This window comes from Empidonax traillii, unplaced genomic scaffold (genome assembly GCF_003031625.1).
Source record: "Empidonax traillii isolate 1590-97213 ecotype Southwest subspecies unplaced genomic scaffold, ASM303162v1 scaffold1259:size168962, whole genome shotgun sequence".
NCBI lineage: Eukaryota > Metazoa > Chordata > Aves > Passeriformes > Tyrannidae > Empidonax > Empidonax traillii.
This window is the reverse complement of record NW_020956452.1, coordinates 27,789-94,897: the sequence shown is the minus strand read 5'-3', so window position 1 is coordinate 94,897 and position 67,109 is coordinate 27,789. Positions and strand designations below refer to the sequence as shown.

Genomic DNA, 67,109 nt, shown 5'->3' with positions numbered 1-67,109 from the left:
GGAGGTAGAGAGGGGGAAACCCGCAGCTGCCTCCCCATTCCATTCCCTGCCCGGGCTGCAGCCGGTGCCGGGGGCTCCGGGGGCTCCGGGGGCTCCGGGGGCTGAACAGCTTTTTAAACTGAAATGGAAACCGAAATCCAAATCCAGGTATTTCCTGGCACTTTCCAGGCTGACTTGGCAGCCTCCCCGCGACTCGCTGCCGGCTCTTTGGACCATCCAGCTGATGCCGAATTAATTCGGTCTGGGGAATAAACGCCTTGCTGTGAATCATTTAAACTCTCCCAAAGGCTCCTTGCCAGAATGGCGGAAAAATAGTGCCAAGTATCAGTGGATGAGTGAGCGAGCTGTTTGTTTACAAGAAGTGCCAGACTACATCAAATCCCACGCGTGGATACAATGGTGGGATTGTTGGTTTACGAGCAGGACAGGCTGCTTTGTGTTCTACTTTGCAGAAGCGTCATCCATCCTTTTCCAAAGGGCCAAACACACGGAGACCACATTCCCCGAACCCGACGTTTGCAGTGGCTTTTCCTCCCCTTCGTTCCCACTCCAGGAGGAACAATTTGGGCTCCTGTCGCGGCCCCGTCGGTTTTGGGGGGTGAGCGGGAATTTCTCAAGTTCAAAGAGAGAGGAGGTTCAAAATCCCGCGGGTTTCACACCAGGGGAAGCTGGACCAGGAGCTCGGGTCGGGGTGGCAGAAGAAGGAAATCTTGGTGCAGAAATAACTTTTGCGGGGCTGAAGAAATCGCTTCTAAATAGTTGTAGTGAAAGAAATGTGTAGTTATCGCTGCCTATCCATCTGAAAAAATAAATCCAGCCAGGGAATCAGAGTCGGTCGAGGCAGAGGAATTCCCACTTCCATCACCTCCGAGTGGGATAAAAGGGTTTCATATTCTCTGCTCTCAACGTCCTCGTGTTCAATCAGGACCGTGGCCGAGCAGCAGGGACTTTGCAGGGCTGAAATTCCTTATCAATATCAACATCAGCTCCATGAGCCCTTTTCACTCGTTTTCTCCACAAATTCCCTGAAATCCCTGTGTTTTCTCCGTTGCGGTGCTGAATGACACCTCAGGCGAGCTGTGCTGCGAACCAGGCAGAACTATTACAACGGCTAGCTCTCCACAGATCTTTGTTTTCTTTCTTTATTTTCTTTCTTTTTTGCCCGGATACCTTTTTTGATCCTGTGCAGGATCGACCCACGGCGGCCCAGAGACCCCCGAGCCTTTTCCTCACCCACATTCCTCTCCCTGCACTTGCTGCTTTCCCGGGGCACGGAGCAAAGCCCGGAGCTTCCCACGGGGGGAAACCCACGGAGAAATAATAACTAAGACCTCCCAATTATAATCCAGACCCGACATCCCTTTGCCAGCCTCCCTGAGAGGTTTAAATATCCCAAAAGTGCATTTATCTGGGTGTTATATTAATAAATGTACAAAGAAGTATAGGCATCCATAATTTAGCATTGTTATTTATACATATTGATAAATATTATAATACTAACGAGATACATGTATTAAAATATTAAGAGTGAGCAAAATATCATCCCGATGACCTTTTTATTTAATACCTGTATATGAATATACCCAAAGGAAGGTGTGGAAAGGCTCTGTCAGGGCAGTGAATTCTGGAGGCATCGTGTAACTAAAGTCACGAATACACCTTTTCCCTGTGGCAGTTCACGCAGGGGATGGAAAAAGTTTATTTCCATCCCTTCCACGAGTTTATTAGTCCGTGCCAAACGGCAAAAAGAAACCCTCAAACCCAACAACAACCACAACAAGAAAACCATCCCAAACTCCACCAACAAAACACCGAAATAACACTTGAAAACAGAGAAATAATTATAAAATTGGTTAATTTATTTTTTTTTTAAACTTAATCCCCGTGTTGCCCGAATTCCCGAAGGGAGAGGAGATTTTTCTTCCTCCCTGTAATAATCCAGTGTTACCTGGTTTTTTCAGCTGTCCCGGGAAAACGGAGGATTTTTTTTCTCTCCCGTTTTGCTCTCACCGACTTTAGGGCTCCCCTCGGGCAATCCCTGCTGGGCTCTGGGGGTCCTCTGGCCCCCCAAAAACCCTCCCCGGGTGGGGAAGATACCGCCAACAACCGGCTGCTCTCCTCCCTCCCGGGCTGACCAAGGCATCGAGTTCCCCCCCGCGAAGGCAAGCGCTTCGTTTCACCTCAGTTATCCAATTTATTAATATCGAGCCAAGGTGGAGGAGCCCCCAAATGCCCCAGATGTGCCGCTGTAACCCCTGGTTTAAGGAGAGGTTTGTTTGTGAACACCTCCACGGCCGAACTGGGGCTTATTTCGGTTTCGTTTTCATCCCTTTTCCTTCTTCCCGACAGATTTATCCCGTGGGCTCCGGGGTGTCCTTGAGATCCCGGCGGTGAACGGGACAGACCCCTGGCTCTGGCTGGAAAAACTCCAAATCTTCCCTCCGGAATCACTCGAGTCCTCCTGAACTGGAATATCGCAGCTTTCAGCAACCTTTGCCAAGCCGATTTACACCTTTTCACATCCTAATTTCCAGGCGATCTCCAACGGCTTCTCGTCCTCCAGCAAAGATAATCCGTTTTCTTCCTTAATAATCAAAAAATCGGGAGGTAAAAAAAAAAAAAAAAGGCTGATTCCAACACAATCATCAGTTGAAAATTAAATCACACATGCAGGGTGTTAGGAAGGTTATGTACAAACTCGATTATTTGTTTTTCTAGCATTTATCCCCTGTCTGCACCGGAGTTATTTTTCCTTATTCCCACTGTCAGGAATATTTCTCATGCCCAGAATTCCATCAGAGGCAGCTCCCTGTGCCTTCATTCCAGGAGGTTTTGCACTGTTTGGGGTCTGCAGATCGTTATTTCCACTCAAAAAAATTTCCACTTTCAGAATTCTGATTTCTTTTTTTTTAAGTTTTAACGTATTCTTCAAAGTCCAGCTATTGATGTACCCGGTGCCACCGTTTTCAGAGGAGCTGCAGGTTTGATGTGTCTGGGCACACACACCTGAGCTGGTGCCCATCTCCCCGCAGTGACATCACACAGGGGAGCCTGAGGAACCCCTCCTGAACATTTTGGTGGTCTCAGACTATATTTTGCCTTCTTGTTTCAGTCCAGTCCTTGCTGCTGATCGGTGCAGTTGGGGAATAACTCAGATTTTCGAAGCATGATCCAGGGAAATAAAAGATTCCCCGTGCCAGGGTTACTCACTGTCACCCTAGGAAGCCCTTCAAAAACCATCCTCAGCCATTCCCAGTGACAAAGGTCCTTCCAGCATCGTCCACACCGGTTTTGTTGCAGCACGAACTGGCCCCTGCATTCAGCAGGAGGCTGTACCTGGCCAGCCATTCTCTCGCCATTTCCCAGATAATCTGCATTTCTCCCCGCCTGTGCCCAGATAATCTACATTTCTCCCCGCCTGTGCCCGTGCTTTACACCCTCCAGCAGAGGCAGATGTGGGTTCTCCCTCCTTGTTCACCACATCAGAGCCCTCCCCAAGCACAGCTGCTTCCCAATTAGTGTTGCCTTTCCTCCATCATCAGGAACAAGTTCTCCTGCTGGTCCCACAGACCCCCGGCAGTGCTGGCTCCTCTGATCATGCCAGGGCCCAGAAATGCTCTTTGCTGGGCCTTGCTGGTTGTTGCCACCCCTGGGATTTTGGGGAATCCCGTATTTCTGCCCCCTGTTCAAACAAGGGGTGTGACCCTGCCATCAGCACCTTCATGTTCTCCATTCATCACCCAGCACGTGTCAGAAAGGCCATCACTTGTTGTTTAAGGGAAGAGATGAAGAAGTAAATATTGCTTCCTCATGGTTGGCTTTATTTGCTTTGTATATATATTTTTTAATTACCTCTTTTCTTGATTTCCTTCTTTCTTGCTCAGGTATTTTCCCCAGACTGTCTCCTAAAGGTAAAGGGGTTTTATCTTGAATATTCTAAAAAGAACCCCCTGTATTGTCTCCCCCTTATCCCTACACTTCTTGGGCTTAACAACCCAGGATTTCAGACACAGGGTCCCTCCTGGCCCTGCTGTGTGGGAGGAAATCTGGAATAATTCCAGTAGAGAGGAGTCAGAGCATCCCACCAGCTCCATCCCACCCTGTCTCTGCAAGAATATAAATCTTCAGATATATGTTGTAGTGAAAGATGCTGTCCCATAGGCACTGGAACCAATTAAATCCCAGTCCCACGTTCCCAGCAGAAGGGATGTGCCTGGGGAGAGGCACAGCTCCTCACACACACCAGCAGGGACTTGCACCTTCCTGTTTGTGGTTGGGATTACAGGCCCCTGAGAGGTGCTGAGCAAACACTGTGGCTCCTGAGCTGTGTTAAACCACTGTTATCCTGGTTTTGTTCCTGCTGTTCCCTGAACTGGGCTGGGGTGGGAATGGTGGGGGAGTTTTCTGTTGTTACCCCCATTTTTTCATTTGTTCTGTGGGGATTTATCCCAAGAATTCTGTCCTAATCCTGCAGCAGATGATCCACAGGCTTGTGCTGGACCACTGGCTATGATAGAATTGTATTAAAATTGTATTGATTCACAATTATTTGTAGGATGGAGCAGGACTGACCATCAGCAGCTTAGCCCTGCAAGCCCAGCTGTCCAAGAAGGGCTTTTCTGCATCCTCACAGCACAAAAATACTCCCCTTTCTCTCAGGGAAGCAGGAAAAATGGAAGCTGAGGTTCATTGTCCCACCAGCTCTTGCAATGAAGCTTTCACTTACTGAATATTCTCCAGAGCAGCTGAAAAGCGATGTGAGTGGAAACTGATGACATTTTCACGTGGCAGACAATCCCTTCCGTTTCATTTTGCTCAGTTGTGTTGTTGCAAGGGGATCACGCGCCACTGAAACTCAGGGTATCCCCCATCCTGCAGCGTTTCTGGAGCCTTTAGCTGGCTGTACTGCTGTCTGTGATGATTATGGCTCGTCATCAGCTCCCTTTGCCCAGCTGTTGTTGATATAACTCATCAGCCAGCCGTGGTTCTGAAAACACACCAGCAATAAATGCCAGCGCACGAAATACGATGGGGTGAACAACAACAAACCCGCTCCAGAGCAGGAGCAGAACAAAGCAACGTCACACACGGGGACACCTGAGAGCCTTCAAGGCACAGGCATTTGATGGAACTGCTTCCAGAATATTCCAGCTCGATATGGGTGGAACGAAGGAGGTTTGGGGTTTCTCCGTGGGGAGATAACTTGGGAGATAATCAAAAGGAATCCAGGAGATGGTGTTTGGGCACAAAATCATCTCTGAGCTGTTTGCAGCTCCTCTGCTCCTGGGCTAGAGCAGCACTGAGGAGGGGGAGGATGTCTCAGTGCTTTATTATAGATTAATTATTATAACAATTAATAACAATGAAAGAATGAATGATTGAACCAAGGTTCCTCAGGACCTCTCCCCCCAGAAACACCCTTGCCCCTCTCCTTCCTGCAGCTCCTCCTTCCCAGCTCCCATCTCCCAGGAATCACAATGAAAAAATAGGATCAACCTCCTTCTGCCAATTTGATTTTGAAGTGGGAAGTGCTGGAAATCCATCCCCATCCTGCTCCCCCTTCCCGGGATGAGCAGCAGGGAAGCAGCACAGACACCTCAAACATTCCTTCAGCTGAAGGGAGGACAAGTGAACCTGTGCTTGCCCTTAGCTGAAGGGCAGTGTCAAAACTTCATTTTCTTTTTGATTAACTCCCAGATTAAGTAATTTAAAGGGAAGGCAAAGCGATTCTGCTGAGTGACACTAATTTCGGTCTGATTCATTTTACAGTGCTGTAAAAACAATTACGTGCCTGGCACCCTCCAGAACACTGCACGCTGTTCAATAACCATCACATCTACTGAGATGAAACTGATACAGCTTGTTAGAGCAGAAACTTATTGAAGATGTGCTTTGCAGCCAGGCTGAGCGGACAGCAGCTTCTGATTTTTTAATTTAGTATAAGCTTGGCTGCTTTTTCCCCAAACTCAATAAGAAGGTGCAGTTGCTATAATCACTTTTTTTCTCAGCTTTTTTTTGGAGTCTAATTCTCATCTGGGCACTTAATAGCAGTAATCTGATTTTTCAGAGGAATTAGCAATCTGTAGGGTTATGTTTCAGGGGCTTTTGTAGAGCTAAAATTTTGGAACAGCTCTCGAGGGATTTTTAAGTGCTTAGTGATTATGTAGCAGTCAGAAATGTCCAGCTTTGCTTTAAGATGATAAATAAAAGTGCATTCCCAGGGCAGTTACTCCCAAGGATTCCCCTCCTGCCCTCACTCACCGGTCAGGGCTGCACAGGACACACCGAACACCTTCCCAAAATCCAGTGATTTGGAAACCAGAGGTTTTGATTTGCTGTTTCCTGACCACATTTACAAATCTGGCCATTTTAATACCTAATCTGATCTTGCTATTCAAACAAAATCAGTTAATTAGTTTATTGTCCTTTTCCTTGTTCCACAGTGACCTGAGAACTGCACAGCTCAGCAGCTTCCCTTTGCAGACATAGATCCTCCTTTACTGAGGTTCTGCTGCTGGAAGAGGTGACTTGGAAAAATAATGGCTCCATGGAAATCACTTTTCCAGGCTGGAAAGGTGAGAGGTGATGGATGGACCCCACAGAACCCCACCCACCCCAGGACAGGCAGGAATGGAGATCAGATGTGAGGCAAGCTCAGTGCCTTAGTTTCCCAACTCACAATATTTTTAGAACTGTATTTTCCCAATCCTTTGGTGGTGATTTATTAGTTGTTTCTAATATGCCACGCTTCATTTCTTCGTGTATGTTTGGCTCCAGGAATGAAGGATTTCATTTAGGGTTTTTAAAGGTATTTAAATAAATACCTTTGTTTAATTTATAAAGGTGCTGTGATTGCTGCCCCCCAGTCTTTAGTTACCATGCTGAATGAGGGTTTCTCCCTTCTTTTTTTTACTCATATATCCTCCCAGTATTTAGAAGGGGTCTGGAAAACATGGAATTCCTCCCTCCTCCTGCCAGCAGGTCTCCTTTCAACTCAGAAATCTCTCTGCCTTCCACTGTGTGAGTACCAATATCACCATCCTGAAAATCCAGCTACTGCAGAAAGAGCAAGGACACAATCCATGACCCCTTCTGAGGCTCTTATAACCCCTCTCACAGTGACCTGATTAACTGCATGTCATATATCTGGTGTTTTCCAGTGCTTTCAATGCACTGCATTTTCACACCAGCCCAGCCTCGGAGCAGGCAGCTTAATTTCCACCAAAACTTCGATTAAAATGTATGAAAAGATGATTATTTTATTGATGTCCTGCACTATCACCCTCCCTCACACAGACACATCTGTCTCACGAGGCTAAATAGCTTCCATCAGGAGCTGATTCCAGCCCAGATTGATGGCACGGACTAAATTCGTTCTTGGGGCAGCATTGCTGAGGTGGCTGAAATGCAGAGAGTCGGCTCAGTCTGTGCTGCAGAACGGGCTGCTGGTAAAAAATGAGCTTCAAAAGGCGAGAATGAGGCACTGGTTACCTTTTGGTTTTGTTTTGTGGTGCTGGGGAGGAGTTTTTCACCCCTTGCTCTCTCAGCTGCTCCTTCCCCCCCTTCCCTCGGTGACTGCCCACTTAGAATTAGATAAGAAAAGAAGTGAACATTGTCTGCAGCATCTCTGCCACAGGTCTGGGAAGGGTTTTTGTCAGAAATAACAACAAACCAGCACTTATCAAATGTAATTCTGCAGAGGGAATTCAAAGTACCCCACTCCCAGCTGGCACAACCCAGCCACGAGGGTCAGGTCAGGCAGAGTGGGGATCCTTTTGCTCTGCCAGAGGGGAAATGTGCAGCAACACCCCCAAATCTTTCCCTTAGCAAGGCAGATGGTTTGAGTTTTTGGACGGGGCCAGTCCCATCTCATCCCCAGTTTTGTTAATATGCAGCAAATAAACTCCCTTTTAGTGAAATGGAGCTGCAAAAAGCACCGGCCTGATCCCACCAGCCATTTGTGGGACACACGAGGTCAGATGAAAACAGTGCCAAGGGCAGGCACATCCAGGAGCAGCTGAGTGCTCTCCTAGCAGGGTTAAGTGCAAAATGAATGACTCTCACTGGAGCAATATAAACACCAGCCCTGCCAAGCCCTGCACTTACAAGATCACAGTTGGTGTTTCCCCTCCTCAGCCTCTCCCACCCTTTAATCTTCAGGAACCTGAGAAATCAGGCCCTGCTCTACCACATCAATACATTCCTTTTCATGCTCTTTCCAGTCTTTTGGGGCATCATAAATGCGCAGGTTTGGTTCAAACCTTTGTCACAGGAGGAGAACATTCTGGGGTGCTGTGCAAGCAGCGGGTGGGTCAGCTGGAGATCAGGACAGAGAACATTTTCCCCTCATCAGGTGTATTCCAAGGAGATTGGACACCAGTGGCATCCTTAGCAAAGGGTTTCTCGTGGAGCTCACGTGCATTGCCAGTGCTCAGGGCAGTAAATTAGAGGTAGCTCTGATATTTCAGGTCAGGTTTCTCCTCCATGCAGAGATGGATTTCATTATTCCAGTGGTGCTCCCTGGTCATTTCCAGCCAGCTGTGTGCTCACAAAGGCATCACAGCTCAGAGCAGCTCCTCTGACACCACCCTGAGACTGCAGAACAGATTCTTTGGAAGAGACTGAAACCATGGGGTGAAGGAAAGCAGGAGCTTCCCTGTGACTCTCCCCCCACAGGTGCCATCAAACCTGTGCTGGGGCCACTGAACAACCTGGAAAACATCCTGAAAATCCTCTGCCTGGCAGGAGATTTGTCCTGTAACGTCTCCAGTAACGATGTGATGGTCAAAGTGAAGGCAGCCCAAGGCAGCCCCCTCCTTGTCAAGGCTTTCCCTGACAAATAGAGCTCTTCTTCAGTTCATAAATCACTCGTGAGGCAGATTTCATATGCTGAATATTGCTGATGAATCATCTCACCCGCCAGCAAATCGATTCCCCTCTCAGCAGCCTTCAATCCTTGGCTCCTAAATCACTTCAAAATGAAAATGAGGAGTGTTTTGATGCCTTGCCTTAACATCTTTGACTGGGCTGCAGTGCTGAGTCAGAAAAGTCAGCTGCTGAGTAACTCACATCCCTCTTTCCTGCAGCCTGGAGTCAAACCTGGCAAGGCACCGTTTTTCATGGAGTGCAGTTCACTATTTACAGGAAAATTCTGGCAGGTGAGAGTTCTTGGGCGGGTGGATATTTCCTCCCAGTTTTTCCTCCTCCTCTCACTTTGTCTTCAGATTTCTTTGCAGCTTCAGCTGTTTGTGACTGAGGCCACACCGTGCTGTCCTTTGTGTTTGAGAGTCGCTGCTGCCACGGGCCAGTTTGTATTTTCATAAGGAGATCGAGGTTTTGGAGGACTGAATAGGAAAGAGGAAAAAAAAATCACTATAAATACAGCCCTCTGAGTGTTTTATCCCCGCTGATCTGCTGCAGGTGATGAGCAAGTGCTGCACCATCTGCTGGGTTGGGGCTGCAGCCCCTCCTCAGAGATGAGGGCTCGTAGCAGTGCCGGGCTCAGCATTCCCGTTTTCCAGCCATTCCGTGTAGTCTATCCCCCTCTGCCGGCGGGAAAAACCGTCCCAGAGGGCTGGTGAGAAAGGGGGTGGTGGCAACCAACAGGCTGAAAATAAAATAAAAGAAAATATTGTAAAAGTTAAACACCCATTAATAGAATAATCTAGTAATATTAACAGTAGTGATATTAATAATTATAATAATTATGATGATAATAATAATAACAACAATACTCACAGGACTTTTATCAGGGTCCTCAGGATTTGTGAGTCAAGGTGTTATAAGATCAGTGTATTTCCAAGAGGGCACTCCCTGCTGTAAGAGGGGAGCAGAGCTGAGGGTTGTGTTGGATAATAACGTGGGATCTTCTCCATATTTTAATAACAAGACCTGATTTATGCAGCCACATCTGGCTGCTCTCACAGCTGTGTTTCTCCAGGCGGTTTTTAAAGGGGGAAAGGGTGGAATATTGGGAGTTCTGGTGACAAACACGGACTGAACTGCTGGTTATGTAGGATCACAAGGAAAATTTGGAGAGTAGGAGCACCTCATTAGACAAAACTGTACCTGGGAAAAGCAGGCAGGCTTTTCATCTCCTGACAGAAAGTGAAACAAATACAATACCCCAACCAATCCAGCTGTGGAGCTGGAGAACACACTCCCCTCTCTGGAGTTTTCTCCCCAGTTTTGTTGCTCATCTGGGCTCCTCCACTTGAATTTTGCCAACAGCAAAGCATCTGGTGAGAACTGGGGAACCCCAGAGGGATGTTTGAAAACTTGAGCGAGTGAAGATGTGCAAGGACAGGCAAACACCACCCGCTCTGGGGGACCTTGGGGATGTTCCTTCTTTTTTACCTCTTCCTCCCAGAGTCTTTTTGTCTGGCAGAATTAACTCTGCTCTGTTAATGGAATAATTTGTCAGCTGCATGCATACATTACCCTGCAGATGAAGGAACAAGATGCAGGGTGAGGAAGGTGTTGCCCTCCTCCCTCCTTGCCCCCACCATCCTGGTCACCCTGCATAATGTACAAGGCATCTTAATTAAGCACCGAAGATTTAATGGCACTAAATATGATCAGCCCTATACTGATCCCATTACTCTAAAGAACCCAATAAATGAGGCTCAACAGTTTCAATTTCCCTTCGCTGCAATCTCATCAGCATTCCAATTCCATCACTTCTGAGAAATCAGCAGTTTCAATGGAAGATAACCCTCTCTCCAAGTCAGGTCCCATCCTCCAACCACTTATTAGTGGAGTTAATTCTGTGCTGGAATGATCCAGAACTGCACAGCAGAACCTTTCCCAACCATCAGCTGAGCCACAACTGCTTTTCATAAGGAAGTAAAACAAATGATCTTGGCATTTAGGATATTTTTTTCCCCTTTTCCCTTCCAAAATTTCTTTTTCTTATAACTATAGACATGTATTTCACAGCAATGCTTCCTGAAAAATTTTCCAGACTAAACCAGGGTGTGTACATATATGTGGAGAAAAAATTCTCCCTGGGAGGGTGGGCAGGCCCTGGCACAGGGTGCCCAGAGAAGCTGTGGCTGCCCCTGGATCCCTGGAAGTGTCCAAGGCCAGGTTGGATGGGGCTTGGAGCAACCTGGGCTGGTGGAAGGTGTCCCTGCCCATGGCAGGGGGTGGGATTGGATGAGCTTTAAAGTCCTTTCCATCCCAATGCAAAGTTAAAACAAATTTAGCCCATAAAATACAGCGTGTCCAAAAGCCAACAATAAATCAAAGAAGTCCAAACAACTGGAAGGTTACTGATATTTTTATTTGAGACTTCATTAAGGACATGACTTCCAAGTGTCAATCAGAAATGCTCTGGTGAGAGCCTTGTTTGGAGTAGGACAGCAGGGCTTAGTGGGGCTCCTGGACAATTACCTGCTGAGTGCTCAGTCACTGAGGAGGGACAAAGCTTTCCTGTTCAGTTCATCCGTCCTGAATGCCCCGAATCCACGTCAAGGTGATTCTGGCTCAAAATCCTGGAAGTTGTTTTGGAATGAGAGTTTACAGAATCACCTGCAAAAGAGTTGTTTTCTTTGTGACAGCAACAATTCCTCTTGGGAGTGATGGATGTGCAGGGGGTGAGCAGGGAATGCTGCTGATGGCTGACTGAATAAGATTAAAGACTCAGCCCCCTTCCCTTCAGCCCCCTGCAGTCAGTGCCCTGGGCTGGGGGACGAGGTGGGGATTGGGCACAGGTTGCACTCCATGATCCTGGAGGTCTTTTCTGACATAAATGATCCTGGGATTCTGTGATCTGTAATCTGCTTTAGGTGATCATCTGGGCAGCTGCTCATAAGGACAACCAACCAAACAGAATCAGCTTCAGGAGCTCCACAGAACAAACAGTTCCATTGATATTTCTGACCAGGGGTGAAAACCAAGGATTCCTGGAATACGACTCTGAATAATGCTTTATTTGGGTTGGGAACAGAGCCACTTCCAGTGGTTCTTCTTGTTCCTCTCTCAAGGCACAGCTCCAGAAAATACTGGCAAGAGCTCACAGGCATTAAATTTTGACTTCTTGCCTGACTTCAGTCATTATGAGAGAAATATGTGTAATGAGCACAAGTCGGTGCTTCAGCAAGATTAAACTGCAGGGAGAGTGGATACTCTCAGGGAGCAAGTGTTAGAACAACAGGGGACACTCTGGGGCCAATAAAGGCTCTGATTGATGGCTGGTGGCACGGCTCAGCTCCACGGGATCAGTGGGAGAACTCCAGGACCGGCTGCCAAACTCTGTGCACAACAAGCCCCACGGACACCAAAGCTTTTGTTTTGCAGCAGTTCCAGGGACAGGTTAAAATAATGCCCTGACCTCTGTGGAAATGTGAGTTTAGTGGCTCTTTAGTGGGGCTTAGGGTGGAATTGCTGGCTCTGAGGGTGCTGGCACAGGGTGCCCAGAGCAGCTGTGGCTGCCCCAGCCCTGCAAGTGTCCCAGGCCAGGTTGGACGGGGCTGGAGCAACCTGGGCCAGTGGAAGGTGTTCCTGCCCATGGCAGGGGGTGGCACTGGATGATCTCCGAGGTCCCTTCCAACCCAACTCAATCTGGGATGCCATAAAATCATCCATGCCTCAATTATTTCATCTTCCCCATCCAAGAGGGAAGAGAAATGCCTTCCCAACGCTCCAGCCCTGTGGCAGGAGCAGGTTCCACAACCCACCAGCCCCATCTGCAGCTGCAGCACAACTCCCGAGGCACCTTTGCCAACGTTTCATCCCTGCACTTCATCTCCAAAACACGCTGGACCAGCCACCTCCATCCCCAGCCCCGCCCCCTCATTAACATACAACAACGTCATCCCTGCGGGGCAGGGATGTGTTGTCATGGCAACCAGAGGATGCTCTGACCTCACTCAGGGCAACCAGTAGCCAAGGGAGGCATGGCATCATCCAAACGTCACAACCAATCACAGAGCGGGGATTTGAATATTCATGAGGAGCTCTCTGGGGGTTCTGATCGCGGCTGTGCCAGGAAGGAGAGGGGGATTTTCCTGCCGGGATTTTGGGGAGCCAGGAGGAGGGAGGTGGGTGGGGGTGAGCCCCACCACGGCCTTCAGGTGACACAGCATGTAGAGCTCTTGAGAGAGCCACTGGTGACCCCTGCACGGTACTGGGAATGCAGGATCTTCCATCGACCAGTATTTTTATATGTATGTGTATATCTATTACATATATATATTAAAAATATATCACTCTTAAACATCCAAAAGTTTGCAGGTTGATCTCCCCTGGATCTGTCCATGCTACCCTAACTCTGGGTGATGGCAGTGCACAGATCCCAGAGCAACCTTGTCTTAGATCCTTAAAAAGGCACAAAAATCACCCTAATTAGGTAATAGCACACTATTAAAACTACCACATTCAGCTCCGAGGCCTGTCGGTGCTGCTGACACAATGGGCAGCACCATTTACATCCAGAATCTGCAACAGTTGTAGGAATTCAGATCCTGCTGCCATGGAAACAGCCCGGGATGGCTAAAAATGGAGCAGGTTGTTCTCAGTTAATTGTTGTGGTGATGGTTGCTTTAAACCAACCTGCCCCATTTCCATGGCAGCAGCACCAGATTTAATAGGATTCATTTTCAATTTTGCAATCCCAATATGTGTCTAAGGACAAGAGTTTTCCAACATTTTCTGTGGAATTAAATTAAAGATCCAGAGAAGTGCTCGGGTTTATCTGAGCCATCTGTACATGATGCATTCAAGTGATCTGTAAGTATATATAGATTTTATACCGAACCACCAATGTTTTCCTTTCCTGCTGCTTGTAAATAGGATTGGAGCCTTTTCTGGGACTAAAGAAATTTCCATCCAGGACCCTGCAGAGACAAATCTTGGCTGTCTTCTGTCTCTCCTCGTTTCAGCATAAAGCTCAAGAATCTCATGTTTAGGGGTTGTCTCAGAAGAATTCACTGAGAAATATGACTTAATATCTGGTTTAGAGTTATTGTCTCTTCCCAAATGCATGTTAGGATTGTGGCTCTTGAGTATTTTTATAGAACTTCTTCATGTAAAAGCAAGGGGAAAGTTTGTGCCCCCATTTTGCCTGATTTGTTAAAAAACCCAGTGGTGTAACGCAACAATAACATCTCAAAACCCACTTTCTCATTATAGTTCTGAAAGGACAGGAAAAAGGTCCTTAAAATTAACTTATACTAACAGGGGATGAACCTCCTGAAAGTGTAAAAACCCCCTGAGCTGCCTAAAGAAATTTAAAAAATAGCTCATGGATTCTCTGTTCCGTATAATGAAGTGCCCCGTCCCTTTCCCAGACCTTCCCTAGGTTTGGGATCAGATCTCTCCCAACATTAGCCCTCTTTAGGGAAGGTTTGTCAAGTCTGATGGCTCCATTAGGGCAAGCTTGGGTTCATATACACAGCTCCAACCAAGTAATAACTCAGGAATTAAAAATCCACGTGGCTCTCCCGGCTGCACAGCAGAACACGTGCAGCAGCTGCTCTCAGAAACACGGTAACTGTTATCAAAAAAGGAATTAGAGCCACTGCACGGCCTAGAAATCAGCAAATTATTATTAAATAGAAACAAATTTGGTGTAAAAAAAAAAACCCTCCAAATCTCCAGGCTGGCCAGGTCCTTTGTCCCCCTGGTTCGGTTCAGGTTGCATTGAGATGCCGTAATCAGGGCTGAGACCCCTGGGGAATGCAGGATAAAAGCACAGGCAATATTCCAGGCCCATCCTGGGAGCAGGGGAGCAGGCAGGGGACGGGAGCTGCAGATGCAGGAGCCGCAGGGCTGGAGTTATCAGCTCCCTCCCGGAGCAGCTGCTCCCGCTGGCCCATCCCTTATGGATCAGCAGAGGACAAGCACAGCCTGATGAACCCCCCCTCCAGGTTTTTCAGGCTGGGAAAACCATTGGGAAGGGTTAAAAACTCCCTGGAGTCTGAAGGGCATCAATCCCTGTTGGCAGCCGTCTGTTCTTGCTCCATCCTGGCTGGATTCTTGTGCCGCTCAGCTCTTCCCCCAAAAAGGAGGTTAAACCTGGCAAGGGGGGATTGTTCCACAGATTTCCTGAGTGGCTTTGGCTGAATTCCTCCGTGTCTGTTCATAACTGCTCCCCTGCCTGCACCACGGCAGCAATATTTAATTAGGGCAGGAGTCTCCTGAGGCCGAGCACTCCAGAGCTGGTCGTGTGGGGCTGTGATGTGAAGGGAGCTGTATTTAATGTCATTAATTTGGGATCTGTGTGGCTGATGGCTTTGCTGTATTTTACACTCAGTGCCAGACTAGTGATTATACCAAACTCTAAACCCTGGGCACTCTGGAGCAAGAAAGAGCTTTGTCACTGATGCAATTTTGAGTTTATATTAACATACATAAAGATACATAAATATATATGCTAAGCCAGGGTGTAAGCCTATATTTGAGCCTAAACTGACCCTGCACACGAATTTTAATGAGCTCTGGTGCCTCAGAAGGCAGAGAGTCCACACAGCCCCATCTGCTTTGTGAGTGGGCTGGGCACAAACTGGGCTGTGCCACTCATCCTATTTCCCAAAATATCACTTAGCTGATGGAGAACTGGAGGATGAGTGAGCTCCAGCTCCTTCCTAGAAGGCTTTAATGCTGTTGGCAGCTTGATCCCAGCAGGCAGCTGAGCTGCAGATATTTGGGAGATGACCAAGGAGTGTGCTTTGTAATAACCCAATTTCTGGCCAGATCCAGTGAAGAACAGAATCGTTGCTGTTTGCATCAGGACACGGGGGTGTTTTCCCCGGGGGTGGTTTGGGTCGGCTGGGAAGGTTAAAAAATCCAGCTTGCAAAGGAAAGCCCCCTGTGCCGTGTACCAGTTAAAACGCGATCCAAACCCAACGAAGCCCCTCCACTTGCCGAGATTTACGGCTCCGCAGCCCTGCGGAGCGCGATGTCACCCCTCTCGTTATTCCACCAGCATCCCCGGCTCTGTTATCCCCCCGGATGAACAGCCCTCGCCCCGCTGAACAGAGCAGGTGACTCCCAAATCCCGCCACCCAGCAGATGCTTCCGCAGTGCCAACTGTTCCCAGTCCCCCAGCCCAGCTCCAGCTATTTTTCTCCCCCTCTTCCCCCGTGTCCCACCAATCTCCGCTGCCTGGCACATGCTGCAAGCCACGGTCCCACCGGAGCGATATTGTGATGGAAATGAGGGAGGGGACGCGGGGAGAACTGCCCAGATTTACAGCACTCCGAGGGTTTCCATTAAAATCCTTGACAACTCGTTATTTATGAGTAGCCCAACAGCTCTTCTAATATCCAGGGCCTAGACCCCATTCACTCCAATAATGCTGGCGCGGAATAAATGAGCCAGCGGATGGAAAGCAGTCCTGTTAGGATAATGGAGGGGGCTAATAGCTGTTTAGAGAAAACAACTGCTGTAATTCTGGGACCCGATCCTTCCAGCACCACAACAATAAAGGTTCGATTCCTCGGTGCGTTTCACGTGGGGGTTTAATTCAGCGCTAAGAGGGTGATGAATGGCAGCGATTGGGTTTCGTGCCGTTCTACACCCGCCAAGCACCCTCTGTTTGCTCAAGTGCTCGGGAGATAAAGGCACTCACCGGCTCCTGAGCAGGCGGGAATGGGTCAGGCTGGATCTCCACGGCCGGACGAAGATAAACAATGTGTGCTTTATAAAATAATCCAAAAGGCCAAAGCTCCTCTCTTACCTAAATATCTGCATTTTTAGACCGAACCTCCCCTCTGCACAGCTGTAATATCCTCGTTTTTAAGTTTCATGACAGCGCATCCTTCCCCGGGTTCTCCTGAGCTGCCCCACTAAACCAGGGTGGAATTCTGTCGAACTGCAATTTTGGAACATTTTTTCCACCATTCCCTTCTCTGCTCTCTTCCCCTCCCACCATTCCAGTGACAAATACAGGAGCACCTCCCCTCGGGAAACACAGGACTCATCCCCAAAACAAGGATTTTAAACCCTAGATGTGTGTTTTGCTGCTCCATTGGGTTATTGATTCTGCTGTGTCTTAAAATCCAGCTGACACGTGAATTATTGAGGACAACCACCCCGTTTGTGTTTCCCTTTCCCCCCTCTATTCCCCTGCGGGTGGTTTATTTACTGGGAATTGCTCCTGAAAGAAGCTGAGCCACCAGTCAGTTATTCCAGCATCCTTTTCGATATCCTGACTTTCAGGGCTGAAATAGTTTGGGTTTTACACACACACAAACACAGCTGTTGACTGGGAATGATGTGCCCTGGACAGGGATAGATGTATTTAAATTATCCTCGGGGTGACTGGGAGAGAAAACCCAAGAGAAGAACCCAATTCTTGGAAAAGGAAGGCTCCCAGAAATGAAGAGGGAGCAAAGGGAGCTCTCTCAGGCCCAGTGTTTTTTTTCTTGGATCATAAAATCCTGGAACCATGGAATGGTTTGGGTGGGAAGGGGCTTTAAAATCATCCAGTTCCACCCCCTACCACCTCCCACTAGCCCAGGGTGCTCCAAGTCCCTTCCAACTCAGGCCATTCCATATTTCTATGAAAATGATATAAATTCCCAGGGATTTGGCCCACAGGGTGTGAAATCTTCCTTTGAAATACATTCCTGATGAATTCAGCTTCATTAACCCATTCAGGTGTTACCTGACTGGGGGTACAAACGGTGCCAAACCCCTCCTGAAAATTTATATCCAGGTCCTTGTCCAGCACATATCAATGTAATGCTGGAGCTCATCCAAAATATAACTATATCTAATTATCTGCCATTTGAGCCACTTCTGTATTAAACCATAAAAACCGGGAGAGGATTGAAACCTCTCCTGATTCCAAAGGCTAAATGCAGTGGTAACATAAATAAAGCTGTAAATCACCAGCAAAATGAAAACTTGCTCAGGAAATATATGATGTAATTTGTGCTTGGGGGTAAATTGGTCCCTGGCTGCCCGGGATGGGGAAGGTGTGACCTGGAGCAGGCCAGAGTGGATGGCTGGGAGTGGGAATCTGTGCCTTAAAATACTACAAAAAACCAGAGTCTTTGTGAGATTTATTGCAGTCTGACCCCCTCTGCCGGTCACCTGCCTCTGTCCCACGGCCGGCACCTCAGCACAGGCACCCAAATCCACACAAATCACAGTGGGAAAGGGGTGGAGAGGCAATTCCAGGGCAGGGACACTGGGACTGGGGGCTCGAGGCACTATTGGAAAAGATGTAAATAGATCCCAACCAGCTCATTTTACTTTCCTGGTTTGTTATCCCACACTGCTCCCTGGCCTTCCTGATACATTCCCAAGTTGCGAGGATCAAGCAGTACCCCCAGGGACACCACAAAGTTATTCAGAAGTGCTTAAGTACTTTGTTATCCAGAAGCTTCAGCCAGTAATTGAAAGCCTGCAAACAGCTCCCTGAAGAGCCCAGTAATTCCTCCAATTTAATTTATTCCTTTAAGGATGAACAGACACTGACGTCTTTTTTCAAAGGTATTTTTCATCCAAGCTTTTATTTTTCTTGGTGGTTATTTTCTGTTACAGGTTGTTAAATAATGCTTGCCAGTAGAATAAATCTCAAGACAGAAAATACTCTCTTTAAATCCAGGCTGATAAAAAGGTTGTGTACAATTAAAGCAGGAAAACATTATTGTTACTTCTAAATATTTCTAAACCTGTAGGTAAACTCCTCAGGATTTTTTTATTGCTTCAGATACTCAGCAGGAAACACAGCCTAATACAGCTGGATAATAAACCTTTACCCACCTGTGTTTGCATGGAAAAAAGAGCTGTTAATCATAAACTGGCAATGCTGGAGTAGAAATAACAACAATCACTGGACAGTGTGTGCACAAAGCATTGTAACGTCCCAAGGCACTCAGCTGGCATTCCCAATGTTTTGGTTTTAGAACAGGCTCTTCTTGGTAAATCAAGAAGGTTTAGAAATAATTAAAATCATCCAGAATCAATGAGGTTCTGCTGAGAGATCATTTATCCTCAGCTACTGCTTTCCTGTGGGCTCCACATCGACCTTGCCTGTTCAGAAATCCCAGGCTTTCCTCACCCTGAAATGATGAGGGCAGGATTCTCACCCTCCCACAAGTCACTCTGTCCACTCTGCTGGAGGAACAGCCCCAGGCTTCGAGTGCAAACAGAAATTCAATCTCTTTATGAAATATCTTTCACTTGCTTTGCATGGTGAAGGAAGATGTATTTTTATTTAGGTTTTTCCTCATTAATAATTAATTCTGCATTCCAGAAGCTGAAAGTGTGACCCTGAGAGGTTCTATAAAATGCTTCTGGTCTTTGGTTACCCATCACAGTGCTAAAATAAAGAATAATTACAATGGAAATGTATCAACCCAGCACAGAAAACTGCTGTTCTACGTCCCATCGCTTGGATCTCTCTTATTCACTCAACTAAATTAGTAACTGTTGGAGTTGTAAGCTGTTTAACAAGCAGATATACTTCATCCAAGACAGGATTTCAGTTTGATGAGGGTGATTCAGCTTCAGGCTGTGGGTGTTTGACCTGAGTTAGGTGTTGGATGGACCAGGAAGCTCAGAATTCCAGTTGGAGCAGGCTGAGCTCAGCATGAGTGGAGCCTGCACAGTGATTTGGGGCCATTCTCACCTACTCTACAGACAGACAGAAACTCAGATTTATTCCAGGTTGTGACAAAGCATATGGTCCTCAAACACCTGCTTGTTGGACTTCTCAAAGCTCTCGGTGCAGATGGGACACTCCAGGAGGTGACTCCGCACGTGGGTCTCGTACTGGCTGGTGTCAACATCCTCAGGGAACACCTCATCACACATGGGGCACATCCTCAGGGAGGCCTGAAGGAGAAAAAAACCCAAATAAACCCAGTTCCAAAGTTATAGCCAAAGGGAAGGAACGGGACAGTTCAGCAGACAGGTGTTATCACCTTTGGACAAGCGGGTTTTTGACCTGTAATGCTCTCGAGTTTGCAAATGCCTCCAGGCTTCTCTAAATAGCACTTTAAAGTCAGGAGCTCCTGACAGGTGCTCTAACTTTCCACCCCACAGAGCACATGGCCATGTCTCTATGTGAAATAAGGTATTTAGCAGCTGCAAGCTGCTCATCCTGACATCAGGTGCTGCCAGGAGCCAGCCCGTAAAGATTAAGGTCAGCAGAGTTTGTTTTCCTTAAGACACAGAAATCTCATTATTCTTATGTAGTATTATATGTATTTATATTCTTATTCCTAATTCTACATGTGTGGCTCCACTTTGTTGTCTCCTGCCTTCCCAGGACCAAACCAGTAGGCAGATAATTGTCCACGGAGCTGAACTCGGAGCTTTTCATTTCCAACCACCGATTCCCGTCCATAAACCTCTAATTCACGTCAAGCCACGTCCACTTTACTTACTTCAGCTCCTGCCCCCAGGTTTCCTCCTGCAGCTGGAAAAAGAAAAAGTCCATTTCAGCCACAGCAAAGTGGTTAACATTGTAATGTGCTGGTAACAGGTAATTCTTGAAACATGAGGAGGTGGCTCTGGACCTAAACCTCGATATTCAGGACTCTGGACAGAAGCCACAGCCTCGCTGTGTCCCAGCTGAATAAACCAGCTAATAGCTGTCTGTCTTGGCAGAAAACGCACAGCCTGATCATTTCAGTCCACTTTTAACACCTGGCAGCGTTTCCCAGCTGCCAAGCCATCTGCACACACGCAGAGGTGGCTTTCCTACAGCCCTCAGCTGGACAGGGAGGGCAATCTGCTGAGGCTTCGACTGCTGTGAATCTGTGGTTTCACCAGAATGCCAAGTAATCTCACCACTGTATGGATTTCCAAAGAGAAGGTCTCCTGCTCCAGGAGCTGGAACTGGAGCTTGGGGAAGAGCAGAGAGGGGAACAAACTCGGCCTGCGAGAGGTGCCTGAGCAGAGCGCTGTTCTCAGCCCGGAGCCTCTGCAAAGCACACAAGGACACTGGTAATTCTCAGGGAACAAAAGTCATGTCTTGCCCCAGCACAGCCCCTCTGACATCAGAATCTCAGATGCTCTGAGCTTTTAGGTAGCTCCTTCCTGAGCTAACGGGGGAGCGAGGAAGGGAAGGGCCATCAGGAACTGCAGGGGCAGGACACAGGGAATGGCTCCACACTGACTGAGGGCAGGCTTAGGTGGGATATGGGAGGAAATTCCACCCTGGGAGACACTTGGTGTGGGCACACAGTCATCTGTAGGTGCCTGCAGCAGCCTGGCTGTGGGTGATGGTCCCAGTGAGGGGCCTGTTCTGAGGAAGGGGCTGATGGAACTGAACACCAGGCTGGGAGATCAGTGTCATATTCCCCTCAGGAGGAAGGTGAGGGAGCTGTGCCAAGTTCTCACCTGACTTTCCTCATCAGTTTCCTCCTTTTCTGCCTGCAGGATCTGAAACAGATGCTTCTGCTCCTCCAGTTCTTTCATTAAGTTGTGTTGCTGTGAAAGGAAAGGGGCTGGTAAATCAGGGGGAAAAGGGCAAATCCAAGGATGACAGCCCCAGGCTGGAGCTGTCACACATTTGCTGCCTCAGGCTGCATTTATTGCCCACAAATAACCTTCCACCTTCAGTGGGAGTGTTACCATTCCAGAGTTTGTCACTGGGGATATCTCCATGTCACCACTCACTGCTCCCCTTACAGCACGTGAGGTGACACATGAACCTCACAGCTCAAACAGAGAAGGGAGGGTGAAGAGAAGGAACTCAAAACTGCTGAGAAATCCACCCTGGCAGCTGGGAGCTGTCCCAGTCTGCAGGTTCCCTGGAGCTGTGAGACTTCCACGGACAGCCTTGGGAATTATCTTCCAGCTGGCTCTTGAATTCAACCAGTACCCAAGCTGAGCTGAGCCAGAGTATTTAGGGATTCTGCAGTCATTCCCAAAGTATCCCCCTGAGAATCCCAGACACTTGGCATCCCAGCAGAGGCAATCACATCACCTATTTTAGGCATCTGGCTTTCAGTGCCAAAATTAGAGGAGAGCCTCCACAACTTCCTGAGGAGCACAGGGAGAGGGAAGCACCTTGAGAAGGTCACTCAGGACACAAGGCTGAAGGTGATGTGATGGCCTCAGGCACTGCACAGGTGGGTTGTTTTGAGAGAAAGAAATGCCACAGGACACTGCCCTTTGCCTTTAGATCCCACCATTCCATCCAGGAGTGTCAGGGAAGGCTGTGGGGCAGAGCCTCAAACTGCAGAACAGGAGCTTTGTCTTGTTTATGGCTTATTTTGGTGCCCTCTGAGCATGTGACATCTACTCTGCTGATTATTAAATGGCAATTTTGGGATATTAAGACGAGAAAGAGACAAAAAGGGAAAGGGGAGGGGGAAAGGGAAAAGGGGTATTCTTATATATTACATATTATCAAAGTACCTGTGGACTCTAAGGATCTAAAGGGTTGTGTGTGCTCAGAACACCCATTTCATGGACATTTTTACCTGCTGGGCTGGGCTTTACCTGTCGAGTTGGGCTTTACCTGCTGGGCCGTGCTCAAGCGTAACTGGTGATTCTCTTCCTTTAAAGTTTCCAGCTGCTCTGTCTTGTCCTGGCCCATGTGAGATAAGTTCTCCACTTCTTTCTCATAATTCAGCACTTGGGTCTAAGGAGAAAGGAGGTTGTTCATTCATCTGATCTCTGAAGAGCTTCCTAAGCTTCAACAGGACATTTTGGGTTCGGGAAGTCAGAGGACAAATTAAAACCAGAGGCTCTGCAGCCAGAGGGTTTATCCCATTGTTCTGGGTGTCCCGTGTCCCAGTCCAAGCTATTTTTAGAATACATTCTCCCAGCCTTGTTTTCACCCAAGAACTGAATGTAACTTCAGGATGTTTTTCAAAACAGAGGTGTTTTCTTGCCTGGATCCTCGGCTGGCAGGAGGGCAGCAACACTCTGGGTTTGGTCACTTAAGGAACATGCAAAGGGGATGTTTTTAGGGAATAAAATCCTTACAGTTTCTCATAGCACATCCCCCTCTGCCCTCCCTTAGAACACATTTCTGGAGGCTCAAGCATATCAAAGGTTGACATTTTCCCCAGGAACTCATGTGAGCAGAAATGGATCTCCTACCCTTGCTCAGGGCTCCTCAGTTCTGTCAGAAGGAGCTCAGAGGAGCCAGAGAGGGGTTGGTACCTGCAGCTGGTCCATGTGCTCCAGGGCTGTTTTCAGTCTGCCTTCCAGGTGCTCCTTCTCCGAGCTCACATTCCGAATTTGCTCCTTGAGTCTACCCAGAACAGATCAAAAGACACCACAGACTTTCACAGCTGGGAATCCAGGTGGGAAACCCTGCCTGGGAATAAGCTGTAAATGCACTTACTGCTGCAGTTCTGCCTCCCTGCAGTCCCCCTGCTCCTTTAGGTGTTTATTCTCCGTTTTCAGGGAGTTCACCTCCAGCTCCAGTTTCTCTGTGTTGCTCCTTAAAGACTCCAAACTTTTCTGCAGCTCCTGAAAATCACAGGGAGGTTGACAGGAGGTAAAGGGGACCCAAACAACAATCCTGCAATGCAGCCCATCTAAGGAGGAAAATCCCTCCTTTGCATCCTCTTTCAGACCCTTTTCATTTGTATAAGCCCTGAGCAAAACTGAAGGAGAAAAATGATAATTACCATGTGATTTTTCAGCCTACAAAGCATTTTTGAACATTTCCCTTCCCATATGTTCCCAAATCCAGGGTGTGCAGATGTGTCTTCTCCTCATTATTGTTTTTATCCCAGTTCTGTGATTTGGTAAAGGATTAAACAGATAATATGGGGAAAAAACTCTTTCAATTTTCTCCTGGAAGTGTTCAGTGGAACAAGACTTTACTCAGCTCCTCTTCATCTTTCAGACTTAAAGTTTCTGCCTCAATATATTAACTTTCTGGTTCACCTGTGTCTTCTTGAGCTCCTCCTGTAGTTCCAGGTTTTGCTTCTGGAGATTTGCACAACTTGCTTTCAGCCCCTCGTTCTCTTCCTGCAAATTCTTGTTCTGTAGTTCAATCTCTTCCACCTCTCCCTGGCAGGAGACAAAGCTGTTTGGTCACACCAGAAGCCCTGAAGAGCAGAGAGCACAGCGTGGGGAGCAGGGAGAGGTGAGCTGGGCAGAGGGAACAGCGGTGCTGCCCTGCCCTGAGTGCTCTGAGTGCTCCTCACTCCCCACACGGTGCTGCCCTGCCCTGAGTGCTCCTCACTCCCCACGCTGTGTCCAAGGCTGACCAACAACCCCGTTCCTGAAGGCTGAGCAGCCACAGCTGCTCTGGGCACCCTTGCCAGTGCCCCCCTCACAGTAAAGAATTTCTCCCTAACAGCTCATCTGAACCCCCTCTCTGTCAGTTTGAAGCCATTCCTGCTTGTCCAAGTCCCATTCCTGTCCAGGTGCTTGGCCTTTACTCCCCTGTTCCCATGCAAATGCCATTTTCATTTCAGAACACCCCAAATGCCCTGAAGCACCAAATGCTGAGTCACTGGAGCTCACAGTTAGAGTGGAAAACGGCAGGAAGAGAAACAAAGGCTCAAATTTGCGTGACTGATGAGCAGCAAAGCCAAGAACAGAACCCAAGCCTGCTGAGCCCCAGCTTGGCATGGGGGCTGAGGGATCACCCAGTGGTCACCATGTGCCAGTCAAAGCTGAGGCAGGAGAGGACACATACCTGTGTGGTGACCACCAGGATATCATCCTCAGTCTCTGCTCGGAACTGGAAAGGGACACTGGCCCCCCTGACCATCCCATCCTGGTCCACGTAGCAGAACTGGTAGTACTCATCATCTTTGGGCAGGTAATAAGCTTCAGGCAAACACAATAACCTGGTCACACACAGCTTTGAACTGTTCAACCTCTTAGTGATAGCACAGAAAGTGAGAACCCCGGGAAAGTCCCACATCCCAGCTCAGTAATTCCTGCTCTGCTAGCAATTCCTTGTGCCAGGGGTAACAATCACTCAGTAGGATGGTGGAATTTAGCAGATTCAAGTTTTTATGGTTTCTGATGGGATTTGAAAGAGGGTTCCCAAAGCAGGACCCACAGCCATCCTGTAATTCCTGTAATCCTGTTTATTGGGGGCAGCAAAGTGCACACACATTCCCAGCGGGATCCAAGCTCCCAACTCACCTTTGAACTGGATGTTCTGCTGCACAGCAGTGTCACTGTGGCCAGCAGCAGGCAGAGGAGCCCACATGAATGTGTAATATTCCCGGGTTGTTTTCCACCCCACCTGCAACAGGAAGATTGTTACGTGGCATCACTCGGGTTCATCCCGTGGAAATGGGGCTTTATTTCCACATGGATCAGTTACTGGGAGGATGATTGCACTGATATCCTGAGTTTTAAGGGTTGTGGTCTATGCATGAAAGGATAATCGTGGAATCATGGAATGGTTTAGGTTGGAAGGACCTGAAAGACCATCTCATTCCAAACCTCTGCTGTGGGCAGGGACACCTTCCATTAGCCCAGGTTGCTCCAAGCCCTGTCCAACCTGGCCTTGGAGATTTAATCTGAGTGGTTGATTAGCCCTGAACCTGCTCAGGCCACACTTTGTCCCTTGGCACAGCAAAGATACCCCATCACACAAAGTTATCACCGAGAAAAGGTTCCCCACCCTCGCTGTGACAAAGTCCGAGCTCTTTGTTTCCGCCTCCTGCTCCTTCCTCGTGCTCCCCACGCCCTTTTCCCAGCACCCACTTACCCTGAAGATGCCCACCCAGTCCTTCCCACGAGCAGTGATGTTCTGTGTCAGGGTGTAGTAGCAGGTCACGTCTGCTCCGGGAACATAAAACTTCTCCACGTTGTTGAAGAGCACCTGGGAGAAGTGGCAGCTGTCCAGGAGCACGGCAGAGGTGGGGGGATCATCGCAGGAGTCATCCATGGTGGAGGTCTGCAAGAGGGAAGGGTGGGGGGGGGTATTTCACCCCTCTGGCTGTGCCCACGAAGGGCATGAAGAGGTGTGGAATGGGAATGGCCCAGTGAGGTCCAACCCCCCCCTCAGCACACACTGGGGTTTGTCAGCAAGGCACGTGAGCTCAGTGGTGTCCCTGCCACCCTGGGGACACCCAGGGCAGCCTGCAGGTCCTTCAGCAGACATGTGGGAGACTCTTGCTCCTGATCACCAGCACGGTGCCTGGTGCTCCCAGAGCGGCACAGCAGCCTCTCTCCTGCATGGGAGCCCATGGATCAGAGCCAAGGAGTGCCCTACAGACCCCCTGAGTGTCCCAGAGACCCCCTGACTGTTCCATAGACCCCCCTGCACAAACCAAGAGCCCTCAGCCTCAGCTTCCCCTCCAGACCCTTCCCCGTCCTTTGGACGCTCTCCACACACCTCGACCTCCAGACACACCCCTGTCACCTGCAGCGTCCTGGCTCCCAGGGAAGAGGTACCTGGCTGAGCTGAGCTCCCATGGAGAGCACCACGCAGGGGATGCTGGCTGGGCAGGTCCGGGGGCTGTCAGTGTGTCCCCTTGTGTGTCAGTGTGTCCCCTTGTGTGTCAGTGTGTCCCCTGGTGTGTCAGCGTGTCCCCTTGTGTGTCAGTGTGTCCCCTGGTGTGTCAGCGTGTCCCCTTGTGTGTCAGTGTGTCCCCTGGTGTGTCAGCGTGTCCCCTGGTGTGTCAGCGTGTCCCCTGGTGTGTCAGTGTGTCCCCTGGTGTGTCAGCGTGTCCCCTGGTGTGTCAGTGTGTCCCCAGCCCTGTCACAGGGCTCTTAAAGCCTCTCTGCACGTGACAGCCCAGCTGGAGCTGCAAGATGACTCCCAGCAGCGAGAGGAACCCGCTGCATGACAGCAGGGTCACAAACAGCAGGAGAGCTCCTGGAGTTCTCCACACGGAAAATCTCCCGGCCTGTCGTGACCAGATGGACCGCCCGATGTAAATCTGAGGTGGGGGCATCAATCCAAGGGGTATCCGAACTGGGAACAGGCACTGAATCACCCTCCTTGCTGCCCCGTCCTGCAGCGGGAGCAGCTCTGGCAGCCTGTCAAGGGGCTGGGAAAACTCTGCTGCCAATCCCGGAAAATGCCAGCCCAGGAATCCAAAGCAGGACCTCCTCAGCTGATCTCAGGGATAAGGAATGACCTCAGAACAGAGGGAAAGTTCATTGTGAACAACCATCCCACAATCAGGGACAGTCATCCCACTGCAGCGTCTCACAGAGACACAGAATCTCCTGAGCTGGGAGGGACACACAGGGATCATCCACACCAGGATGATCCTGATCCACACCAGGATCATCCATCCCATCCCTGACCCTGCACAGACACCCCAACACTCCCCCCTGTCCCTCAGAGCGTTGTCCAAACCCTCCTGCAGCTCTGGCAGCCTTGGGGCTGTGCCCACTGCCCTGGGGAGCCTGTTCAGTGCCAACCACCCTCTGGGGGAAGAACCTTTCCCAAAATCCAACCTATCCCTCCCCCTGACACAGCTCCAGCTGGCTTTCAGGTCACCTCCAATCCACAAGTTTCCCATAGAAATGAACTGCCTGGAACGTGGCATGATCCCCTGGGCCATCTAAGGCTGCTGTTTCACTTTCAGTTGCCCCAGTAAAGGGTAGGACAGGGCTTGTGATTCATCCCAGCCTCAGCTTTATCCGGTTGATGTCAACCTTCCCTGCCCTGCTGTGCCTCGTGATCTGCGGTTCCTGAACACCTGGAATTTCCCGAGAGCCACCAGAGAGAAAAAGTAAAAATAAAACCGGAAATAAATTTCAGAACAGCCCCTTAATCAGTTATGGCATCGCCCTGGGACAGCAGAGGAGCCCTTGCTGCCAAGAGCAACTCGCCAAGAAAACGAGGAGTCTCTGAGTGCAGCAGAAAGATTATAATGCAAAATAATTTAAAAAAAAAAAAAAAAAGAAGGTGGTTTTGGTGAAAATACTTGTGATCCTGAAGGAAACAAAGGCAGAGGCCGTTGCTGGCAGGGCGTGCAGGTCACTGCCAGGAAAAGCCGGCAGGAAACGGAGCAGGGAAGGGCTTTTAAGATTGTTAGGGAACAGCTCGGGAGTTGCCGGTGGGACCGGGACACGCCTGGGGGGCAGTGCCGATCCCGTCCCGGTGACAGCACTGTCACATCTCACCGGAGGGCAGTAACCCCGCGCTCCCCGGTCCGGCCTCGCCCCGGGGGCTCCCTGGGCTTTCTCCTGCTCTTTCGCCAGTTTTTCATTATCCTGCAGCGTCCCCAGGGCGTGGGAAACCAGGGGATTTCCCTTTCTCGGTGCGACCAACCTCCAGCCGCGGCTGGGCACCAGGACACCGGCCCCGGTCCCGGTGCCATCCCCGGGGGTCCCGCTGGGTGGGAGGGAGCGAACCGGGGATGTTCCCCCCGCCCCCGGCCCGGGCCCCCCCGGGAAACGAAAGTGAAAGTGTCGCTGTCCCCTCGCAGCGGGACAGCCCCGGCCACCCCCGGCATCCCCAGGGACACCCCGGGATGGGGGGACGGGACCCATCGCCTCCTCCCCCGCCCCACTCACCGACGGCGCGGCTGCAAAACGGGAACGCTCCGGGCTGCGGGGACGAGGCGGAAGATCGGGAATAGGTGGAGCCCCCGCGACATCCCGCCCGGGACACCCGGGCTGGTACCACCCCTGGGCGGGCCTGCCGCGCTGCTGGGACTCGTAGTTCGGTGCGAGGGACCGGGACATCCCAGGGACCGGGACATCCATGGGAACGGGACATCCCTGGGACCGGGACATCCCTGGGAACGGGACATCCCTGGGACTGAGACATCCCTGGGAATGGGACATCCCTGGGACCGGCACATCCCTGGGACCGAGACATCCTTGGGAACGGGACATCCCTGGGAATGGGACACCCCTGGGACCGAGACATCCCTGGGACCGGGACATCCCAGGGAACGGGACATCCCTGGGACCAGGACATCCTTGGGAATGGGACATCCCTGGGAACGGGACATCCCTGGGACCGGGACATCCCTGGGACCGAGACATCCCAGGGACCAGGATGGGACACCCCAGCAACGGGACACCCATGGGATCGGGACACTGTGGAGCCCAGGACACCCCTGGGAGTGAGACATCCTGCTGATCAGGACACCCCAGGGACAGATTCACAGAACGTTAAGGATTGGAAGGACCTTAAAGACGATCTCATCCCACCAGAGCAGAGGGTGGTAATCCCCTCCTCGGACCTGCTGGCCACGCTCCTCTGGATGCAGCCCAGGATTCAGTTGGTCTCCGGGCTGGGAGCTGGCTCATGGAATCACAGAATCACTGAGGCTGGAAAAGCCCTGTGAGACCATCGAGTCCCCCCTGTGCCCGATGCCCACCTTGTCCCCCAGCCCAGAGCACCGAGTGCCACCACCAGGCCTTGCCTGGACACCTCCAGGGATGTGACTCCCCCACCTCCCTGGCAGCCCCTGCCAATGTCTAATCACCCTTTCTGTGAAGGAATCCTTCCTGATGTCCAACCTAAACCTCCCCTGGTGCAGGTTAAGGCCATGTCCTCTCCTCCCGTCCCTGCTCCTGTCAGGGAGCGGCAGAGCCAGAAGGTCCCCCCTGAGCCTGCTTTTCTCCAGGATGACCTTCTCCCCAGCTCCTCCTTGTGCTCCAGCACCTTCACCATGTGAAGGCTCCTTTTACTCCCCAAACTCTCCCAATTCCTTCATCCCTTGATGCCCCCTCCCCGTCTGGGTGCTGGGAGCCCATTTCTGGGGTCACCCCCTTGGCCTCCCTTCAAGCACTGCCAAACTTTGCAGTCCCAGCTACAGCAGAGTGGAGCTTCCCTGGCAGGGGCTGATCCCAAAGACGATCCCAAATCCATTTAATCATTCCCAAGCCAATATTTTATGATTCTGATGATTATTACTTATTTTTTGCGCCTCGTGGCTGGGGGGTTCCCTTACTTGTTACAGCGACTAGCTGTGTCTTCAGTATCAGAGAATGGAGGGTTTATTGGAAACGCAATTACACCGTGAAGAGTAACATAATAACACTACAAAACAAGGAAAAACCTCTAATTTTTTCCACCTTAGCGCTGATGGATAACCAAAGAGGGGGTGTGCAAATTTTCTCCCGCGGGGAGAAACTCACTGCAAACGGGACTATTTCTCTGGGTTCTGTGATGTAAAGATGCTCGGGGGGGGTTGAACTCCCCAGTGTTTGGAAGGCCCGGCTCCTTTTCCCGGGATTCCTGCCCATCCCTTCCCCTCCCGACCCCCGACGTGCAGCGGTGATTGACACTCGCGCCGCCCAATCAGCGAGCGCACCGCCGCCTCAGCCAGCCAATCGCCTCCCTCACCGCCGCCCCCGCCCTCCCGCATCCGGGCACGGCGGGAAGCGGGGCGGGGAGGGCGGGGCCCACCGGGGGCCCGGCCAATGAGGGGCGCGGGCGCGGGCGCGCGCGCGCGGGGGCAGCCAATGGGCGCGGAGGACGCCGGGGGGGACACGGCCAAGGTGACGCTCCCCCCTCAGAGCCGCCGCTGCCGCCGCCCCGAGCGGACCCCGCGCAGGTGGGACCCGCTCCCGGGCCCGGGCCCGGCCCCGCCGCCGCCGGGGCGGCCTCGCACGGTTCTGGGGCAGCTCGGAGCGCGGCCGGTGCTCGCTGGGGTCGTGCCCTTCGCTGAGCGGAGGGCGCGGTGGCGCCTTCGCTGCCCTTCCCCTCATGAGGGGTTCGGGGGGTTCGGGTGCGGCGGGGAGGGCGCGATGAGCAGCTCTGAGCCGGCCCGGGGGGGAGCACCGAGCGGGGATTAGCGGGGAGGGAGGGGGAACGGCGAACTGGGGACGGCAGGGCCGAGGGGACAGCGGGGGACACGGAGGGACCGGGGGAGACAAAACCTCGGGGACAGCCGGGGGACACACAGGGGGGCGATGGGACAAAGCCTCGGGGACACGGAGCGCTGGGGGGGACAAAGCCTTGGTGACAGCCAGGGGACACAGGGGTCAGTGGGACACAGCCTTTGGGGACAAGGAACCTTTGGCAGCAGCCTAGGAAGGACACGCGGGGGTCACTGAGGGCAGAGCCTCGGGGACAGCCAGGGGACATGGGGACAAAGTCTTGGTGACAGTGGGGGGACACAGAGCTGTTCTGGGGACATGGAGCCATGGTCAGGACACAGCCTGGGGGACATGGTGGGGGCAAAGCCTCGGGCACAGCTGGGGTGACACGGTGGGGTTGGTGAGGACAAAGTCTCCTTGACAGCAGGGGGATGTGGAGCCGTGGTGGGGACACAACCTTGGGGACAGAGGTGTGGTGGGGACACAGCCCTGGGGACATGGAAGTGGGGACAGGGCAGCAGATGGACCCGAGGTCAGATGTGCATCTGAGCCCAGAGGGGGTTGGCAGGTGATGATAGTGCCAGGAGTCCCAGTTCCTTGTGTTTATTTTGTTTATTTGCCTTAGATTAACAAAATGCAGGCTCCCGTGGCACTTCTCAGCTCCCCGGCACTGGTGAGTGTCCTTTCCTTGCAGTGGGGTGATGATTCTCAGTGAGGATACAGGGTGGGGAGGGATTTCTCCAAAATGCTGCCCTGGACACCCTGAGCTGAGGTGGGATCATGTGGGTCTGGTTTGCCCTGGATTTAAGGAGGAAGGGAAACAAGGTGACCTCTGGTGACACCATGTAAATAGATGGGAGTGAGCTGCCAGGGCCTTCTCCCAAGATAAACTTAACTGATTTCCACAGAGGTGCTCAATCACCCCTCTCTTCAAAGGGATGAATTAGAAAGGAAATGTATGGAAATGTGGTAATAATTAAATTGCAGTGGCAGATGTGACGCTGTGCTGCAGCCTGTGGTGTGTGGAATTGCTCATGGAGTTAATCCAAGTGGCTGAAATGGGAATATCGTATTCCTTTATTTTTTTAGTCTTGTGTCATAGTTGATGTTTTCAGAAAATTTTCATACTTTTCATCATAAAGAGTTTTTCTGAGGGTTAGTGCAGATACATGCAATTGTAGGAGCACTGATCTCTGCTCTGTGTGACCAGTGACAGGACCCAGGGAACAGCTGGAGCTGTGTCAGGGAGCTTTGGACTGGATTTTGGGAAAGGTTCTTCCCCCAGAGGGTGGTTGGCACTGAACAGGCTCCCCAGGGCAGTGGGCACAGCCCCAAGGCTGCCAGAGCTGCAGGAGGGTTTGGACAACGCTCTGAGGGACAGGGGGGGATTGTTGGGGTGTCTGTGCAGGGTCAGGAGTTGGGCTGGATGATCCTGTGTGTCCCTCCCAGCCCAGGGTATCCCGTAATTCTCTAACTGTGGATTGTCTCCCTGCAGTTCCGATGCTGCTCCAGGGCTCTGGCCAGGCCCGTTTCAGTGTCTGTTTTCAGCAGGCCTGAGGCTCAGACTGCACAGGTAAGGCTGAAGTGGGAAACTGCCTCTTGGTGTCTTTGCTCTACCTCCTGACTTCTCCTGGTGAGGTTTATCCAGAGGGTGGCACATACGGGGTCGTGGCTTCGCTCCCAGCTCTGCCCTGCACCGAGCGGGGCTGAACGCCGAGCTTGTCTTACTCCTGGTGCCAGCTCCCTGATTCCTGCCCCTGTCCCCACAGGCAGCTGCTGTATCCTCCCCACAGCTGCTCCGACGGGACTTCCAGACCAGCGCCGTGTCCCGGGACATCGACACGGCCGCCAAGTTCATCGGGGCCGGGGCCGCCACGGTGGGGGTGGCGGGATCAGGAGCGGGAATCGGGACCGTCTTCGGCAGCCTCATCATCGGCTACGCCAGGTGAGGAGCAGCCCGGCCTGCTCTGGGCTTGGCCCCTCCTGCCAGCACCGGCTGGAAGGCATTAGGGGAGTTTTCTCTGGGATCTGTGTCCCGCTCTGCACGTGGGGTGTGTTCGACTGGAGCAACCCTTGGAATGTAAAATGGCTGTTACAACCCAAGAATCTATAAAAAAAATCCATGAATCTATAAAAAAATCCATGAATCTGTTAAAAAAATCCATGACTATGAAATCCATGAATCTGTTAGAAAAATCCATGAATCTTATTGAAAAATCTATGAATCTATTAAAGAAGTCCATCAGTCTCTTAAGAAGTTTCCATGAATTCATTAAGAAATTTTCATGGATCTATTAAAAAAGATCTACTTATTTGTTAACCCCCCCATTATTTTATTGCAATAGTATTAATTAAAATAAGAATCCATTATTCTCTTAAAATTATTCATTGTTCTCTTAAAGTTCCTAAATGGTTTGAGTCCACCCTGTAATTAATTCCAAAGGATTCTGCTGTGTCTGGAAGAAACGGAGCTCTAATTGCGGGCAGGAATTGTGGCTTGGTGCCACCAGCTGGAACTACCCCTGGGGGTTCAGCATCCCTAAAAGCAGGGCAGGTCCTGGGTGTGTCGTTCCAGGTGCTGCCTGCCCTGTCTGTGCTCCAAACCCTGCTCCCTGCGTGACAGAATCCCGGGAAAACAGGCTCTGCTTCAGCCACTTCCTTCTCACCGCGGGGCTCTCTCACTGTGCTCTGCTCCTTCTTCCCTGCCAGGAATCCCTCTCTCAAGCAGCAGCTCTTCTCCTATGCCATCCTGGGCTTCGCCCTGTCCGAGGCCATGGGGCTCTTCTGTTTGATGGTGGCATTCCTGATCCTCTTTGCGATGTGACAGCTCCCGGGCCGGCCGCGGCTCCCAGCGCTCCGTCCTCCGCCACTGGAGCCTCTTTCCATCACAGCGTTCCAGACTGACCATTAAAGAAAAGATTTCTCTAAATAAACTGGTGGCTTGGTTTTTGGTTTGTTTTTTTTTTTTTTTTTTCTTTATTTTTTAAGATTCTAGTCTGGTGGCGGGGGGAGTTTTTGGGGTGAGTCGATGGCTTTGGTTGAAGGGTGGGATATCCCAGGGCTGGGGTGAAGCAAAAAGGGAGCATGGGATGGCGTGGGAGGCAACAAAAACTGAAACAGCTCAAACCTATTAAAAACTCCCCAAAAGTGTTGCCCTTGTAAGGCAAATCTTGATGAGAGTAGGTTGGGATTGGATATTGGGGAGAAATCCAGTGAGGGGCTGGAATGGATTTCCCAGAGCAGCTGCAGCTGTCCCATCCCTGGAAGTGTCCAAGGCCAGGTTGGATGGGGCTTGGAGCACCCTGGGATAGTGGGAGGTGTCCCTGGGTGAGCTTTAGGGTCCTTCCAACCCCAACCATTCCATGATTCCCTATTTTTTTACAGTCTGTTGTTGGAAATGCCCCCCTTCTTTCAGCTGAAAGCAGCTGGAAATGGTGCTGGGTACAAGGTGAGGGTGTTAATGGTGTTTGCAGAACTGGATTCCCAGGAAGTGCCCCCATCATGGGAATTTCCTTCCTTTTCCAGGAAGGGCCGGTCTCAAGGTCACGCTGTTCACGTGCCTTCTCAAAGCAAAGTTTACCCAAGGAATCACAGCTCAGTGTGATAATCCATTAATCTATTAAAAAAAAATCCATTGCTCCATTAAAACAATCCACTAAACTGCTAGAATAATCCATTATTCTATTAAAATAAAAGTAAATTCATAAAATAAAAAGCTGAGGGGTTGTTGTTTCTTTTTTTTGACCCCCAGCAGCTCCATGCTCCAGCTGTTTTAGAGATTGGAGTATATCAGGGAGGAGAAATGCCCAAATCCACCCCAAATCCACCCCAAATCCTGGGTCTGGGGGTGAGGCAACTGTGCCTTTAAGGAAGGGGAGCCTGGAGGGAGCTTGTCTCCTTATCTGCTTTAAGTAATTAAATTAATGCAGCTACTCCTTGTCCTTAAAGCCTCTGCAGAGTGGTGGTGACCTCCCTGGCATGGGAACACCTCCCCTGGCACAGGAATGGGATACAGGAATGTAAAATCCTGCTTGGAATTGCTGCTGTGAGGAATCCCCTGCGAGGGGAAGGCGGTGAGGAGAATTCGAGTCAAAAAACTCCAAGACTCGGAGAAAGATGGCTCTGAAACCAGAAAGAAGTCGAGGGAAACTCGGCTGAATCAGAGAGGAAAAATCCTCTGGATCCTGGGAATACCTGTGTAATCCTAAAGCAGGGATCCCGTGCTTTGGGAACCTTCCCAGGGTGTCGATAGGTTGTAGCTGCTGGTGAGCCCAGCACTCAAAACTTACTGTCCCGGGAAAACAACACTGTTACTGGGGCTGGCTGAGTTACAGTTAAACTCCCTTACACCCATGGCACTGAGAAACAGCTCCTTGGATCCCTGGAAAGTGAAAAGTGACCTTGGAACGGGAATTGCTCACCCAGCACTCGTTGCTGTTCACACCCGGGTGGTTCTGGGCAGCTCTGCAGGGTGCTGAGGAGTGGGATGGTCCTGTAGGGACCACGGGCACAGCTGCTGGGTTCCTCTGAGCTGGACAAACAGCTTTTCCCCTCTCACACCCCTTTGATCCTGCTGTTTTCCATCCCTGAGGCTGCTGGGTTGGGGATTTGAATCTTGCCCAGAGCTCAAACCCTTCCCTGAGGTGTTTTCCCGGCCTGTCTGTCACTGCAGACCCTTCCCAAGAACGGTCTCAGTCTCTTCTCCATGTAACAGCATGAGAGGAGACAGCCTCAGCTTGCACCGGGGGAGGTTTAGGTTGGCTACTGGAAAAAAATTCTTCATGGAAAGGGTGTCCAGGCTTTGGAACCAAGCGGTGGAGTCACCATCCCCGGAGGGATCAAAAAACCCTGCAGATGTGGCACCTGAGGACACGGGTTAGTGAACATGGCAATGCTGGGGGAATGGCTGGACACAGTGATCCTAGAATCATGGAATATCCTGTGTCGGGAGAGACCCACAGAGATCATCCAGTCCAGCTCCTGGCCCTGCCCAGGACATCCCAAAATCCCACCCTGTCCCTGAGAGCGTTGCCCAAGCGCTCCTTGAGCTCTGGCAGCCTTGTGGCAGTGGCCACTGCCCTGGGGAGCAGAGACCTCAGAGGTCTTTTCCAACCTTAATGTTTCCATGACTCCACGATCCCACAAAGCCCCCCTTTCCCCCCCCCCCCCAAAAAAAAAACCCAAACCCTCCTTTCTCCCTCCACCCCTTGAGACCTCCAGCACGCCGGGGGGCGCCGTGCCAAGGAGAGGCCAAGGCTGGCAGCGAGGCGGCGCTGCGGGAGCCGCTCTGTGCCGCTCTCTATGGCCGGCCGGGGGCGGGGGGCGTGGGCGGTGCGGGGCCGCTCTGGCCGCGCGCCTCGCTGGTGCGGAGTCCCGGAAGCGGCGCGGGCCGAGGCCGCAATGGCGGAGAGCCCGGCGGCCGAGGACGCGGCCCCGGCCCCGGCCGCGGTGCTGGGGGCGGCCGGCGGCGGGGGCAGCGCCTCCCCGAGCGCCGCCGGCTCGGCGGGCACCCCCGGCGTCTTCATCCCCGCCGAGCTCTGGGCGGCCGCGGGTTTCGGCGCCGCCGCCGCCGCCGCGCCCGGCACCGGCGTGGCCCCCGCGGGCGGCGGGGCCCCGATGGCGGCGGCGGCGGCGGCGGGGGCCGCGCTCCTCACGCACTCGGCCTTCTGGGACCCCACGGTCAGCGGGGACTGGGACAGCGAGAGGCCCAGCCCGGCCTGCCTGCTGCGGATCAAGCGGTGAGCGGGGCCGGGCACGGGGGGGAACCGGGACCGGGACCCGCCGGGCACGGAGCGAGGCCCGCAGGCGGAGGGGACGTTCGGCTCGTCCCCTCGGAGGGGTAACGGTCCCCCTGGGCCGCACCGGACCGTCACCGGCCGGCCTGGAGAGCCGGGATCAGCTCCCGGTGTCCCCGGGCTTCCCTGGGAACAGATCCCAGTCTCTCCCTGGGTCCCAGGGCTCTCCAGGGCACACACCACCATGCCCTGGAATCACAGAATCCCACACTGCTTTGGCTTGGAAGGGACCTTAAAGCCCATCCAGTGCCACCCCTGCCATGGGCACGGACACCTTCCACTCTCCCAGGTTGCTCCAAGCCCTGTCCAACCTGGCCTTGGGCGTCCCGGCATTCCTGGCCGGGAATCTCCTCTCCCAGTTGTTTGGGTGAGGGTGGATCTCACCCCTGCCAGTCCGGGGATCCCTCTGTGCCATCCCCTGGGGTCTCTGTCAGCTGCCCTGGGGGGTTTGACAGCAGAGCTCCCAATCCTGCCCTCGGGATCCCTGGCAGCTCCTGGGAGGTGCCATTAAATTTGGGAACAGATTTGTTTGATTCCCTGGTGACCAAGTTGAAATATTCACCCCAAACCTGCCCTTTGCTCTCCTCCTTTGTGCCAGTGCCCACCCGTGGGGCTGCCCTGACCCTTCCAGGGATCCCCTTAGCCAGGAGGAGCAGGAAGGTCTGGTGTTGTTGGAGTCGCTGGCGCTGATTCAACAAGTCCTTCCTCTTCCCTCAGAGCAGGAATTGCTGCCTGCCAGGCTCTTGCTCATCCTTGTTCTGGAGCTTGGATCATGTCTCCCGAAGACGGCTCCAGATTTTTGGGCAGTTTCCAACCCAAAGCAGGAAGGGAGGGGAGAGGCTTCTCCTGCTGCTCTCACCCTGCTCACCTTGAGAGCTCCCCGAGCTCTGGGTGCTTCCCAAGAGGGAAGGAAGGTCGAGTGGGAGCTTGTCCTGAAGCTCAGCACAGCTCTGATTACAGGAGAGAGGCTTGGGGTGATGGAATTCAGCAGTTTGTCTGTCAGCTGCAGGGAGTTGTAGGTGATTCGTTGGGTTTTGGTTCATTTTGGGCTGAGTTCTTGGAGAAAGGGGGCTGTTGGGATCGGGTTGGGGTGGGGGTGTTGCACCCTGACTGCCTTGGGACCTGCTGCCTGATCCATTAACCCCAAACTGATCAGAGCAAAACATTCCAGAAGTGGTTGAGTCATGGTTTGGGAAAACAAATGACTGAGCATAGAAAGGGATCCTGTAAATAGTCTGGGTGTGAAGAGGGAAAACCTCAGGAGGGAGAGGTTATCCCTTAAATAACACACCTCACCTCACAGGACTTGAAAACAACTCCCTGGGGGGGGGTTTGTGGCTGGAGTTTTCCATGCTGGAGGTGATGTGTGGTAAAACACGAGGTGTGAGTTAATCAAGGTGTTCCTGCTCTGGTGTCTCTGCTGCTGGTTCATTGAATGCTGCTCCAGAAATGTCTCCATTATTTTGGGGGATAAATTGAAGGAACTCGTCCAGAAAACTGTCAGTCTGCTTACAAATGACAAGTTCCACCCTGGAAGTCTGTCCCTTTGCATCCTTGTGGGGATTTGTCACCCAGAACACCAAGGGACATCCTGGATAATTCCTCTTTCTTCTCCTCAGGGATATCATGTCCATCTACAAGGAACCACCCCCAGGAATGTTTGTTGTGCCTGATCCCCACGACATGACCAAGGTAAGAGGTTTGGAGCTGGTTCAGCTTCTCTGTGTGCTGCTGGCCATGGCTACTGGGAGGGATTCCCAAATGGAATATCCCCCTGATGCTCTGGGAGGAGTCAGGGTGAGCCTTTGGAGAGCACAGGGTTCCAGGTTTCCTGGTGACATTGGGATGGGATGCATTAAAGTGGCAGGAGGCTCCCAAGGAAACGGCTCTGTGCAGAGATGCCATCCCAGTGGGCTGAGGAGATTCCATGGATAATCCAGATCTGCTTTGGTGGACTCTGGGGGTGCTGATCCAGCTTGTTTCATCCCACTGATGGAAAACTGGTGGCTGTGGGGGGGCTTCTCAGAGAAGCTGGAAATCAGAAAGGGCTGGAGTGTCCGTAATCTGCCTCTGGAGCCTGGCAATGTGGACTGCTGGGAGCTGGCAGGGAAATGTGGAGACTCTGGAGATGCCTGCCAGATCCCACAGGTTCCTCTGGCCTCAGCCTCCCTCTCCTGCCCCGATTCATCCTCTCCAGCCTCTCAGGTTTTTCCAGAACTGGGAATTCCTGGTCATGCCAGTGAGCTGGGAGGCAGGAGTTGCTCAGACCTCTTGATCCAGGGTGGTGGTTGTGGCTGGTGCTGCCCTTTCTCCAGCCACTGTTCCCTGGGCTGGGCTCTGAGGGCTGGGACAGCTCTGGTTTGCCCTGTCCAGCACTCCTCCCACCCCCTGGCAAACATGGCATCCCCAAATTCCCCTCCACGGGAGAAGGAGAGCCCCTGGGATTTTGGAGGGAGCACAAAGGGAGTGTCTGGGCACAGGCAGCTCCCCCCTGGGGCACTTCCCTGCAGGGAGTGCCAGAGTGCCCTGGGGCAGAGGGGGCTTTGTGGAACTGCAGCCCTGGGGCTGGCACCGAGTGCTGGGGAGGGAAGAGGAGCATTGCTGTGGATCCTGGGGGAGCAAAGCTTCCTTAGGAGCCCAGAGGGAGTAGATTTCCTGGGATACAGTCTGGGATCTGGGAGGGTAATTAGCACAGGGAGAATAGGGTCTTAATTTCAGATGCTGGCAGAGGAAGTCGAGTGATTGGTTTTAACAAGACCAAATCAGCAGGAGAACAGAAAACTGAGGAGTGCTCTAGTTTTGGCAGAAATTCTGATTTTTTTTTCTTTCTAAAATTAGATATATTTTTTTTCATATTTGAAATATTTGTGGTGGATTTTTTTAAGCCCAGCTTACCACCTGAACTGTAGTTCTGTCTGGTTTGAGATGGAGAGACCCGGGCTTACCCTCACAGTGTGGGCAGCAGGGTGAGGGGGGATTCCACCGTTCTGCCTTCTAGAGCCACCTGAGAGCCCCTTCCAGGAGAGCTGGGGAGGGACTGGGGACGAGGAACGGAGGGACAGGACAAGGGGAATGGGTTTAAACTGAAAGAGGGTTGGTTTAGGTGGGATATTGGGAAAGAATTCCTCCCTGTGAGGGTGGGGAGGGACAGAGCGGGAGTGGAGTGGGACGATGTGGTTGGGACACTGCGGAAGCAGTTGGGACAGTGGAGTGGGACACTGTGGAAGTGGTTGGGACAGTATGGTGTGGGACAATGCGGACAGCAGTGTGGGACACTCTGGAAGCGGTTGGGACACGCTGGAAGTGGTCGGGAAGCCGTGGCAGTGGAAGTGGAGCGCAAGACGGGCTTTTGTTTTGCAGATTCATGCATTGATCACAGGCCCATTTGACACGCCTTATGAAGGGGGTTTCTTCTTGTTCCTGTTTCGCTGTCCTCCAGATTATCCCATCCACCCACCCCGGGTCAAACTGATGACAACGGGAAATAACACAGTGAGGTTTAACCCCAACTTCTACCGCAATGGGAAAGTCTGCCTGAGTATTCTGGGGTAAGAGGAGACTTTGGCTGTTTTCCTGGGACATCAGGAGGTGGCTGCAGGCTCTGTTCTGCCTCGTGCTTCCCTCTCTGCCCATTGTGCCCTGGTCTTGCCCCCAGACTCGTGCTTGGATGCATCTTTACGCTTCTGTAAAGTCGTGTGCAGAATCAGTCATAAAGCAGCACAAATTCCCCTCCTGAAATAAGGGTTTAACTTGCCTTTGAAAGCACCTGAGAATGGAGAGAGTGAAGCACAAAATTCCGTGGATTTTGCTGCTTTTTCTCCTGCTTCCCCTCACAAACCCTCAGACCAAGCACTGCACGTCCTCTGCTTTTGCACTTTCCAGCCTGGTCCTTGATGTTGTTTAAATGTAGGGGTTTGTGGGTTTAATTTCCTCTCTCCACATGGGCTTAAAAATAAATAAATAAATAAAATAAAATCAGAAAAAGGTTGCCAGGAATTTCCTTGAGAGCCATTTGACTGCTCTGGGCTTCCACCTCCACTGAGACTGTGGGGCTGAGCTGTGGGTGGGATGAGTTAAAAGCACAGCTCCTGTGCTGCCTGTTCCAACAGGCTCCACTGCTGCCAATCCTTGTTCCTCACCTGCTTGGGTTTTAAACAAGGGAAGGTCCTGGCTGAATGAAGAGTTTCCCAGAGAAACTGTGGCTGCCCCATCCCTGGAAGTGTCCAAGGCCAGGCTGGGTGGAACTTGGAGCAGCCTGGGCTGGTGGAAGGTGTCCCTGCCCATGGCAGGGGGTGGGATGAGATGGAGCTTTAAGGTCTCTTCCCACCCAAACCATTCCATGAGAAGGGGCAGCAGCAGCTGGAATTGCCACAGGGATTGGATGAGCCACCAGGAACCTGAGCCCTGGTGTGGCTGTAAAACTGCCTTTGCTGGGATGGTTTCAGCAGTGCTGTGGACGTGCCACAGAGCTGGTCCCAGTAGCTGATGGATGCTGGCAGGGAGGTGTATCCTGGTGGGAAACACCTCCCTCAGTGCAGGAGCGGGATGCCAACCCCTGCCAGTGGCCAGGACGTGCAGGGCATGCCCCTGCCCCTGCATGCCCAGCAGCTCCCACTCCAGCTGCCTTGTTGCTCCTGCAATTGGAGCTGCAGCAGGGAAGGTAAATTATTGAAGAGTGAACAAAGAGCCTTGGCCTGAGCAGGGATGGGAAGCGCAGAGGGAGCTGCGAATAAAAGGATTTAGGAGGAGGATATGTGGGTCAGCACATCCTTGATGAGCTCACAGGGAGGCAGGTCTGGAGCTGGGATATTAAGGGCAAGTAGCAGAACAGCTTTTTCTGCTAATGCTGTTCAGTGCAAAGGTTTTTGCTGCCCTGTGTGTGGAACAAGCACCTTGTTCCCGTGAGCTCGTGCTTTCGGGGCAGTGCTTGTGCTGAGGGTCTGCACTGCTGCAGGACTGGTGGGGCTTGTCTGAGTCTGGAAAATCAGCTTGGAGTCCAGAAAATCAGATTTCCGTTCTTAGTGGCTGTTATTTCTGACCTCAGACAGTGCTGGGAGCTCGTGTTGCTCCAGGCTGCAGAGTGGGGTGACAGCCATAGCCTCAGAATTCCCTGTTACTTCCCTGTGATTCCTGTGTCTGTTGGTGGAGTGAGGTTTATCGGCCTTGTGGTGCTCAAGCTCAGATACTCATTTAGCTGGGAGAATAAGCTACTTGGGCCCTGCAGACTTTCTCAGTGTCCAGTGCTGTTGTACCTGTGGCACCTCTTTCTTCTCCTGTGCCTTCCTGTCAGGTCCAGGTGTGGTTTCTGAGCTGTGCTGATGGAGGGATGGTGCTCCCTGAGCCAGTCCTGCCTGGTTAATTAACTGCTGCTTTTCTGTTTTGCTGCCCCAGCACCTGGACCGGGCCTGCCTGGAGCCCAGCTCAGAGCATCTCCTCAGTCCTCATCTCCATCCAGTCGCTGATGACTGAGAACCCTTATCACAACGAGCCCGGCTTCGAGCAGGTGAGACTGAGCTGGACCTTCCCTCCCCTCCTCGCTCCTGGTGGCAAATCCCCTGCTGGAATTGGGATGGGAATTGGTGATGTGGCTTGGCTCTTTCCCAAGAGCTGGAGGGGGAGTTAGAAGCCAGCTCTGAACCAGAGGCTGCTGAGCTCACCTGAGTGTGAGGGAAGGGAAGAACACAAGGCACTCGAGGAGCTGCTGGGGAAATGGGATGGCTCTTCCTTTCCCTGCCATACCACTCCTGGAGTGGCTTCCTTGGGAGATACTGTCCTGCAGGAACCAAACTGCTCAGGCTTTCCTGGTCTCCTGGAGGGAGGCAGCTTTCTGTGCTAACTTTTTCACTCGCCTTGTCTCCACTCCGTGCGAGCCCAGGGCTCTGGAGACACATCAAACCCTGCCAGCTCGTGTGTAAATCAGCTCAGCACGCACCGAGCAGACAGAGCTGCCGTGGGTTCATGCACCAGTGCAGCTTGTCAGGCCCAGGAGGGAGAGATGAAGAGCCACTGCAGAGGTTTGGACTCACTGGCCCCGTTCTGTTGGCAGGAGAGGCACCCTGGGGACAGCAAGAACTACAACGAGTGCATTCGGCACGAGACCATCCGCGTGGCAGTGTGTGACATGCTGGAAGGGAAGTGTCCCTGTCCCGAGCCATTACGGTATGGAAAGGAGGGATGTGGGGAGCAGGAGAAGTGGCTGTGGGGGGAAGCAGGATCAACTGTTCCTGGGATCCTGAGAGCTGCTCTGGCTGGCCCAGCCAGAGCCGTTTTGCCCCCTGCAGTGGGTGGCTGGTCCGTGTGGTGCCCAGGGCTGTGCCTGCACAAAGGCCGTGTTAATGAGCACAATGGCTGCATCCTCTGACATGTCTTTGGCAATAAATGGGCCTTGTCTTCTGGGGGAAAAAAATCCTGGAGGGAGGAGGGCACAGCTGTTGTGGAAACACGTGCAGCATCCCTTCAGCTGCAGTGATCTGCAGTCCTTTGGCTCTGTCCTGCCTGTCTGTACCCCTCTTAGGGACACACACAGAGTGTCCCAGACAGCTCCATGAACTGGAATTAGTGGGATGGGGTGACCCTGGGTGATGTGAGTGTTGTTGTGTTGATTGTTTGCCCTCTCCTTGCGCTCAGGGGTGTAATGGAGAAGTCCTTCATGGAATACTACGACTTCTATGAAGGGGTGTGTAAAGAGAGGCTGTATCTGCAAGGACAAACAATGCAGGTGAGTGCCAGACAGTTCTCTTGGTGAGAGCTGAACTCCACTGCAGCATTTTCCTGCTGGGTCACTGGTAGAGTTTCTCTTTTTCTGAGGCTCCTTTGCTCAGACAGCAGGTGGGAACTTCTCTCTGCCACTCTGTGTTCTGTCAGAGGTGGAAAGTGGCTGAGGGAGCAACAGGGACGATACAACAGACACATCCAGACAGGAGGAATCCAGGAGCTCCTTTCTGCAGGGAAAGAGACTTTACAGACCAGATTGCCAAGCTGTTTGCATATGAACAGATGTGTCTTCCTCCCTCATCCACCACCTCTCCTCTGACTCATTGAGAAATCCCACTGCTAAGAAAAGATGGAGGTGGTTGATTTAATGATCTTGTGTCTCCGAGCGCGTTTTTCCCTCTCAGTGCTGTGTCATTCATAAACTGAAAGTGCTCCCGAAGCAGGAGAGTTATGTTTGGAGTGAGAAACTCCCATGAGGAGTGGCTGTGCTTGACTTCCAGCTGCAGGGAGTAGTGAACTGAAGGTGTGGTGATGTTTGGTGACACTAGGGGATTGTCTGGCATGGGCCACTCTCGTTTCTCCTTGGAGGAGCTCCAGGTTCTCTCCAGCCTTTGTGAGGGTCACGGAGCTGTGCTCAATTCCCAGAGGTGGTGGTGCCATGCCTGGTTTTCTGCTCACTTGTAAATAGTAGCACAGGAAGTCTGAAAACAAGGTGCTGGAGAGATGATATCATTGTTTTCATTCCTATTTGAAATGAAGTCACTCCAGGCTCAGTATCAGTTGAGTCCTTGCCAGATGTGCTGTTTTGTTAATTCTGGAGCCACATGTTGGCTTGTACCAAAGATTCCCATCAGATAGGACAGCACAAACCCCCCCACCACCTCATCCAGCCTTGGCAACGTGTCTTTGACCTGGGATGGGGTTGAAAGCAGCAAATGTTAAATAACCTTCAAAGACTTTGTGCCTCTGACTTGGCTACAGCTCAGCTGGGGCCTTGATTTCAGGTGGGAATAGCGATGCTTTGCATTTGGACGGGGTCTGTAGCACTAATTTGACACGTGGTGAAGTCTTTGGCCTCTGGATTTTAGAGCCTTTGGTTTGTAATGTTTTCCCTGGACCAAATCTTTGAAACAATTTACTTCCCTGAGGCTGGCAGTCGAAATCCAACCCGTGTCTGCTCGGCCTTCCTTTCATGTGGTTTGAAGTTTTGCTCAGGTTTGTAATGCTTCCCAAAGAGAAAACATTAAAAAAAAGTTATAAAAAATTTTAAAAATTGAAATGTCATCACCTCTGCCACGACAGGGAGAAGTTAAGGGGCCTCTCCCCCCTGAGATGGGATTTTACCTCGAGTTCTCGGGGTTTATGCACCATTGCTACCCAGCTCGAAGATCCCTTGCCAGAGGGGAACGGGCTGCATTAACAGGCTTATCCCTGCTTTTCTTTCAGGACCCTTTCGGTGAAAAGCGAGGCCACTTCGACTACCAGTCCCTCTTGGTGCGTTTGCAAGGAATCCGGCAGAAGGTGCAGGAGAAACACCAGCAGGAGAACCCGGAGATAGACTCTGAGAGCAGCTCCTCGGAGACAGAGACAGACACGCAGGGCTGCTCCAAAGCGTAGAGCCCCGGGCATGCTCTGCCTGCACGCCCTGACAGACTCCACAACCAAACCACTGCCAGAGCAGGGGGCACGGGGGGCTCCTCCTGCCTCCCTGCGCTGCTCTGGTGGGAAACGCTGACTGAGGAGACTTCACGTAGACAAAGCCGAGCTTGTGACAGGCTACTCGTACAAGGTACTTCCTGCGCTAGAAAGCCGGAGCATGTGGCATCAGGTTATTTTTCTTTTGGAAACACCTACACTGGTTGTTTGAGGTTTCTTTTTTTTTTTTTTTTTTTTTTTTCTCCTCCCCTCCATTTGATTAAAGAATGAGATCTAGACTGCAAACCCTTGACAGCTTTTCTGTTCCTAGACAGCGAGCCCTTCCCCTGGGGCTGAACGTGGAGCTGTGGCTGGGGAAGCGCTTTGATGAGTCCAGGGTGTGTCCAGGTGAAACCTGGGAGAGGTGGAGCCTCTCTGCTCCGTGGAGCCCAGCTACCTGATGTCTTTCTTCTAGGCAGACCAAAGATAAAGAGCAGTGGTGGACTTTGGGCTCCTTTCTGAAAGCTTTACTCGAGCCCCGGGTGACTTTTGAACTCCGGGTGCAAAGGGGCAGATGGAAAGTGGAAGCTGCAGGGATCCGTAAGTGGAGTGCAGGTGTGTCCATCCTGGCGTTTTTGGGGAAGGGAGGATGAGGGAACCATTGGTCAGAGATGGGGGGAGCACTTATAAACCAGTCTAGTTTGTGCATTATTTTTTTAAGGTGTTGATTTGAATTTAGCGTTCTGGAAGTGTTTCATTTGTGTTTCCTCACCTGAAGTTCTCTGCTTTCCACCTCTCCAGTCAGTGTCACATGTTATTTTCCTCCCATCTTCCTCCTGCCACCTCCCTCCCTGCTGCTCCCTTAGTCCATCAGATGGAAATGCTGGAGTAAGGGGCAACTCCTGGCTGGCGTTCTTTGGAGGAAGACGCCTTGTTACGGACAAATTCCTTTGCCAAACTTGGCTGAGTGTTGGAAGCCTTGAACACTTGAGCGGATCTGAGTGTTTCAAAGAGCAGGTTCTTCCTGTGAGTGAAGGCCACCCTCTTGGAGAGGTGTCTGCTGGCTGTGCCATTCCCTCCAACGTGTTCAGTGGGTGGAGATGAGAAACCCACTTTCTCCAGGTAACTGAGCCTGGGGAGGATTGATTGGAGCAGAGTTTTGTTGATAAGAGCTTATGATCTTTTTTTTTTTTTTTTTTTTAATTATTTTGATGGGAGCTTTGATAGAAAGCTAAGCACGAAGTTGCACATTGTCCTGGGCCCTCTCCCAGTTTCCTTAAACACCTTCCCACCAGTCTGGCCCCGTTGCAGATTCCTGGTGGTGGTGGGAGAACTTCCAACACCAGCACAGCGAGGCGATGCCCCGTGTGCCACGGGATTATTCCCAGCCTTTGTGATTTATCTCAACCCTCAGAGCCCTCAGAACCCTGCACTCTGCCAGGCTGAAAGGTGAAAACATTTCGGAATTAAGGTGTTGTTTAACAGCTGGAGAAATTTGGTTTTCCCCCTTTAGCAAACTCCCCCGGGTCACGATTTAGACTCAAAATCTTCCCTGCAGGGAAAGCTGAGCTGCCATAGGACTCGCTGAGCGGGGGGTAAAGGAAGTGGGGTTCACCGTGGGATGAGCTGTGGGTCTCCTGAGAGGTCTGTCACCACCTCCTCAACCCCACTGTAAATGTCACGTTGTTTGTCACCCTTCGGTAGCGTCGTGGGTGGAGCTGCGGCTCTGCTGCCTCCCCGGGGCAGGGCTGGCTCTGAACTCGTGTGTGGTGCATGTGGTGTGGCCATCACCCATCCAAGGAAACGAGAAAATGCCTTATTGTGGACACTACTCACCCACCTCGCATGTGGCTGTAAGAGAAGTATTAGTTTTGTAGCTCTGACGTTCTGTCCTGCCATTTCTGAATGTCTCCATTTCCAAGTGACAATCCTCAATGACTGCTCTAGGCAGAGATGTTTTAGCAACAGATTTTTAGACCTAATTGAGTTGAAAATATATGCACAAGAGTCACTCTAAGATACCTTGTTTATATACTATTGTACATAAGATTCTTTTTTTTTTTTTCCTTTTTTTTTCTTTTCTTTTTTTTTTTTTGTGCAATAAAGTTTGTTTTGGCAGAATGGAGCCTGTGGTAATTCCTTAGTGGAACAACAACCAACCAACCAGCAACTCCTTCACAGAGCAGAGAGCTACCCAACAGCTTCCCCACTTCTTTAGCCAGAATCCCATTTGCATCCTTTAGGACTCCAGATACTTTTCCTCTTGCTGTGACATTTAGTTTCCAGGAGCAAGTGGCATTTCCACCCCCAGCCAGGGAGCACATCCAGAGGTAAGCCAGCAGGAACGAATCTTAGAAAATTTTCCAAGGTAGACACTTTTTACAAAACTTTTATTTGAAGTCCACTGTCCCTGTGTTTCAGGTGATATGCAGAGAACCTCCCGAGGATTCTAGACAGGCACAGAGCAGGGAGCAGTCAAGGAATTGCCTCCTTGGCTTCCTCTGGAGTGATTTCCTGAGAGTACAGCTCTGTAAAGAGAGCAGGGAGCCAGTACTGAGGTTCTTCTGGTGCCTGCTCATCCAGCCAGGCCATTCCTTCCTTCAGCAAGTGTTCCTGTACAAACAGAGCAGAAACTGTGAGTGAAACCTGAATGGCTCAGGGGACATTCCCAAGAGAGCCCAATCCCACCTTCATTATAGGGAAAGGAGGGGGTAGAACTTGGGCTGTGATAATTTTTATTCAACTTGACCAGGAGGAATATAGTCCAGACATCTTCCTGTGTGTATGAGCTCACAGGATTCAAACTGACTTCAGAGATTCAAAGAGGACAGGGTTAGGTGGGATACTGGGAAGAAATTCCTCTCTGTGAGGGTGGGCAGGCCCTGGCACAGGTTGCCCAGAGAAGCTGTGGCTGCCCCAGCCCTGGGAGTGTCCAAGGCCAGGCTGGATGGAACCTGGAGCAACCTGGGCCGGTGGAAGGTGCCTGTGGCAGGGGGTGGGACTGGATGGGCTTTAAGGTCCCTTCCCACCCAAACTATGCTATGAAATCAGTGAAAGCGGGGGAATATCTGCAGCTCCTGGGATTCTGCTTTCCCCAGTCCACGTTTACACAGTGTGTGCTCTGCTGTTGGACTTCCAGCAGCTCAGGGTCCCTGTGCATCCCTGGTGCTGCCTTCCCAGCCCCGTGTGTGCCCTGCAGGAACAGCCCTCCTGGCACACGAGACCCCCCCACCTACCAGCACTTGCTTTGCACGTTCCGTCTCCCACTTCAGGCTGGACTTGATCTCACTGACTGTCACAAAGCCCTTTTTCTGGGGAAAAAAGAGGAAAAACACCATCAGCTTCGAGTCAAGACTTAAATCCCTAGTTTATCAGAGCAGGGACAGTTTTGCCCACAGGTCTGATCCCAGTTCCCTGCCAGGGAAGCAGCAAGGTGTGTTTAACAGCTGGTACCTCTGCCAGCTGCAGGACAACAGTGTGATCCATGTTCAGCTCAGCTGGCACAGACTGGATCAGATACGTTCCACCAACAGGGATAATCCCAAAGCCATTCCCCAGGACCTTCAGCTTCTTGATGGCACGGAGGAGATCATCCCTGAGGAGCAGAGGGCAGTTAGAGCCTCTCAAACTGCGCCCTACAGACCTGGAGCTGAGGGAGACTCAAGCAGAAGCCACGAGCAGCTGAGCCTCAAGTGCTAAGCTTGAAGATTCAGCCCCAATTAAGTTTGAGTTGTGTCCTACAATCTGCTGCTGAGGAGGCCACAGCAGCTCCAGCAGCCTGGGGCTGGATTTGTGGGGAAATAATTGTCCCCAGCTCAAGGCAACAGTCCTTGAAGCCTGAGGACCTTCAGAGAAAACCATTTCAGGCAGCAGCAGTGTGCTGAGTCATTAACTGTGAATCACATGGAAGCCAGGTTTGGAGGCCCCAAACCAGTCACCCCCTTTTCTTCCCCAAATCCTGTTTGGTTCCCCTTCCCTGGGACACCCAGACACTCACTGGCTGACATCCTGAGCAAACTTCCCTCTGCCCTTCAGCACTTGCTGGTGAAGTTCTTCCAGTGTTATCAGCCCTGGGAGACAACAAGAGGGGACAGGAAAACATCACTCATGGCAACAAAACTACTCCAGAGAGAGTAGTCAGGGCTCCTTTGTGCTTTGCCAAAGCCTCCCAGTGTCTGTTCATTGTTCCCAGGATGAAGCACTGGGTGAGACAATGACCCAGTCTTGTCCCCAGGCAGCTGTTTCCTTCTCCCACAAAATGTGGGCGTTTCACTGGCTTTGCTGCAGCCCATTCCTGGTCTCACACTGCCCTTCTGGAGTGAAGAAGATCTGCTATCTGTTAATTAAGCACTTCTATCTGCTATTCCAACCTTCTGGATATTGCTGGGATCCTTCAGAGCCAATCTCAGGCTCCAAGCAGGCTCAAACTCCTTCAGGATTGCCACTGATCCCTGCTCCTTTTCATGATCCTTTTCCATTACATTTTAGTTCCCTAGACAGGGCAGAGTTGGTGATTTCTGGATCAGTGAAGTGGGAAAAGTGCTCCTGGTGAGTGGTATCTCCCGGGAATCAGCGTGGGATCCTCACCTCCATTCCTGTGTTTCAGAGCCAAACAAACTTCAACGATCTGCACTCCCAGCTCGTAGTAAAAATCTCCAACTCCCAACATCTCCGACCAGAATCCTTTACCAGCTGCAATGTGAGAGAGGGAAATGGGGTTGGAACATTGGGAAAAATATCCTTCTTGGTGTGAAGGCAGGTCACAAACCTCACAGGGAGGACCTGGATTTCTGTTACCTCCACCTGTTTTCCCCCACCCAAGGGTGCATCCCACCGATTCCCAAGCCCCAGGAATCAAAGCACCGGCAGTTTTCCTCTAGGACAACTTTCCCCCAGCTCCCCCACGAGCTGTGTGGAGTCTGGGAACAGCGAGATGAATCCTGCCCTCGAGCCCAGGGCCTGTTGCTCACACGCCAAGGGATCCACTCCAATGGTCGCACACATATCCTGGAACTGCACCCGGAACTCGGGGTTTTTCCGGATCTCCTGCTTGTGTTTGCTGGCAAACTCTTCCAGGTTGGTCTTAAACATGTCCAGCTGCTTGGACATCTGGAAGGGAATTGAGGAGAACACTGAGAACAAACCAGGAGCAGGCAGCGCTGGGGATGAGGCACTGGGCATGGAAAATGCCCTGGACATGAGTGCAGAAGGGGACAGGGGGGGGACAACCCCAGGGCAGGGGGGGATCTCCCACCTGGGCCAGCTGGTCTTCGGCCAGGACCGTCCCTCGCTCCTTGTACTTGGCCTGCAGAGGGAACACAGGATGAGGGACACAGTGCCGAAGGTGGGCCTGGAGCCAGCACTCCGGAAGGAATGTTCCTGAGGGATGGATGCACCGGGAGGATACAGGGCCCAGGGCAGGCTCGGGGCATCCTGCTCAGAGCAGGGATGGGGGGAGATGTGAGGATGGGGTGGCCCCACACAGGGCTGGGGGAGCCTGGGCCCTCTCACATCGCCCCAGTGGGCCGTGGCAGAGCCTCCACTCGAGACTGGGGGTCCTGAACCCCCTCCCACGGTACCAAAAGAGCCTGGCAGCTCTCCCCGTCCCAAATTAGGGGCTCTGGCAGCTCCCCTTCCCCAGAATGAGGGCCTTGACCCCGCTCCCATGGCACCAATGGACCCTGGCAGAATCCCCCACCCCGAATCAGGGGCTCTGGCCGCTCCCCCCCACACGGGGGTCCCTGAACCCCCTCCCCCGGCCCCGCTGTGTCCCGGTGCCCTCCCCCTCCCCTGTGCCTGTTCCGCCGTGGCCGGGCCCGGCACGCCCCTCGCCCCCCGTCCCCATCCCCATCCCCGTCCCCATCCCCCTGACCCCATCCCCGTCCCCATCCCCGTCCCCATCCCCGTCCCCATGCCGTGTCCCCCCCACCTCGGCGAGTTTCCTCTTGGCGATCGCCCCCGCGCCCACCCCTCGCCGGTGCATGGCGGCCCCGCCGCTGACGGCATCGCCCGGCGCCGGGGAGGGACGGACCGACACAGGAGGGACGGAGCGGCACAGGGCACACCCTGAGGGGAGGGACCGGCACCGGGAGGGACGGACCGGCACAGGGCACACCCTGAGGGGAGGGACCGGCACCGGGAGGGGCTCGGAGCGGGGACAGCGGGAGCTGGGGGGCTCCGGGAGGAGCTCCGGGGAGCTCAAGTGGGATCCTAAGGGGCTCAGGGAGGGTCTGAGGGGCTCTGGGGGGATCTGAGGGGGACTTTGAGGGGCTCAAAGGGTCCTAGATGGGGTCTGAGGAGCTCAGGGGGTCTCAGGTGGGGTCTGAGGGGCTCGGGGAGGGTCTGAGGGACTCGAGAGGTGCGAGGGGCTCAAGGTGGGGTCTGAAGGGCTGGGAGGGGGCTCTGAGGGGCTCCAGGAGGCTCTGAAGGGCTCAGAGGGGCTCTGGGGGGCTCAGGGGGGCTCTGAGGGGCTCAGGGAGGGCTCTGAGGGGCTCAGGGGGGCTCAGGCCGTGTGTGGCGAGGCCCTGGCACAGCTTTGCCAGAGCAGCTGTGGCTGCCCCATCCCTGGGATTGTCCCAGGCCAGGTGGGACGGGGCTTGGAGAAGCCTGGGATGGTGGAAGGGTGTCCCTGCCCATGGATGAGCTTTAAGGTCCCTTCCAACCAAACCGTTCTGTGATTCTATGACATTTATTTAGCAATTCAGCAATATTTTATAGCCCATCCCCACATTAGGTTTCTCCAAATCTTATTTCGGCCTCAAATTAAAAACTCTTTATTGCATGAATAAAATAAACTGTGTGCACAGAGCAGGGTAAGTAGAAGAAACCATCCTCCTCCTCCTCCTCGTGTGTCTGATGGGATGAAGAGGGAGTTCCTCGGGAGAGCCCTGGATTTATGCAGTTCTAACAAAGAAGAAATGGGAAAGAAAAGCATAAATTCCTGTGTCCCTGCACCTTTTGCAGGGGAAGGACCTTAAATCCCATCCAGTCTCACCCCATGCCGTGGGCAGGGACACCTCCCACTATCCCAGGCTGCTCCAAGCCCCGTCCAACCTGGCCTTGGACACTTCCAGGGATGCGGCAGCCAAACAGTGCCGTGGAAGCACTCTGGTTATCCAAAGAAACCCTAAACTGATGGACTGAGCACTGCAACAGGTATTTTTGGGGACAAGGGATCCATTGGGAACACGTAGAACAGCCACTCACCTTGGTCTGCAGAGATCAGTCGACATCAACCACGTCAGGAACTCGGGGTTCAAAACACCCTTCAGCCCTTCTGAGTCTTCCAGAGAAGAAAAGCTGTAAAAATAGTCATAAAAACACAGATGAGAGGCAAGCCCAAAAAAATCCTGTGTCTGACATCCCTTTTTCCCAACCCCCCCAAGTTCACAGGGAGATTTCACTGTCTCATCTCTCCGACTGGGATAACCCCCCCAAAAAGCTTTAACCTCGTGTTGACACGGGGACATCCCTTGATCTTGGAGTGTTTGGGCTGCTCAGCAGAGTCTCTCAGGCTCAGGGGAGGGGAGGGAACAACTCCCTGCATCCCAAATCCTCTCACAAAGGCGGGGGGGGGAAGCAGCATCCACGCTCCAAACTCCCAACAAAACACCTCTGTTTCCAAAAGGGCTTTCCCCTGCGACTTGCATTATTTTTTACAACGAAGAGCACTTAGGAACACACCAGAAATTACTCTTTCAGATGAAACTAATCAAGCTGATTAATCTTGAGCATCAAAGCTCTCCCTTCCCCCTCCTCCCCTGCCCCGGAACAGGTTGGACAAACATCTGTCAGGACCAGTTTGATCCTGCTTTGGAGCAGGGGTCAGACTGAGCGACCTCCCCGGATCCCTCAAAGCCCTGGTTCCTTTGATTCTGGATTTTCAGGACGACTGGCAGCTCTGGGTGTCGCATTTTTCCAAGTGCTTGGCCCCAGACACCTCTGTGAACCACAACTCTGCTCCTTTCCCCTGCCCTGCTCGCCCCAAACCCTCTTTTCTGACACTGTTATCATGCAAAGGCTGGAAAAAAAACAAGAAACATCCCCAGATTCTTGTTCTGGGTGACTGTCCCATGACCCCCTGTAGTTAAAAATCCCTTTTTTTTTTTTTTTTCCCAGAAAACACCAGGATTGTGCCTGGAAAAGTGGGCTGGGTGTTGTAAGTGCTTCTTCCCCCTCCCCCTTCCTTACAGCAGCAGCCTGTGAGGTTTCCTAAAATCCCTCCACGCTACAGAAATTCAGTGTTTATTGGTGGGTATTTTTTGAACACAGAAAGCTCCCCAGAGCAGATTGTTTTCCTGCAGGCTGGAGTCTAATTTGCTTTTTTGAAGGTTTGTGGCATAAGCTGGGCTGGGGGGAGGTGGAGCAGCCCATTGCCAGGCTGTGGACTCGCTGACACAGCACAAAGCTGCTGAGATGCACCAGCCCCCAGCCAGATGGTTTGGAAAACACGGGATGAGCGGCAGGAGCTCCAGATGGACTCCCTTACCTGGCCCAGAGGTACCTGTTTGCACCTCCCCACCATTCCCTGGGACCACTCGCAGGGGATTTCATCTTTAGGAACATTTGAGGATGATTAAAAACGTTCTTAATGATGTATTATAATAATGATGGTGTGTGTAATCATTAAGGTGATTACATCTTAGAAGTATTTTAAGGTGATTACAGCTTTAAAAAAAAAAAAAGAAGAAAAAAAATGAAATCTGTGCCCTTTGTGGGTTCTCTCAGATCAGGAATAAGCTGGGAAATTCCTCCTGGAGCAGGCAGGAATCTCTCCTGCCTTGTTTCATGTTTAGCTGACAGGGTTTTTTTCCCCTTTAAAAGCAGCAATAAAAGGAAATAATAATTTGTTTCCTCTTTTTAAATGAACAGGTCAACACTCTGAGTGTGAACGAGTGGGGTTGGTTCTGCTTGGTTTGTTTTTTTTCCTCTGGGGCGATTTGATCAAATCAAAACCTTTGGCAGAAATGTATCAGTTCCATCTCACTTTAACTGAGAAGTTTGCTTTCCAGAGGGCTTTGTTTTGAGCGGGTCAAAGCTCTTCGTTTTGGCTTCTCCACTCCCTGGGGGTTGGGGTGTTTGAGGGGTGGATGTGCCCCAGCCCTGCCAAAAATCTGACCTTTGATGAGCCTGTGCTGGCACTGGCTAAAACAAGACAACCCCAATCCTCCGCATGACGTCCTTCCTTTCGTATTATGTGAGAAACTTCAAAATTAGGCTATTTTATTTTCGGCTTTGCTCTTTCCATCGGCAGAGAGAATCGCAAAATTCGGAATTTCCTTTTTCAAGTCAAACCCCTCCTGTTTTCCTGCTTGTCACCCTTATGCCCCAGGATGTTAAACACCTGGAATCCTCATCCCTCCCTGCCTCCCGACTTCCCCTCTCTGCTCGCCCCCCTCACCTCTGATTTCCCTTGGCTCTCAGAATCCAGGTGAGGAAATCTTTGGCTTCTTGGGAGCCCAAGTCCGTTCTCTGCCCACCCGCAGCTGGTCCCTGGGGCTCAGCTTCCCTCTTGTACTCCACGATGTCGCTGCGAAGTCCAAAGGGGAAGAAATCAGCCCGAAATGCCACAAGAGGGTGCCAGAATGTTGCTTTTCCACAAATCCCAGCTCCCTCCCGCTCCATCTGCCAGGCGGGTTTGGCCAGGGAGGGAGATGCCGACAGATCAGAAACGCTTCCTCGGCTTCGGAGACACAACCCGAAAACCAAGCTCCTGGAGAATCCCCGCTGCACTCCAAGGAAAACAGCCCCGGCTCTGCCTGCTCCAGCCAGCGGTTGGCTGGCGACAGCCGGAATTTGGGATGTGGGAGCGGTGGAAGTCCAAGCACTTACTTGCTTTTCTTCTCCCTCCTGGCCAGCAGCCACTCCACGAAGTTCTTCTTCAGCATGTTGTCCATCGTGCGGCTGTAGTCGCTCGCCAGGGTGGCCTCGGAGTAGCGTCTCTGCACTGTGCTGGCAGCGGGAATCCTCAGGCTGGCGCTGGGATGAGAGCACAGGGACACACAGTGAGTCCTGCCCGAGCGGGAGATAACGGGGGTTGGGGTCACACCCCCCTGCCAGCAGCACTTTGAACCTCTGCCCTGCTCCGGGCAGCCCTTCATGCCCTGGGCAGGGGCTGGCACTCCCCTCACCCATTTTCCACACAATTCCAGCCCGGATTTGGGGGCTCAGGAGGAGACCAGCTCCGGGGATTTGCTGCTGCTCTGGAATCAGGGTGGTTTTCCCCATCCATTTGTCGCTGGGCTGAGGCACCGACCGTGCTCAGGATCTCTCCTCTGGTGGGAAAGTTCCCCCGTGCCCTCGAGAGGCTCAGAGGGGATGGCGGGAGATGGGGATGACCTCGAAACCAGCACAGACAGAGCTGGTGGCCACCAAGTTAGCAATGGATTTCAGGGCTGATCTGTTTTAGAGCTGTTCTCTGGGATTGCAGCAGTTCCCACTGCTCTAATAAAGAGGTTTTTAGATCTTCTGGGGTGATAGTTGGGAATTTTCTAGCAGGAGTCAGGGAAAGAGAGGGAAAGTCTTTATAATCTACCTGCCTTACGTAACTGGTCATAACTCCAGAAGCTTCCCAGAACTGGGTGCCCTCTGGCCCCGTTCATGGAAGGTGATTACATCTTGTTCTTGTTCTCAGACAACCTTCTCTCCCTGGTTGACTTCCAGCTTGTTCCTCCTCACCCACAGCCACAAAGTTTGTAGGGAAAACATGGGAGTTCCTGGCTCTGGCTCAAAGGCTCAGGGCTCTGGTTTGATCTCCCTCTTATCTCGTGCTCATCTCTGTACCCGGGATGTCTCTGATCCCAGATCTACCTCAGGACTCATGTTCTCACCTACTCACCACCGTGCCAATGGAAAGGGTCCATTTGCCTCCAGAGGAGCTGGAAAAGGCTCAAAATACACCGGGAGCTTTCCAAAACACTTGGAGAGTGTTACTTACCCCGAGACGTTCTCTTCCATCAAAACGAAGCCCAGGGAGGCGACGAGCAGCGAGAGAACCTTGAAAGACTTGAAGGACATTTTCCTGGCGGGTTTCTCTGTCCCAGAGCAGGGGAAATTCCAGGTGTCCAGCCCCTGGAACACACACAAGGGACAGGGATGGGGGGTGGCTGGGCACGTGCCTGTGCTTGTGAACGTGTCCCCTCCACCCATCTCCAAACCCTCTCCTGCCCTTCCAGTGAAGTCACCCCGGCCATGCTGATGCTCCTTCCACTGCGGTGGCTTTTAAGGGCCGGTCCCCATAACTTTTATTGTACCCATCCAATCCCTGGTGGGTCTCACATTCCCAGGGGGAAGGGCTTTGTCTTCCCCCGTGTTTACAAGCTGACCCTGGGGGTACCTCATTGTGCTCTGAGGGTCGGTTCAGCCTCGAGCCTGTGAATGGGAACGTCTGTTGGGTCAGGGAATTCAGCAGCAACGGCCCCCTGCTCACCCCACCCTGCACTTCCACGGGCTTTGGGAGCCTGAGCTAATTTCTGGGGGATTTCTCTGCTGGGATGGGTAGTGCCCTGTGTAGGGACTGAGCATCAGTTATGAAAAATCTCCCACGGGCAGCGACAGGAGCAGATTCCAAGATTTATTGGTTTCAAGCTGTTCCTTGTCCTCATGTCCGCGGTCCTACAGCCCTTGGACATCTGAGCTCGTTTAATTACTATCCCAGCACTGCAAACCCCCCACAAAAAAAGGCTTTGATCCTGGCTCAGGGATATTTTGGTTGTCCCTCACCTTGCCTTTGTTGTATTTATTTCTGGCAAAGGCGAGCTGCTGTTAACGAAAATAAAGACAGAGGGAAAGCTCTGGATCAGAACTCACATCTCCCAGCCTTCAGTAATTTATTCACACGCGACAGAACTTTATTCCTCTGGGTAGTTATTTGTTCTCTTCCAACAGCCCCATTATAGTTTTGCAGAGAACAAGAATTTGCAAGTTTGGATGTTGTTGTAATTTCGGCATTTTTTTTTTTTTAATCTCTGGAAAAATCAGGACATTCTTACAAATGTTTTCAGCCCTTCCTATTAATTGAGAAAAACACTAAAGGAGTTACATTATCTTAGAGACATCGAGTTCCTCTGAAAAGCAAGGTGTAACACTCTAAACACTGGCAAACCCCCTGATTTCTTAGAGCTAAAGAAGGTAAAGGAACAAAAGATAAGTGGTTATGGAGTAACAAATAGTCACTGAGAGCACAAGTAAATTTGGTTACACGAGAAGCTGAGGGGTATTTTTATAAGAATGGAGGGGGGGGAAGTCATGACTAAATAACTGGAGTTTTCCCTCTTATTTTTCTTTATCTTGGTGATACAACTCTGGGTATGGTGATGGACCTGAAAATATCAAAGTTGTGCAAGAATAGGGCAGTTATTTATGGAGCTAGGAGAGGGAATGTGTGGTAGCCCTGATTTTAGGGAAGGGCAGAACTCCCTCCCTGCAGGACTTACCCAGAAAGGGAGGAAGACAGTCCATGTTTCCATAAACTGTTGGGAAATGGTTTTGAATTAATCCAGGAGCCCTTTGCCTGTGTGACACTGCCCTGGAGTAGCTGAGCTCTGCCTGCCCTGCCTGGCATGAGCTCCCCGTGATCCCTGCCCTGGTCTGATCCCAGGATTTGATTTCTCCCAAAAAAGAGGGGGATCTTTGCAACACCGAGCTCTTCCAGTCCCCTGTGTAAAGCCACCTGCCTTGGGAAAAGTGTTATCCCTGTTTGATCCAGAGCTGAGAGGTCCCACAAGGCAACCAAAAAGCAATTATTTCTCCTCCTTTCCCTGTGTAGCTGCAAATCCCAACCTGTTATTTGCCATTTTCCCCTCTGAGGGAACTGTTTCCCTTTACAGCCCAAAGATCCAAAGAGAGACAGACATGGAATTCCTTACCTTCCTCCTTCTCTGGAGCTCCCAGGGGATTTCAGGTGGCGAGGAGAGCCTTTGGGGTGTTTATATACCTGAGCTGTGCAGCACCAAACCCACTTCCAGGAGGTAAACAGGAAATCCAGCACCTAATCAGAGCAATTCCGACCCACTTAGAGCTGCTCCATTAGGTGCATTGACCTCCAGAGCAGGGAAATAACCTTTTTAGATATGTTTACATTAATGGCAATTAAACCATTATGTATCACAAAATCGGGATTGAGAGCATAATGCGCTGGCTGAAATCTGAATTCCATACATCAACTCCTTCCGTGGTAAAACCTTCCTTAACTTCCATCCTTTCTTTTGCCGTGGAGAGATCCAACCTGCTCCTTCTTTTTCTTACAGGAGGGAAGACTTTGCTAACATCACTGGGTCCCATCATTGTTGTTTTTGTCACCACGAAGTCCAGGGGTCTGAAAATCCCAAATCCAACATCTGCTCCCCAAAACGTGCACTCCAAGAGGAGAAAACTGGGGATGGAGAGGCAGGAAACCAGTAGGGAACGGTGAGGCAGCCCTGGCTGACGAGGTGGAGGGTGGTGGGGTGATGGGGAGCAGCTGGACCTGAGCCCCCGTTGGGAGTTCCCGTCCAGAGTGAGCGATGGAGTTTCCCTGTGGATCTGCAGCTGTTGGGGACACAGGTCAGCCAGGCCACCACCCCACCCTGCCCTTGCACAGCTGGATCCAGGGGAGCAGCTGCTCTGCAGATGTGGGTTGTACCAGCAGAGTACAGGGGGGAAATCCACTTCCAGCAGCTCTGCTGGGATTCCGTGCCCAGGAGGACATCATCCTGATGTCAGACCTCCCCCTGGATCTCTCTGGGAGGGCTGGACCCCTTTGAACACTGAGTCCTGCTTTGGGATTGCCACCAGGTGTGTTCCTGCTGCTGCAGATCCCATCACATCCTGCTGGTGAAGGAGCAGGGCAGGATTCCCGGTTTGCTCCAGCCTAACCCCCAATCCCAGCTCTGCTCCCATCCTGCACTGAGCGGTGCCCGTGGCTGCCTGTGCTGGCTCCCAGAGCACATCCCCATCCCAGCCCTGCTCCTGGAGCAGCCTCAGCTTTGGGAGGAGGTTCTCCAAGTCCAAACCTTCCCCTGGGGTTCTGCCAGCCTTGTTTGTGTGGAGCTGAGCGGAGCTGCTCGGGGATTCACCCCCACACCTGGGGGAGGAGGGCTGTGGGGATCCTTCCGGCTCTGTGCTGCCTCAGCTGCATCAGGGAATTATGTGGGAAAGAAGAAGGATTTCTGCTTGACAGGGCTGAGCAAGAAGCAATTCCTTAGTGGAATTGCAGCAATCATGGCAAAACAAGTGTTGGTGGCTTTGGTGTGGGAGAGGGTTTTGTGGATACACGACCACAGTGGATCTTGTCCCAAAATCCTTCAGGATGAGGTTCGTGTCTCCACATAAACTCTACCCATTTTCCACTTTCTTTCTAAAAAGCGAGGGTTTTCTTTCTCTTTTGAGACAGAATGTCAGACAGACACTGGTTTCAGCCACTGTGTTCCTGCAGCAGGAGAGCTCGGAATGATCCCCACCCGGCTCTCCCTGCTCCATAGTTACACAACTGCCAGGCTCTCCAGCAAAACTCCTGCTCCAATATTGCACCCAGATAAAGGCTCAGAAGGATGTTTGTTATTAGTGTAGATTAGGAGTCCAGAGCTATTAGGGAGTAATTACTACTTTCACAGCGACTACTTAACCCGTGGCTTAGTCCTTCAGCCACCAGACACGAGCCAGGGGCTCCCAAAGCTTTCCATGTAATAAATGGTGCCCTGGAACAGCTACAAGTGACCAATTTACACTCCTGGCACAATTGCTAATCAATAAATGGATTATCCTGATATCTTTATGATATGTATTCTGGGTCCTTCCCTCCCAGCCAACCCCCATATCTTGTTTCTCCAAAGTGCAACCTGTTTGTTTTGCTCTCATTAAGTGCCTGTGTCGGGTATAAAGTTAATAGAGTGAAATAAATATCCAGCAACATTAAATGTTGACCTGGGGTTTGCAGCTGTGGTTATTTCAGGGCAGCTGCTCCACTCCAAGCAGAACCCCCCGAGTTTCTGATTTCAGACAGAAAAGCCCCAGATAGGGGGGATTTAGCCCCAAAGGCAGGTGTGTGTGTGTGAGTTCCCCTGATGGATGTCCCTGTGCTGACCCTCCCTGTGTCACTGCAGCTCTGGGACGTGCAGAGGTGCCAAGTGCTGCCCTCCAAGAGGGCCATGTGTCCATGCCTGCCATGTGTCCATGCCTGCCATGTGTCCATGCCTGCTTCCCCCTACCCTTTGGGATAACCAGGCTTTTCCCAAATAACAATCCGAGCCTTGCCCTCCTGCAGCCTCAGCCCGTCCCAGCCACAGCAGCACAACCTGCTGGCACTGCCTGTGCTCTGCTGCCTTCTCCCGTCATTCCCAAGCTTCAGCTGGGTGCCAGGTGGGACAGGGACACTCTGGCTCAGGTGTCACCCAGCTGTGGGATTTGTGTCCCCGCCAGTTGAACGGGAGAGCTGGGGCTGTGCTGCCCTCCCTGCCGGGCACTGCCTGCTGAGCCAGCCCTGCCCTCCCCCACACAGACCCCACTGCAGGAGCAGGATCCCGGGAATCTGCCGGGGAAAAGCATCCCTGGGAGCAGCTTTGGCTCCAGCTGAAGGTACTGAGGGTTTGCCCAGTTCTCATCCCGTTCTTTGTGCTCATCCCAGCCCAGAATTCCCACGGAGCTGCGCTGGGGACACAAGTGATGCCAGGATGGATTTCCAGGGATCTTTGGTGCACCAAACACCACTTCCACCCCTTCATCCTCCCTTCTGGGCTCAGACCTGCTTCCCCCTCTGGTGCTGATGGCAACAGAACAGGTCTTTTCCCCGTGGTAAAGTCCCAGATGTGTTTTTAAATGCCAAGACACCCTTTTAACTCCAAGCAATCCCGAGGGCCTTTCAAGGCTCCAGCGGTTGTTCTCCAGGAATTCAGCTCACTGGGGTGGATGTCTCGGAGCCTTCCTGGTTGCCAGTCCTTTGGGAAGGGGAAAAAACCCCCCACAACAATTAAAAATGGGAACCAGAAAACATTGGGAATATGAAATTCTCCTTGCTGCACGCTCTGCTTGTTTCTTTTCCCCTAAATCCTTGCCATTCCTCCGGGAGCAGGGACCTGCAGGGGCAAAAAGCATACACACAGTGCCCACCTGCCTTGGGAACTAAATTCCACCTCTCTGGGTTTTTTGTTTGAAACATCCACATGGGGAAGATTAATTTGGATCCTCGAGCTGCATCTAAAGATCCCCTGACCTCAACTTTCAGCTCTGCTGTCGCTGCTTGCAGAGGCTGGAGAGACGGTCCAGGTTTGCTCCAGCACTAAAACTACCTGTGCTTTACATGCTTTGCCTCGTGGCAGCTGTTCCAGTGCAGAAAAATATCCTTTATTCCCCCTTGGAGCGAAGGTAGAGCCAGGACCGAGCAGCTGGAGAGGCAGGAGCGCTGGAGCTGCAGGAAATAATCAGTCCCTGCTAAACCCCAAGTCTGCACCAGCAGGACAAGGAATCCCCAGCCCGGTCCCTGGCCGGGCGCCTGCACAAGTGGCCGGTTCAGTAACGTGGAATTATTTCCATCTCGTGCCCTTTCTGCTCTCCAATGTCCCTTTTCTGGCAGCACCAGGGGTTTGGGTCAAGGTTTGGGATTGTGAAATGACCTCCATTTTTAGAGTGACCCACAACAGAAAGAGCTGCTGGGGAGTCCCCACCTCCCGGGACACACTTGTTTTGGGTAGAGGGAATCAGGGGGGACGCTGGGGAATGAGTGGCTGAGCTTTTCCCTGCCTCCTGCTCCGGGGAGTTCGCAGAAGTGGAAGGATGAAAGCAGAACCCGCAGTTCTCAGGGGGATTTAAGTGGCAGCTCGGAATTGTAGGGCCCCCAAGTTCCTACTTGGGGGAGCGTAAACCTGAGATAAACCAATTTATTTCAGTCTGAAGGAAATCTGGTAGAAACACCCACGTCTGCTGGAAGGAAAACGTTTAATCTGGGCTCTGGAAGGGCTGCAAATGTTTGGAGGGGGGTTCAAAAGAGCGGCTCCGACTCGAAATAAGGTCAGGGGGAGTTCAGCAACGGCAGGATTCATCCCCCACGAGGCTTTCCCAACTCTGTTAGTTTAGTTTATCATCCTACCAAGACCAAAACTTTCCCCCCTCTGCTCCAGCCATCTGTAGGAGAAATGGCTGCTCCAGCTGCTCCCGGGGATTTTTGAGGAAGAAAAACCCAATTGACAGGTTTGGGAAGGTCTGTCCTAAGCAGCAGTGGCATCTTCATCTGAGGGAAAAAATCAGAATTGAAGGGATTATCCCAACAACAACTTTTCAGGGCTCCTTCTGATAGGGAATTTCTTTTCCTCACATTTAGAATTTACCACTAACACAAAGAAAATGACTGTAAACCCCTCTTACCCCCCCAAAAATGAACCGTTGTTTGTGGGGGGGGATAAAAAAATCAATGTATCCCATGCAGCTTTGTTTGGTTGCAGTTTGAACATTTCTCTGTGTGTTCACACCCCACCCCCCCACCATGGAATTCGTGCTCCAGGAGGTCTGGGAAGCAGCTCCAGCCCCGGAGCTCCGTGGGGCTCAGCCCCCTGCCCTGGAGGGAGCGGAAAGGCAGCAGATGGAGAGGGGAAGCCAATGGCTGGTTGGTTGTGGTTTTCTGTTGGGTTTGTTTGAAAGGGATCCCAGGATTTTAGGAGCAGGAGTGCAGGATTTCTGGAGATGGGATTGATTCTGAAGGCAGAGGTTGTGGCAGTGTTTGCTTTGTTTTTAAGGGAAGCACTGAGATGTTTGGGGAAGGGGCAGCTCCCGCAGCGAGATGCAGGTTTAACCATTTCCACCTTCCCTTCTGCTGCTCCACTTCCCAGTCCTCGGGGAGCAAAAGGGCTCTTCCCACGGCTCAGCCCCTTCCCTGGGGCTGGGGATGCTCCTCTGCTCCAGAGCTCCAACAGAGCAGCATTCCAATGCCAGGAGGATGTTCCAGGCACAGGGAGAACCAGGAGATTCCCAGGGATCCACCTCGAGCCCTGATTTTGTTTTCAAGCAAACTGAGTCATTTGTGGCAATTTTGCCTCTTCACAGGATTTATCAACACGAGGTTTAACAAACTGGATCTCAGATATGAGCTGCTTTTTCCAGTCAGGAATATTTTCCACATCGTAAAAACTGAACAAAAGGTGGTTTAAACTGGGATTCCACTTAAGGAAAAGGAAATATTTCCCAACTGTGACCCTGACTCTTTTTACTCTGTTGAGTTCTCACCTATGTTTTAGGGACAGCTTTGCTGCATACTCAGATTATTTCTGCTTGTTGAGATTTGATTGAAACAGATTCTGTGCAAAGAAAATCCTTATTTTTGTTTTCCCTTGTGACCTGTGTGTTTTACTGAAAACTTGCAGCCCTTATTAGGAAACAATTAATAAATATTTTCAAACTTTCAGAAATGAAGATTTTCCTCAAAGTTTCTGAGGTTTGTAAGTGCATCTTTAATGTTGTCCAAATTAAATGCTGAGGGTATCACTAGAGATGAAAAAATAATCACAACCCCCAAAAAATCAAATTAAAGAAATATTTAAATGATAACAGGGAGAAAAATAAAAGACTATAATCTGCTCATGTTTACAGCTAATCTGCCATAAAACCAATTTCTGTTGTAGATATATTTTTAGATATATTGTGCCTCAACAACCTTTCAGCAGGCTGCAGGGATTGCTCACTTTTGTATCAAACCCCCATTTTGGGGAAATCTCAGCTTTACTTTTTACCACCCAGTTTCAAACTTCCCCCTCGAGAAATTTCCCCCAACTCCCAAGTGGCAACAAAAACCTCTCTGAACCTGCAGATAAATTGTGAGAACTCATCAAGACCTTTTCTGCCTCATTCAAAGATTTCAATCTCTTTAAAAAAATCCAACTCTCCCCCCAGCCAGTTTTGATGTGTTAAATCAGCAGCAGCTTTGTGCTGGTGGGGCAGTCAAACTTCAGCACATTTCTAAGCCCACCCAAAAATCAGCGTTCCAGAGGGGTTTTAAAGCCTGAACCCCCGACTGGAGGAGCTCCTGGGGGAGGAAAAGGCCCCGCAGGGTTTTCCCCAGGGACAGTGCCCGGGTACAATCTTGTTGCTCAGGCTCAGAGATCCCTCTGGAATTCTGTTGCAGTTGCTGCAAACGTTGCAATCGGCCAGGAGGGAACTGTTTCCTTTGGGATGGGGGGAAGTGGCAGGGCTGGGGTCGCCCCGGGCAGGGGCACTTCGGGGTGGGGGCTGTGCCCCAGCCCTGCCCCCCCCGCGGATCAATGATTTGGTCCCTGCTGTTTGCATTCCCTAAATACCTCGCATCTGGAATGCTGCAGGGAGGGAAGGAGGGTGACTGATAGCCCTGCTTGTTTCTGATCTAAATTGAAGACTTCCCTCTTTGTTTGCACTTCCCCCCCCCCTTTTTTTTTCCTTTTTTTTTTTTTTTTCCTTGTTTCCTTCACTTGGTCCTTGCACGGGATTGTGTTACACGGGGAAGGTACCGAGGAAACCAATAAAAGCAACAACAAAAGATTCCTGCTCAGGGTTAGGGATGGATCCGAGGCAGCGCCTGGCTCATTTATTTTAGCTCTGCTTTTTTGGGGGGGCACAGCAGGAAGGTGCCTGCTCAGGTTCTCGCCCGGGGAAGGCTTGGAAAGGCACTTTCCGAGCTGCAGGAAACTCATTTCCCAATTTCATCGCTCCCCTCTTTTCACCTGCGAATTTGGAGCTTGGATTACACCCTGGAAACCTCAGGAACACGCACGTGGAAGCAGCAGAGCCGTGCAGAGGTGGTTTGGTACCTCCAGGAGAGCCAAGCAGTGCAGCTGGAAAGGATGGGAACAGAACTGTCCCTGCTGAGCAGCAGCCACACGGTTTGAAGGCAAAAATCCCGGGATCACAGAACGAGCCGGCTACAGGAGGGAAAGCTGAAGGCTTTTTTTGCTTTAAATAACCATTTCCCAGGATTTTTATCATTCCTTTTAATGAGTTTCAGAGGAGGCTGGAGCACAGAGCACACACACACACACACACACATCTAAATTTTCCCCAGGTTTTCCAAAACTTCGGATTCGCGAGTCACACCAAATTTATTTACTAACAAATTCCCCACGTGGTTCTTCCTCGAAAATAAATTGAAACAAAAAACCCAACCAAACACCAAACACACAAATAAATATTTAGCTAAGAATAAAAATGCCAAAGTGCCCCAGGGAGCCAGCGCACCCCATCCGCGCAGCGCCGAGGGAACACCCGAACCTGCGGGGCGTGCGGGGGGTCGCGGCCGCCCCCCCATTTCCCCCCGGGAGCCGCCGGGATGCGGGGGGTGGGCGCGGAGCGGCGCGGGAGAACCGCGCCCGAGCCCGGCCGGTCCCTCCGCGGGCGAAAAACAACAACAACAACAAAAAATCGCCTCTTGGGGAATTTTCAGAAATGTTGAAGGATTTTTTTCGGTGGCGGGCCGGGGGAGGGGGCGAGCGGAGCCCGCGGGCGCGGCGGGCGAGTTCTCCTCGTTAGGAGTTAATTGCAGCGCGGAGGGGCCGCTCCGTGCCTCTACTTGCAGCGCGCAGGGAGGGGAGGAGGGTGCGGGGGGAGCCGCGGCCGCCCCCGGCCCCTCCCGGCCCGGACCCCCGGAGCACCGGGGACCCCCCGGCCGTCCCGTCGGGGAGGCAGGAGGGAGGCAGGAAGGCGAGGGGGTGGGGGGGTGATGGTGAGGGGGGATCGCTGCTATTTTCAACCCATCGCGAGCCTAAAAATAAAAAGTCTCCAGAAAAGGCAGGCGGGGAGGGGGAAAAAAGGGGGGTGGGGTGGGGGGCTGCGATGCTTCGACCCCCGCCTCGGCCCCGTCGGGGAACGACCCTCCTCCAGCGCGGGGCCCTTTTGTGCCGGGAGGAGCCCCCCACCCCCCTCCGCCCCCTTCCCCGAGGGCTTCCGCGGGGCTGCACATGAAGGGCTTAAAACAATGCCGGGGACAATACCCCCCATCCCCGGGCCGGGGGGGTCCCGCAGCCGCCCCGCCGGCCCGGCCAGACCCCCGGGCAAAGGGGGAGGGAGGGCGGGCCCTTCCCCACCTCGACCCCCCCTCCCCATCCCCAATCCCCTGGCGCCAGGGGACCTCCCGGCCCCTTTGATGCCGAAGTTTTTTACACCCAGAAAAATCCCATTGAGGCACCGGGGGAAGGGGGTGGGGGAGGGGCGCGGTGGGGGAGGGGCGCGGTGGGGGTGGGGGGCGGCAGCAGATGGGAAAGTGGCTCCGACGGGACAGGGCTGGGCGGGGAGGGGGGTGGGGGAACCCCCGCACGGGACAGGGGGGGACGCGCCCCCCGCTCGGAGAAGGGAAGGGATGTGCGGGGGGGTGTGCGCGGAGGTAAATAAGGTAGTATTTAAATTAAAATAAATAAGTAAGTGGCGGCCGCCCCCTCCCCCCCGGCCCCTCCCCCCCGGGGGCCGGGCCCTCCCGCATCACCACGTGGCTTCCTCCAGCAAACATTTTCACTCATTTTCCAGGTCGGTTTTATTTAGAGGCGGTGCCCCGGCTGCCGAGAGGCGTCCGGTGACACTCCAGTGCCACTCCACCGACTTGGGGGCCCCCGCAGCCGGCGCCACCGCCCTGCCCGCCGCCGCCACCCGCCGGAGCCGCCCCCTCCCCTCGGAACCCCCTCCTCCTTCTCCTCCTCCTCCGCCTCCTCCTCCTCCACCAGCGGCCGCCGCCCCCTCCCCAACGGCACAAAAATCCACTCAAAAAAAAAAAAAAAAAAAAAAGGGGGGGAAAAAAAAAGAGAGAGAAAGGCGAAGCAGAAGAGGGAGCGTGGTTGTGGTGGTGGTGGTGGTGGTGGTGGCGGCGGCGGGGGGTGAAGCGGAGCCGCCCAGCCAAGCCCCCGGCCCGGCCCGGCCCGGCCCGGCTCGGGGCGGCAGAAGCGCGGCCGGATCGACGGCGCGGGCGACACGGCCGAGCCCCCCCGGCCCCGAGCCCCGGCACCGCCGCCCCCCGCGGCCGCCGCCCCCTCGCCGCCACCATGAACAAGCTCTACATCGGCAACCTCAACGAGAACGTGACTCCGGCCGACTTGGAGAAAGTCTTTAACGACCACAAGATCTCCTTCAGCGGGCAGTTCCTCGTCAAGTCCGGCTATGCCTTTGTGGACTGCCCCGACGAGCAGTGGGCCATGAAAGCCATCGAAACTTTTTCGGGTGAGCCGCCTTATCTCGCCTTCCTCCCCCCCGCCCTCTTCCTCCTCTCCCCCTTCCCGCACAGCTCGCCTTCCCCCCTCCCCCCCGGGCCGGGGCTCCCCCAAAAAACCGTGCGCTCCCCGCTTTCGGCGCTCCCCGTCGGGGTCGGACCCCGCTTTCGGTCCCCTCCGAAAAAGAAAAACAACAAACCAGCGAACA

General features: G+C 52.3%; 6 protein-coding genes across 9 annotated transcripts in view; 3 read left to right on the top strand and 3 right to left on the bottom strand.

Moving 5' to 3' along the window:
- Window positions 1-18,433: 18,433 nt before the first annotated feature.
- Window positions 18,434-27,561, bottom strand: CALCOCO2 (calcium binding and coiled-coil domain 2). 2 transcript variants are annotated; one of them, XM_027906202.1, is made up of 12 exons: window positions 27,445-27,561; window positions 25,607-25,795; window positions 25,033-25,135; window positions 24,575-24,708; window positions 23,815-23,940; window positions 23,264-23,391; window positions 23,080-23,170; window positions 22,430-22,552; window positions 21,304-21,393; window positions 20,752-20,884; window positions 20,346-20,377; window positions 18,434-19,791 (listed from the first exon to the last, which is right to left on the bottom strand). In XM_027906202.1, the coding sequence occupies exons 2-12, from the start codon at window positions 25,784-25,786 to the stop codon at window positions 19,615-19,617; spliced, it is 1,317 nt and encodes a 438-aa protein (XP_027762003.1). In that variant the 5' UTR covers window positions 25,787-25,795; window positions 27,445-27,561; the 3' UTR covers window positions 18,434-19,614. The 2 variants fall into 2 exon arrangements, with proteins under 2 accessions (XP_027762003.1, XP_027762002.1); XM_027906201.1 differs by lacking the exon at window positions 27,445-27,561 and adding an exon at window positions 26,296-26,323.
- A 2,718-nt stretch (window positions 27,562-30,279) lies between these two features.
- Window positions 30,280-33,588, top strand: ATP5MC1 (ATP synthase membrane subunit c locus 1). The gene is made up of 5 exons (XM_027906206.1): window positions 30,280-30,371; window positions 31,262-31,309; window positions 32,132-32,209; window positions 32,406-32,581; window positions 33,346-33,588. Exons 2-5 carry the CDS (start codon window positions 31,271-31,273, stop codon window positions 33,458-33,460), a joined length of 408 nt encoding a protein of 135 aa, XP_027762007.1. The 5' UTR covers window positions 30,280-30,371; window positions 31,262-31,270; the 3' UTR covers window positions 33,461-33,588.
- A 2,415-nt stretch (window positions 33,589-36,003) lies between these two features.
- Window positions 36,004-45,086, top strand: UBE2Z (ubiquitin conjugating enzyme E2 Z). The gene is made up of 7 exons (XM_027906203.1): window positions 36,004-36,374; window positions 38,051-38,123; window positions 39,792-39,979; window positions 41,823-41,934; window positions 42,478-42,590; window positions 43,059-43,149; window positions 44,592-45,086. Exons 1-7 carry the CDS (start codon window positions 36,037-36,039, stop codon window positions 44,760-44,762), a joined length of 1,086 nt encoding a protein of 361 aa, XP_027762004.1. The 5' UTR covers window positions 36,004-36,036; the 3' UTR covers window positions 44,763-45,086.
- Window positions 45,087-47,144: 2,058 nt separating this feature from the next.
- On the bottom strand, window positions 47,145-50,792 carry SNF8 (SNF8, ESCRT-II complex subunit). Its single transcript, XM_027906204.1, has 8 exons — window positions 50,710-50,792; window positions 50,035-50,085; window positions 49,751-49,889; window positions 49,368-49,472; window positions 48,778-48,850; window positions 48,234-48,375; window positions 48,017-48,091; window positions 47,145-47,393 (listed from the first exon to the last, which is right to left on the bottom strand). The coding sequence occupies exons 1-8, from the start codon at window positions 50,761-50,763 to the stop codon at window positions 47,256-47,258; spliced, it is 777 nt and encodes a 258-aa protein (XP_027762005.1). The 5' UTR covers window positions 50,764-50,792; the 3' UTR covers window positions 47,145-47,255.
- Window positions 50,793-51,659: 867 nt separating this feature from the next.
- Window positions 51,660-55,844, bottom strand: GIP (gastric inhibitory polypeptide). Its single transcript, XM_027906205.1, has 5 exons — window positions 55,717-55,844; window positions 54,612-54,758; window positions 54,181-54,309; window positions 51,987-52,079; window positions 51,660-51,683 (listed from the first exon to the last, which is right to left on the bottom strand). Exons 1-5 carry the CDS (start codon window positions 55,794-55,796, stop codon window positions 51,674-51,676), a joined length of 459 nt encoding a protein of 152 aa, XP_027762006.1. The 5' UTR covers window positions 55,797-55,844; the 3' UTR covers window positions 51,660-51,673.
- A 10,811-nt stretch (window positions 55,845-66,655) lies between these two features.
- The window catches only part of IGF2BP1 (insulin like growth factor 2 mRNA binding protein 1), a 25,938-nt gene continuing 25,484 nt past the window's right edge, over window positions 66,656-67,109 (top strand). For 2 of the 3 annotated variants that reach the window (XM_027906211.1, XM_027906209.1), the window contains exon 1: window positions 66,737-66,911. In XM_027906211.1, the coding sequence (XP_027762012.1) occupies window positions 66,737-66,911 (175 nt within the window). Of the gene's footprint in view, window positions 66,912-67,109 lie in introns of all 3 variants that reach the window. The other variant, XM_027906210.1, reaches the window with a different exon arrangement.

What these genes read in the sequence shown, in the direction of transcription:
- GIP (XM_027906205.1), bottom strand. Translation starts at nt 55,796, where the DNA reads ATGTCCTTCAAGTCTTTCAAGGTTCTCTCGCTGCTCGTCGCCTCCCTG. An exon ending in ATGGAAGAGAACGTCTCGGG is followed by an intron (nt 54,759 to 55,716) that starts GTAAGTAACACT and finishes CTCTCATCCCAG; the next exon opens with CGCCAGCCTGAGGATTCCCG. An exon ending in AGAGCCAAGGGAAATCAGAG is followed by an intron (nt 52,080 to 54,180) that starts GTGAGGGGGGCG and finishes CTATTTTTACAG; the next exon opens with CTTTTCTTCTCTGGAAGACT.
- ATP5MC1 (XM_027906206.1), top strand. Translation starts at nt 31,271, where the DNA reads ATGCAGGCTCCCGTGGCACTTCTCAGCTCCCCGGCACTG. An exon ending in CTGAGGCTCAGACTGCACAG is followed by an intron (nt 32,210 to 32,405) that starts GTAAGGCTGAAG and finishes CTGTCCCCACAG; the next exon opens with GCAGCTGCTGTATCCTCCCC. An exon ending in CTCATCATCGGCTACGCCAG is followed by an intron (nt 32,582 to 33,345) that starts GTGAGGAGCAGC and finishes CTTCCCTGCCAG; the next exon opens with GAATCCCTCTCTCAAGCAGC.
- SNF8 (XM_027906204.1), bottom strand. Translation starts at nt 50,763, where the DNA reads ATGCACCGGCGAGGGGTGGGCGCGGGGGCGATCGCCAAGAGGAAACTC. An exon ending in TGGAGTGGATCCCTTGGCGT is followed by an intron (nt 49,473 to 49,750) that starts GTGAGCAACAGG and finishes CTCACATTGCAG; the next exon opens with CTGGTAAAGGATTCTGGTCG. An exon ending in TCTGAAACACAGGAATGGAG is followed by an intron (nt 48,851 to 49,367) that starts GTGAGGATCCCA and finishes GTTGTCTCCCAG; the next exon opens with GGCTGATAACACTGGAAGAA.
- CALCOCO2 (XM_027906201.1), bottom strand. Translation starts at nt 26,316, where the DNA reads ATGGGAGCTCAGCTCAGCCAG. An exon ending in ACTGGGTGGGCATCTTCAGG is followed by an intron (nt 25,136 to 25,606) that starts GTAAGTGGGTGC and finishes TTCCTGTTGCAG; the next exon opens with GTGGGGTGGAAAACAACCCG. An exon ending in GCAGAACATCCAGTTCAAAG is followed by an intron (nt 24,709 to 25,032) that starts GTGAGTTGGGAG and finishes GTTTGCCTGAAG; the next exon opens with CTTATTACCTGCCCAAAGAT.
- UBE2Z (XM_027906203.1), top strand. Translation starts at nt 36,037, where the DNA reads ATGGCGGAGAGCCCGGCGGCCGAGGACGCGGCCCCGGCCCCGGCCGCG. An exon ending in CCCTGTCCCGAGCCATTACG is followed by an intron (nt 42,591 to 43,058) that starts GTATGGAAAGGA and finishes CCTTGCGCTCAG; the next exon opens with GGGTGTAATGGAGAAGTCCT. An exon ending in TGCAAGGACAAACAATGCAG is followed by an intron (nt 43,150 to 44,591) that starts GTGAGTGCCAGA and finishes CTTTTCTTTCAG; the next exon opens with GACCCTTTCGGTGAAAAGCG.